Source organism: Polypterus senegalus, chromosome 1 (assembly GCF_016835505.1).
Source record: "Polypterus senegalus isolate Bchr_013 chromosome 1, ASM1683550v1, whole genome shotgun sequence".
Lineage (NCBI taxonomy): Eukaryota > Metazoa > Chordata > Cladistia > Polypteriformes > Polypteridae > Polypterus > Polypterus senegalus.
This window is the reverse complement of record NC_053154.1, coordinates 79,238,926-79,311,014: the sequence shown is the minus strand read 5'-3', so window position 1 is coordinate 79,311,014 and position 72,089 is coordinate 79,238,926. Positions and strand designations below refer to the sequence as shown.

Sequence of the window (72,089 nt, the reverse complement as noted above, 5' to 3'; positions counted from 1 at the left end):
CTCTTTTTTCAAATGTTTGCTTTTTTCCCTGTGCTTAAAACTCATGAAAGTGTTTACAGATGAAGTTATTCATAGCACGATTAGTTGCAATGTTACTTTTCTCTTTTTTCAAATGTTCCTTTTTTTCCGCTGTGCTTAAAACTCATTTTAAAAAAAGTGTTTACAGCGATCTGGCTATAAGGCTATTAGCATGAACTCCTGCAATGTTTTTTGGTTGCTTGTGGTTGGTTTTTAAAGTTCAGATTTGTTCTAATGTTACTTTTTTTCCACTGTGCTTAAAATTCATTTTAAAAAAACTGCTGCACATGCTGCTGACAGTGGGTGGGTGGGTGGTGTGTGTGTGTGTGTGCTACAGAGAGAGAGAGAGCACGAGCAGGCTGAGCAGGGAGCCTGGGTGTTTTTTGTCAGTGTTATTCAATGTTTTTACATTAGTTTACTATTACAATATGCATTCTATGGTGTAATTCACTATATTTGTGCTTAATCTTTTCATATATTTACATATTTACATTCAGTTCATACGGTCTGGAACGGATTAATTGTATTTACATACAAACTTATTTACAAATTTACATACATACTATGGGGGAAATTGCTTCGGTTCATGACCAACTCAGTTTACGACCAAAGTTCTGGAACAAATTATGGTCGTGAACCGAGGTTCCACTGTACTTCGCTATACAGTAACTGTAAACTATCTACCGATTTCATATTGCTTAACAGTTGTCCCTATTATTAATAGAGTAAAGGGTGGGTTGTAAACAGTATAGGGAGGGTTTAAAAATCAAGGCTGAATGTGTGGCGATCGGTTACTTGGAGAAAGAAAAGGAAGGACAGGAATATGTGGTTAGTACGTTTGAAAGAGACAGTACTGCAGGGGCCGCCACGCCAGTATATACTGATTATAAAACAGAAAGAGAAAATAACGACACAGCTAGAAATGCAGCAGCAAATTTCGGCAAAAGTTAAACGCTTGTGTCATGAGCACGAGGCGGCTATGCAGTGTCCGCAATGGACATGGCCATCCGGTGTGCATAAGATACCATATTGGCGGGCGAAGGGGCCACTGATTCTTTCTCTGCCCAGAGCCGCCACGAGCCTAGAGCCACCCCTGAGTATTTCTGCAATAAATTATTTTATCGAAGGTCACCCGCAATCACTGCGCCAACGTGTTCCCATGTTTAATAACTTGCTTTAACTCCTATCATTATGAAAATGATATCACGCATACATCTCAGTATTTTAGTTATTCAGAGAGCTGTAATATCATGAATGTAATGGATTACGTGTCCTGTCGGAGAAAGAGAAAGCCGGTTAAAGAAGCACGTAGTGATTCACACACATAGAGCACATAGAGGAACACATACAAAACAAAGCATTTAACGCACTACTTTAATTACGATGTGATTTGAGAAACTGGTTAATTAAATTATTTTAAGATTAAGTTTATGATGTTCTATTTTAATGTCAAAATAAACTATGTGATTAAAGTGGAAATTTCGAGATTGAAGTTGACATTTCGTGCTTTTTCCCCACTGTGTGCCTTTTTTTTTCTCTATACCCTCATATAACACTCAGATAGTGGGCTACGACTCGCCTTTTCACGGCGACTTTGATATCTGACAACTTCTTTTTTATTTTGGGCACTGTGCGACTTTGTGAACTTGAGCTTTCGAGTTTCTCCGACACGCTATGTAAGTCGATCACTTTCCTTTTGTTGTTTATACCACTGTTTAAACCAACAAATAGTACGTTTTTCCTTGCCTCCACTTGGTATTCGCTGAAATTCTTCCCATTTTCCTCTTGCTTATCCCACTGTCTTTTCACAGCACACTGAGCTTAAAGGCTATTGATATTGATTTGCATATTCAAAGAGGTGTAATTCTGTGAGGAGTTGGGGCGGGACAGCGGGCGCGTACACGAGCGTTACTTTTCACGCTGACCGGGATTTATGTAGCAGAAGAACACAGAAGTTGGTGAATGCACAGATATATGCATCTGGATTTTTCTGTACGTAAGTACATTTCGGCTTTTGTGCTTACATCATGTTATAGTGTGAGTTCTACGCACAGCGTTATGCATGAGGCCCCTGCACTGTGAGTCTCTTGTCTACAGTTCGTGAACGAACTTGCAATGCTTCTCCAGATCAGTATGGGCATACTAATTCATTCAGTCAGTGTACTAAAATGGTCAGTCGCTCAGAGTGAACCAATCAACGGGATGTGCTTGGTGTCATCTAACAAGTCACTCATTGGCTAGCTGTCACCATGATCATTTTTCTCAAATGGTATAGGCTATTTCCTGAAGGCTTTTTTTTTTTTTTATTTTTATTTATTAATTTTATTACAATCAATACATAGCAATCAAGTTTTTGCAAAAAAAAACAAAAAACTGAGTATTTGATTTTTTCCAATTTTAAATAATATAACACATCAGTTTCCCACTGACTTAAAAGAGGAGAGTTTGGGTTCTTCCAGTTTATCAGAATAAGTCTGCGTGCCAACAGTGTAGTGAATGCAATCACAATTTGTTTGTCTTTCTCCACTTTAAGACCCTCTGGAAGAACCCCAAACACAGCTGTTAATGGGTTAGGAGGGATTGTGAGTCCAAGACTGTCTGAGAGGTAATTAAAAATTTTTGTCCAGAATAATGTTAATTTGGAGCAGGCCCAGAACATGTGACCTAGTGAGGCTGGGGCTTGGTTGCAACGTTCGCAGGTTGGATCATGCCCTGGAAACATTTTGGAGAGTTTTAGTCGAGACAGATGTGCTCGATATATAATTTTGAGTTGTATAATTGTATGCTTTGCGCATATGGAGCATGAGTGAATTCTCTGCATTGATACTTTCCACTCCTTTTCTGATATATTAATTGAGAGGTCATTTTCCCAGTGTCCTCTTGGATCTTTGAAAGGAAGGGATTGTAAAAGGATTTTATATATTGTAGAGATGGAGTCTACCTCCTTGAAATTGAGCAATAATTTTTCCAGTAAGTGAAGTAAAGATGATAGCTCCTGATAGGCTACTTCTGAAGACAGCAGCCATTTAAGAGAAGTGAAGATGATCGTTCTGGAGTTTTGCAGAATTTAATGTAAAATGTAGCACACACTACATATGTCTCAAAAGGATTCGTTCTTTAATATCATTGTGCTAGTACATTCATTCAGAGACCAAGAAAGAACTAGATTGTTCATTCATTGCTTATCACTATTTATCATGTCAACCTGCTGAAACCATGGAATTAAACCAAACAGGACCCTTTCTCAGAACAGCCACACTTCCTCTTTGTCCATAGTAAAAATTTTAATTTTGGTCCTAACTTGACAACCCAACAATGACTGGAGCTGGTGTAGGCAAAGATTTTAAGTGTGCCACTGTGGTCTGTGAGGTTTATTACAAAAACATTATTTTATTAAAGATTATTCCTTTACTAGCAACTTGGCGCGCGCTACGCTGCGCGTTGGATGACCACAGTTGAAGGACTCAATCGTAAGGACCTCTCGTCGGGTGTCTCATTGGCATGCTTTTGCCTCTTTCTTTCGCGGTCACGGCGTAATCTGTCTTCTCTCTCTGTAGAGGTTTCAGTTGCCTTTCGTTGTGTGGCAGAGACGCGTCGTTGAGCTAATCTGTGTGAATGCTGAGTGTCTGTTTCTTGCGAGCGACTGTCACGCCTTTGCCTCTTTGCTTCGTAATCACGCTGTAATGTGTCCTCTCTTGCAGCAGCAGGTTTAGTTGCGTTTCGTTTCGGCATTGTTCCATACGGTTTCCTTCGTACAAGTGCACATGGGTAGCTGAAGACGAAAAGGCATAGTGGGCATAGTGAAACACACAAATTGGTGACCAGGGGAACCATCCGACTCAGACGCGGGGCTCGAAATACTCAAGTGCACATGTTATTTATAATTACATTTTTTTTTGTTATGAGCTTCCCCCAAAGAGTTGATCCCTGTAAATAGTTAATAGTATATGAACAATATAATCTGTTGTAGTACGGGCGTTAATTAGCGTCACACCTCATAACCTGCATACACCACGTGTTTGGCTGTAACGCCACAAGCGCGGTGGACGCTGTAAGGGTAGGTTGTAGTTTCTGTTTCTTTCGTGATTTTATTATTTAATTTTATTGATTATTTAATAGGCAGAGGGGAGAAGACGTTAATGTGACGCTCTGTCTATTTCTTTACTTTTGTTTTGAAAAGATTTTCGGGAACAGGAGAAATAAAAGCAAAGGGGAAAGAACGGAGGGGGGTAAGCAAGAATTCTGAGAGGGGACGGACTGTACAGCTGTACACGGACACCGCGCTGGGCTTTTATTATATAGATTGAAGCCACACACACACCAGCTGGCAGGGTGAAACTTGGTAGGAAGATGAACAGAAACATTTGAAAGATACTCCAGGCAGGCTATTTTAAAATGCTGAAATTTGTTGAACAATATATAGACAGAGTGACCAACAGCTACTGTATGTTGAACAGCAAAAAGGTGTTATTTGGGCAGAGTCCAAAAATAACATGGATGACTCTGCTGGCATATGCACATATCTAACAAGAATTCTAAGCATATGTAAATATGTGAGTGGTTATAATGAAGAGGATCCATCACAACAGCAGAAGCCGACCGATGCTGCTCCCTGTCCAGCTGGAGGTTCATATAGTTGTCAGAATCCCCACACTGAAGACTGAATGACACCTGTATGTTCCATTGGCTTGTCTCCTGCCTGGATATGTATGTAAGAATTAATTATTCATTGTATTTTGGGGCAGAAATTATTTCAAAGTGCCTTTTTTGATTATTTCTGCCATGGTTACAAAAGCGATGAATATTGGCTCTAGTCTGTTCCACATCAAGAAAGGACATATCCTGGGGGGAACAAACGTCCCCTGCTGGATACAACTGGAAGCAGCCATCCAGTACACCCCAAAGGTAGTGGATGGAATACCACAAGGGACCTCTCTGATTGCTCACATCATCATCATAGAACCAGTGCTGGTTGTCAGAGAATACCCATATTGACTCCCAGAAGCAAAAAGGGCAGAGGTGGAATTTGAGATCAAATCAATGATGGGCTGTGGGGTGATTGAGGAAAGTTTTAGCTCCTAGTCCTGTCCCATCATCTTGGTCCTAAAGCCTGACGGCAGTTGGCATTTCTGCAATGACTTTCATCAGCTTAATCAGGTTTCTAAATTTGATGCCTATCCGATGCTGTCAGTGGATGACCTCCTCAAGCAACTTGGAAAGGCCCAGTACCTGACTACATCTGACATGATGAAAAGGTTCTGGCAAATTCCTTTAATAGAGTCCTCCAAAAAAAACACATTCAGCCACTTGATTGGACACTGGCAATAAGTTTGGCAGATAGAATGCTTTGATCCCACAAAACCTATGGCTCTGCCTACCTGGATAATGTGGTCATCTATTCCGACACATGGGAGAATCATATCAACTACGTTTGAGCCATCCTTTTGACACTATATGTGAAGCTGATGTCCAAATTATCCAAAAAAATATTTCAGGCTAACGGAGGCCATATATGTGGGCTATGTGGTGGGAAGAGGGACCTTCAACCACAGTGTTCTAAACTCTCTGCTGTTCTACATTGACCCCGGCTGATAACCAAGCAGAAGTAAAAGGCTTTCAAAGGCTTAGCAGAGTACTTCTGCCGGTTTATGCCGTACTTCTCTGAAAGAGCCACACCCTTGGCAAACCTCAAAAAAAAGCATGCCCCTAATAAACTGGTATGGGATTAACAAATCGAAGTTGCATTTTGTGAACTTAAGCAGGCCCTCATTTTGGCCTCTGTGTTGATGATTCATGACTGTTTTCTCCCTTTCATACTCCAGACCGGTGATTCGGACACAGACCTAGGTGCTGTGCTGAGCCAAAGTGTTGATGGGATTGAACACCTAATAATGTACCTGAGCCAGAAACTGTTGGACCAGGAGACCAGGTATGCCATGGTGGAACGGGAAGCTCTGGCAATCAGTGGGCCATGCAAGGGCTGAGGTACTACCTTCTTGGCCATGAGTTCACTCTTGTAATAGACCATGCCCCTTTGTAGTGGATGGCCCTGCAAACGGCGTCAAAACCATGTGTCACTAGCTGGTTCTTGTATCTTCAGTTGTATAAATTTTGGGTTCAACAAATCAGTGGCATTCACCACATCAAAGCCAGCAAGCCCCGTGCTCGCTTCGCTCGTCAACCCCTGGGCAGGCACTATGCACTAGCCACTTTGTGGATCCAAATCCAAATTATATCAAAATTACGAAAAATGTATTAAGTATAAGGAAGTGGGCTGCAGCGTGAGACTCAGAGTTGCCTTTTTAGATTCACATTTGGAATATTTCCCTGAAAAACTTGGAGTAAAGTAGGGTGAAAGATTCCATCAGGATATCAAGGAAATGAAAAGAATGTACTAGGGACATTGGGAAGTCAGTATGTAGGTACTAGGGACACACCAGAAAAAGTGCACAAGTGACAGATCAAAAACCAATGTTTTGGTATAAAAAACTAAGAAGTGACAAGAACTAGAGAGGTTACATGTAAGTCAATAAATATGTATTTTTGTTTTCTTTATATACAGTATCTGTTAAAATATATTACAGTGGGCAAACATGTCTATGTTAAATTGAATTAGAACAAGAGTTCTCAAAGTGTCGATATCGACCCCCTGGGGTCAATTTGAACTTTCTAGGGGTCGATAGTTTCAATAAAAAAAATTTTGGGGTCGACGACAGCAAAAATAGACCCCCTTACCAGGACCGTTCTTAGGCATAGGCAAACTAGGCAACCACCTAGGGCCCCCATTGCCAAGGGGGCCTCGACAGGTGCTTTTTTTTTTTAACCAAATAGCCCACAACTTACAGGTCCATATATTTCAGAAGTACAAATTTTCTCTGGTGGCGGAATTATCAATATGGTTATGCACAAGCAAAAAGGAAACAGTGATGACGACAGGCAGAATCGAAGTGACGGAGTGGTGGGTGGGACCCCAGTGGGACAGCACTGATCATCCACCTCACCTTCCTCCAAGCATCTGTGCAACAAATCGATCACACCATAAACAGCGGAAGCTGGGAAGATAACAACTATTCCACAAAGCGACTCAACAGTGGGTGGTTTGCTCTGTCTCTCCATCTGCTCTGCTATAATTATACATGTAGGCTATCTCTTCTGTAGAAAAACGAAAAGAGGTAGTGGGACATAAATCTCTCTTCTGACGTCCATTCTGCAACTTTATAATTCAGTTTTATCCTCAGCTCTGGGAGGGGAGCAGACCCCCCTACCTATGCTCCATGCCTAGGGCCCCCAAAAACCTAAGAACGGCCCTGCCCTTACTCTTGCAGACAGTACAGCTTGGACTATTTGTACTTATTTTGAATTTACATATTTATTTAAAAATGGTCAAAAATTAAAAAAAAACTCTGCTCGTATTTTTTGCTTTAATTTTCGTTAGTGCAGGTTTTGATATTAAATGTTGCACAACATAATACCATATTCCGTACTCCTTTTATCCTTTTCAATCATTAATTAGAAGTGATTAAAATGAAAAGTTTGATATCTAGTGAAATATTTAATATTGAGTAATGTACAAATGTATTAATTTGAGTAAGGAAAGTAAATGACTGGGGGTCAACCGTTTTAAAAGTTTTTGGTAAAGGGGTCTGCGGCCGAATAAAGTTTTGGAAATCTTGATTTAGAACAATATTGTATAAATTAATGAATTGTGTAATCCTAAATTTGAATTATATTTATTTTTAATTTCACTCATAAGTGTGAAATTATGGAAATATATATTTCTTTCTTTTTTATGTTAATGAATGCAAAAAAAAATAACTATTCACAATTAAAATCATTTTATGAGTTTACTTTTGCAGTTCTGATAATCTGTCCTTAGAAAACTTCTATTTTCCTCAGTGTAAATAGGTTGAGCTAAGCACTTCACAAAACAAGGTTAGAATATAAATATAGGTACAAAAGTAAAATACTTGCCAAAATTTTGAACACTGCATAGATTTAACAGGTCTTCATTTACAAAAAAAAAAAGTCTGAAATTGGATATTCTACTTTCAAGGTTCTGAGGATGTGCCATCATTCTCAGGGTAGTAGTGCAAGCAGCCATGGCACCTAATGTTTAATCATAGTGTAACAGAGATACTGTGTCCTTTAGCTAATCCATTTAATTTGTATAATAGTCTGGGGTATCTTCTGGTGCAGGCAGGATACCTGGTGTGTGTGTGTGTGTGTGTGTGTGTGTCCTATGAATCCTGCATTTCCATTGTGTGTGGTTTGCTGGACTGACAGTGTTCTCCTTTCCTTTATGCATCATTAATGTGGGACTGGTTTAGAAGGGACACCATTAATTTTCAGGTGCTGTACTGAAAAGAGTGTGACAGAGAGCAAAGAGGTTTTTGATATTCAGTAATTGAGATGTAAATCAACCCCTAGTTCATTCCCTCTGTCTCCAGATGCATCATTAACATTTGGCTCCAATATCTATTTAAAACAGCTAAAATAATTACATACAGCAAATTATTTAAGTCTTACATGCTTTTTGTATTCAACTGGACATCAGATATGCACATACTGTATTTTTAACGTTATGAGAACATGTAAGTTTTAAAATAAATATTTTTGACAAGGTTTTTGAAAGGCTGGAGTCACTGAAACAAAATCTTACCATTATACTTGGCCAAAATGGAACTCCTATTTGTATGGAATATGATTCATGGAATGCCAGAACTATACCAAGAGTAATGTTTATCATTCCAATCATAATCTGAACAGCCTAGAATAAAATTACAAGAAATTGGTTAATATATGCCCAAACCAGCTACATAATCTATTTCTCATAGACTGTAGGAGTTAACATGTGTTGTTGATTTTCTTGTTTCATTCATGCAGGTTATTCATCTTCAGGTTTGGTTACACTAAGATGTGTCCCTTTGAGAACAAATGAAAATAAAGACAGTATTTCTGTTATATACTATGAAATTCAAAGATATGAGCACTTAACAGGGCTATAAATTCAAGACATGTAAATCATTGCATGACTATTTATAAATTCTCCATTTTTTATCTTCGTTTTCCTAAATAAGATTTGCATTGTAGTCATTGCTGATGAACATTATTATTGGGCACTGGTACAGCATTTGTATTACATGCCTCTTTCCAATCAACAAAAAAGTACAGTCATCTGCAATTTCCTAACAAATACAAAGTAGCATGTAAATGTTATAAAGTAATAATGTAGTTGAAAATGTCTTAAAGCAATATTGTCCTTAATCACTCTCACCACCCACAACAGATCTGACCATCAAATGTTGTCTGTATGGCAGTTAAATCATCACATAAATGCACAACTAGTTGCCCTCACTACTTGTAGAGTTAGAAATGGAGGTTGCATCAAATAATATTATCGTAACAATAATTTGCTACAAATAGTCAACTGGTATTTGGTATGTATTTAAAAGAAGCATTGCCTTTCCATTTAATTTGCTCTGCTTAGTGTTTCGTTAAATAAATGTAAGAATCTTAACAATGTTTTTAATTGACTTTATTATAACTTTAAGCCTCAATTATACAATCTGCATACACTGAGGAAAGAAGTGAAACTCATGCAACATGGCAGCCTTGGTATAAAACATGACAAAACACAATAAACAGCATCCATATTATGAACTAGTTTCATAATTTTAATTGTTTAAGTCATCTCCTGCACTTTTTCATTCTTATTTTGGACTTTATGTATTATATGTTGGAATACATGAATCTAGCATTTATTTTGTATTCAGAATGTTTTTAATGAAGTTAAAAATCATTAGTCTTTTGGCATTGCCATTATGTTTATTCCATTGTATGTATATATATATATATATGTATATATACTGTATATATATATATATACTGTATATATATATATATATATGTATATATATATATATATATATATATATATATATAGCATTACGGGTGTGCCCTTCCGCAGAGTAAGCCTATGGTATGGAAGACCCGGTGGTTTAAGGAAATTTAAAAACTCTACCGGATAGTTAACGACTTCATCTGCATTACAGTGTCTATCGACTTGTAGACCATTTCTTCTCCGTCAAAGGACTTCAGCAACATGTCATTAATGAACACAGCTTGATTGTTTTTTGGGCCAAGATTGTTTTTTGGAGTCAAAATGGCCTGTTCACAAAACCATTCTATAGGGTTATTCTGTATTTGAGCATCCCCTTCCTCATTCCACCCATGTGCGCCATGTCGTTCGCCCCTCTTCTCAGTGGCAAGAAACGTATTGGAGTGTCCCAATTCACCCCTTAGGGATAGAATTTCAAAAAATCCTTTCTTAGTGGTTATCCATGTCATTATAGGAATGCACTGTCAAAATTTCAGCCCTTTAGGTCCAGCGATTTGGTCTGTGCATTGTCTGTCAGTCAGTCATGGAACTGTTTTATATATATATATATATATATTTATATATATATATACAGGGTGACACAGAAAAACGTGAACTTTTGAAAAACCCAATAAAAATAGAAGAAATCCAACAAAAAAATTTTATTGACAGCAATTGAACCACTACAACTTGCCTTTAAAGAGACAGTAATCCAAATTATCAATGTCTGAAAATTACGTCCGTGTGGTGTTATGGGTCCACAGCTCGTGGAGAAAAGGCCATTGATTTTAAATAAATAATCACCGCACCCAGCGGCCGTGAGGCGTTGTTATGCGAGCAGCGGGGCGGTCGTCGATGTGGCGTTTCTCACCGTGTGCACAGGTGAGGAACTGCCCACATTCGTGATTGCTCCCGTGGCTAATGCTGCAGCTGTGATGGCCCCTCACGTTTTTAAAAGAAGCGCAAGTCGGTTGGGGGAAGAAAAGAAACGTTCGGAGGGGAATAGAAATGGGGAGAGAATCGATTGGAGAGAAAGGAAAGGAGAGGACGGAGGTTACAGGGAGCGTAGAAGCAAGCGGTGCAGGAGAGAGCGGACGCGGGCGTGGTGGTGGCTGCGATCGGCGCTCGTGGGCAGCTGCGAGGAAGCTGGGTGTTAGGCCGACACCCAGGTGTTTGTGTAGATGTCGCTCCCGCTGAGCGATCTGGTAGTGGGAGTGACAAGGTGAAAGTGACGGGCCGCAGAGGCCATGGAAAGGCAGCGGAAGTCGGAGACTTGGTGATGGAATCCCCCAATGTGGGCGACCTGGCCGTTGAGGGTAATCAAGTCTCGGGAACTGGGATGAGTGCCAGACCGAAGCCAGGGATCGGGAGGTCTCCAGTCTCGAGCGTGTGAAGTAGGAGGGCAGCTGCAGAGAGCGTCTTGCCTGCTGCTAAGCCCGTCTGGGATAAGCAGGTGAGACGCATACAGAAAAGAAGCACCAAGCTTATTTGTTGTTGTTTTTAAGACTGCTTCCTGATCATTTTAACCTCTGGTTTTAAAGGATTGTTTTTTCTATTTATTGGTTTTACTCCTCGTTTTCATTTAATGGATTATTTATTTAATGAATATGAAGAACTGCACTATTTATTTGAACACTTTTTGTTTTGTTGACTGCTTTTAATAAAAGCACTATTGCACTTTTTGTATACCACCCCTTGCTCAATTGTTTATTTGCCTCCATTGACTAGCTCACTCGGTTACATTATCGACGGTGTTGGGTTCATGTGCTTCCAATATCAAAGGGAGTGTGGAGCCTGAACCCACATCGTCACAGTCCGTCCTGTAGATGGCGTCCTCCTGTACTTATGCATTCTTCCAATCTGCTGATGAGGTTCCCCATTGATCGCTGCAACATCTCAGCTGAGATACCATGAATTTTGTCTTGAATTCTTTGTTTCAATTCATTCAGTGTCCTTGGCCGAGTCGTGTAGACCCGACTCTTAGCCCCACAAGAAAAAATCACAAACGGACAAATCCGGTGATCTTGAGGGCCAGGGAATGTCACCGAATCTTGAGATGACACGGTTACTGAACAATTCTTGCATAGCTGCCATTGATTGCATTGCAATTAATTACTAAATGGCGAGATTGTTTACAGCTCAAAGTCCCTGTTCCACAGTGCGCCAACTGTACACTACGCATTTCAAAAGTTCCCGTTTTTCTGTGTCACCCTGTATGTATATCTACTTGGAGACTCCTTTTTTAATGTTGTCAGGTTGTTGCAATGCAGGGACAGACAGGAGTGTATGACACTTGATGTCAGTTGTATGATGGAGTAATGATTGTGTCATGCATTTCTTATTTATAGTAGGAGTTTTGAGGGCATAAACAAAACCTCTCATTAACGTGTTTTGCTTCTCATGTTTGTCTTGATTAATGATGATTATGGAACCTTTTGCTATGATTACTTAATTACGATTTTGGTAACTGTTAGGGCTTTGTTAAAATATAGGATTGACTTTTTGGTTTTGACTTTTGATTTCTTTTTCTAGCTATGTTTCATCCTCTAGTCATTTCCATCTAATATTCTGCTCATTTTAATGAGGTATTATAACCAAAACTTTGAGGATATATAAAGGAAAGACATTTGGAAATAAATTATGTTTAAAGTTCTCTTTCATGAAAATTCTGGTGTCAACTCAAATGAAGTGCTAGTCCTAATGGTTCAGTTGCAGTGTGCTATGAGCTCTGAATGATCCTGTGCTATCTAGTTTTAGTCGTATTTAGGGTAACAAGACTAAGTTTCAGGTTTAGCACTGTTACAGTGTACTGCAGAGCTGTGATCAACAGCAGACCAAGACTAAGGCAAAGTGCATTTGCAGTGTGCTTCTGGGAGATGGAGAAGGAGAACAAAGCTGTGCACTTAGACTACCTCGGGAGTAGGTTTACAAAATAAATGCTCTACAAAACTGTTATATGCCAGTACAAATTATGGGAAAATATGGAAACCTATTTTATATTTATATTTGGCTGAGGTATACTGTGATATATAATCAAATTTATTTAACTCAATGCCACAGAAAAATGCAAATGATGCAGGGAAATATTTATATTGCATAAAATAAAGAACAGGACCATATGGCATTAACCACTCATTTTCAGTAAAAAGACACAAAGTCAGAGTCAGTAATTAACAAATTGCCTGGTCACTGGTTCGGAGAGTGGACATTGAAAGATGCTGCCAATTTCTTCAATGGTGTAGGTTAGGGATGCTCCAATCTAAATTTGCAGATTTTCACTAAAAAAGACTTGATTGGTGCTTGGTAAATTGCCCGATAACAAAAAACGATCTCTTCAGCCCCTGCTTTTCAAAGCTGTATGGTAATTTAGTTGCATTGCTCCTTTACACAAGGTATTACGGTAGCTGAGCCACCATACATCTTTTTTTATAGCAAACTTACTGCAGCATAAACAAAAAGCAGAAGGAGAGGCTTGTTTTAGCAGAGAGTGAGAGGCAATTGGAATATTAGCTTCTACTTTAAAGAAAGTGGAGGAATAAACCAAGAAGCATGACTGACAACCCATCCTGTGCAAGTAGAAAAACTTGCTTTAATGAATTGAGACCTTTTATTTTGTCCTTTAATTAAGATGGATACCGTATGACTGACTGACTGACCATTTTGAGTGAACAGCGAGTTTGATTTAAGTGCAGCAGCTTACATTTTTAATTGGAGAAAAATGTAATTTCCGTTTCTTAGCACTAATGCGATCTTTACTATCGGTTTTTTGAGACTTTCGAATTTTATTACTTTCATAATCTCTAACCTGCTCCGCATGTGTATTGCACCAACATTTTTGAACCTCTTTACGATGTTCTGCTTTGTCTTCTGCTTTTATTTCCAACCCCGCTTTCACCTGCTAGGTTTTCAATTCCACTTGGTCCAGGCTTATTATTACTTTACTCATTTTCCAAATTTGCACTTAAGATTATTATTGTTCTTTTTTGCACTTTCTTCTTCGCTTAGTTGTTGATGTGTCATCTAGAACATATAAAATTATTATCCAGAAAAGGACTACATCGATGGAAACAAATAGATTGTATGTCTAAAAATACTGTCCAGGAAAGCTTCTTTAAAGGATGAAACTGAGGACTGTCATAAATGCACGAACTGTGTCTGACAAAAGCATTCACACGAATGAGAGTTAAGTGGACCGTAAGCGTGTTTGAAAATGGTTGAGAAGAGGGTGGGACTTGGCAAAATGTCTTGGCAATAGTCTCGTCTCAAGATTTCCTTTTATACTATATACGTATATATATATATATATATATATATATATATATATATATATATATATATATATATATATATATATATATATATATATATATATATATAAAATCTAGGTATTTTGTAGGCTTTAGTGACTGTTGGATTGATTCTGTTAAAAGACAGATAAATAAATAATGAATGTCAAGTATTAACTCTTCTTGTACTATCTATGTACTGTAATAGAGAAATTAGCTGCTGCAAGACCAGATTAAAACACCAATAGGCCTCAGGGTATCACATGTATATGTTTACACTCTATGAATATCACATATAAAATGAAATAAGGCAGAAGGGGGTGGTCTCCCTCAAGGTTTTAAGCCATCAGTCACTTGATTAAGGGGAGGCAATATAATGTACAAGCAACCGCATGCATGTGTTACATAGAACAGTGTGAAGTACCACTGAAACAGAGAAATGCTGGCATTACTGTTTTCTCGCATATGTCAAGGCCTCAGATTGACCTCATTCTACCCTGATAGAAGATCCACCCATAAGTTATGTGAGAAAACCTGTTGTTGTCATAACTTTCCCTATAGAGGGCCTTTTCATACGCTCTAAGAGAATCACATTTGAAATAATGACAGCAACATTTTCAGTCGAATGCAGCTTAATGATTGCAGTTATGTTTTAACAAGTATCAAGTAAAGTTGGGGAGCATGCACTGGTACAGTCCGTTGCCGTACCCACTATACAACCAAACAACTCGGGATCACAGTTGGCAACCCCCCAGGCAGACACGCGGCCCAGTCCCACCCTCCGGAAATGACCCTCTATCTGCTGCTGTCAGGTGTTACGTGGGCGACCCCTTGGCCTGGTCCAGCAACTCAGGTCCCCAACAATAAGGATTTTACGAGCTGGATCACCCTCGGGGAAATGCGCCACATGGCACCACATTACAGTGCTGTAACTGACACTCCCTCACAATGCAGGTAATGTGCCTCATTCGGGACTCCATGAGCAACAGCTCATTCGACGCAAAAGTCAAACCAACGGTACCCAAGGATTTTCTAGAGACAGACACAGTACCAAAAGAGTCCAGTCTTCATCTCAGGTCACTGGATAGCGTCCATGTCTCGCAATCTAATAGCAAGACAGGAAGCACCAGGACTCTAAAGACGTTTTGCACAGATATCGGGAGCGCCACATACTCCTTTCCAGCGACCTCATGACCCCCCCATGCTCTCCCAATCTGAATACTGACTTCATAGGAAGAGTCACCAGAGACATGAATGTCACTGTCAAGGTAAGTAAACCTCTCGACAAGGTCGACACTCTCTCCGCTGACAGACACACTGCTGATATGTTTGCCCAAGAGGTCATTAAAGGCCTGGATCTTGGTTTTTATCCAGGATACTCGCAAGCCCAGACACTCAGACTCCTCGCTCAGTTTCTTGAGCGCCCTGATCAGAGCCTTCATTGACTCCGCGAAGATCACAGCATCATCAGCAAAGTCAAGATCTGTGAATCTTTCTTCACCAACAGATACCCAACAGCTGCTGGATCCGACGACCTTGCCCAACACCCAGTCCATACAAGCATTGAACAGAGTATGAGCAAGAACACATCCCTGACGAACCCCAAAATCAACTGGGAACAACACAGAGGTTCTGCCTCCACTCTGCACAGCATTCAAAGTACGTACATAGGCCGGCCATAATATCCAACAACCTCGAGGGGATCCCGTGAACCCTCAGGATGTCCCACAGGGCAACTCAATCAACTGAGTCGAAACGCTTTACGAAAAATGACAAAGGCTGCAAAGAAACTCTGCCAAAATTCGCTTTTGTGCTCAATGAGAACCCTCAGTGCCAGGATGCGGTCGATGATAGACTTCTTAGGCGTAAAACTCAACTGTTCCGGTCGCTGGTAGGTGAGCAAGTAATCATGGATCCTATTGAGGACGACCCTAGAAAGGACCTTACCCAGCACCGAGAGCAGTGTTATCCCCCTGTAGTTGTTGCAATCCAGGCGATCACCCTTCCCGTTCCAGATATGGACGACAAGTCCCTTTTCCAGTCAGATGGGATGATGCCAGTCTCCCAAATGGAAACAAAGATTGCATGCAATGCCAGGAGGACAGCCTTACCACCAGCCTGCAAAAGTTCACCCCGGATACCACAGATCCATGCAGCCATTCCTCCCCTCAGCTGGTTTGCCACCTGTGCAATCTCAGTGAGACTGAGTGGTTCACAGCTAATTGGAGGATCAGCCTCAAGAACCATGGACCCAGAGATATCCAATGTCATACCCGGAGGATCAGCTTTCAACAACTGCTCAAAGTAACCAGCCCAGCGGGTCACAACTGCAGTGTCATCCATAAGGACCAATCCATCAGCTGCCCTGACTGCGACTCTCTGAGGAACAGATTCAGATGTGCGTAATTCTTTGATTCCTCTATAAGCAGGACATGGGTAGCTAGACCACAGATGGTGTGTCATCTGCATAGATTCCTCTAACAAATGCCTCTTTATCTGCTCTCAGAGCCCTCACAGCCATTGCTTTCAGTTCCCAGTACAGACCAGAGTTGCCATTGAGCCATGTGTTGCAACTTCCATCAATGATATCCAGGGTGCCCTGCCAGATGAAACACCTCCTTCTAGGAACACCGGTAACACCAACACAAGTCTCATCAACCTTCAGGATCTTGTCAAGGAAGGTCTCCCACATCACATTAGGATCGGCAGTCCCACCCAAATCTGCAAGTCCCTCAAATAAACTGCATGTTTCATTAGAAACAGTGTGGTCTTGGAGTCTGGCCAAGTCCAGGCTAATTGTACTAGTAGGTGGTAACCTGCTGGACCTAAGCTGGATCCTAAGAGTTACAACAACATGTTTGTGGTCAGAATTCACAAACTGGACAATTCTTAAGTATATACAGTATGTTTCCTTTGTGCTCTGTCCCATTAAATCAAGAAGAATGCGTAATGACATGTGGTTAATAGAGAGAGGGCAAGACATTAATTGCCAGCATGCTACTGTTAATGGGCAATCAGACGGCCAGCTAAGAAAACCAAAAGAAACACAAAACAAAAACAAGACTAGTTGCACATTAGTTTAATGGTATTTTGATCTTTTTCCACTGTTAACTGCAACAGTGCTTAGTCCTGAGGATCGCCTCCTCTTAGTTCGGTACTTTTTAGTTTGGTCTTGATCCCCAGCTAGTACAGTACTATCTCAAGTACACTTCAACTTACTCAATGCATTTTTTGACCTTGACCATGTTTGACTATCCTTTTGTAACAACCCCACAATCTCTGACCTCCAATTAAGTTAAAAAAAAACTCTGTTGGGAGCTATAGAAACATATTGCATGTTCATAAAAGATTGGATTTGGGCAGCTAATTTCTGTACTTTGGAAATTAGCGACTGACTACAAACAAAATATTAATTTATGAATATATAGAGTCACTTTAAAACGACACCTTTCATTACTTCTAGGACTTTTCATACCAGGTGTGAAACACGTAGGAGTCCTGTAGTGAGGCTCTAATAGGGAACGTTTTAAGGTGGACCGGGGTGGTAACAGGTGCAACAATTAATTAGTGACTATACTAATCTATACTGTAAGATGGAGGAACACCACTTGGAACGGGGCTGGCATTTCTTCCACTCCACCTCTGGCTCAGCTCTTGCAGGCAAGCAAAGTAAAATACCTCCGTCATCATCAATGGTCCTTAGTTGACCAGCCAACAAGAAGAACACCAACAATGCTTCTACTGCATTTTTTTCCTCTATTAATTGGCATTGGGGTAAGTGTGACACACTGCACCATTTCACCTCCAAATTAACAGTTTATTTTTCAGTACATGAACTAGCAATTCAACAGCATCTCTCAGCTGGAGCCCCGACTCTTTAAAGTATCATGTGTCACCTTTTTAAACATAATAAAGAATCTCCTGTTATGTAAAACACAACTGAAAAATGTGTTTTCCACTTTCATGGGACTTTAAGTAAACAGACATGAGAATAATGTGATTCTAAAAAATGCATTTAAACTTTATCTGGGTTTCCATGTTTAATACTTCTCTGCAGTTTTATGTTAAAAAGAAGCATTATGCATGATTAACAATGAACAAGATAATGATAAAAAAAAAACAGTTTTTAGGAAATGGTTATTTTGATATTAGTGGAAAAGTACTGCAGATGATCACTGGGGGCAGTGCTTTATTTTTTGTATGGTGGCAGAGATCAGGTTTTCCCAAAGTGCCCATAATAATAGCTTGTGCTCATATCTTTCTGGCATTCCGAACACTCAAAGGATTTAACTAGTTAAGATAAACTTGATCCTTCATAGCTTGGGTGCACTGTTATCTTATTAAGGGATAGTGTAAAAAGAGTGAGAGAGTGTGTCATACTTTTAAAAAAGAAACAAATTACTGTCAAAATACTTGTCACATGACAGAAATCGTAAATAGGAATATAAAATCAGGGTTATTATAGCTTTAAATCTTATCCATAATGAAACACATTATTCTAAAATGATACTTACCCCCAAAATCTTTGGTTCAACTTTGAGAAATGTTTGTAGTTGAACTGAAAAAAAGCTACTTCCTGCTGAGTCTTGGAATGGTGCAGTAGCAGCAGTATTTGTATCCTGCCTATTATTTTGAGGGATGACCTGAGTGATGACAAGCATCCCATTGGCAGATGTGACTGATGTATTCATGTCTCTCAGCTGCTACTGATTTACTAAAATAAAAAACAGCAAACAGATAGAATTTTCACCAAAATATTTAGGTATTAGCCATGACAATGATGTTCATTTCTCTCCTGGGTGTCAGAAATTTCTCCTGGTTTACTTACAAAGGTGTCAATGCCTACTGAGCAGGTTGGCTCATAGACCCAAACCACACGCTCTCTCCCCAGTTCTTGTCCTCACTTCCTTGTCCCAGCAAACCTTATGATTCGGACATAAGTACTCTATGACAAAAATTGTGTGTCAAACTCCTCCATTCAGCACTAAGTTTTATTATGACATTTAGAAATACACAAAATAATTATAACATTTCTATAAATATATATACACAATATAAAACTAAATTGCACACATCCTACAGGATTTAAAGTATATTTATTGTGTATTTATGTATATGTCACATAAATACACAAACACTATAACACCCTTAATAAGAAAAAGAATCTAACCTGACCTTTCTTGCCTTCCTTGATACAAAGCATTAATTACATCATCATAAGAATTCTGCATTTAATGCACAATTAAATATGTGTCATTTTCCACAGTTTATCAAACTTTCAGAATAGGAACCAAATGAAGCATACAACCTCTTTAGCTAACTCTAGACATAAGCCTGCGCCACCACCACCTACTCAAAGCATCATGATGCACCAACATTGATGGACTGAAAGCGAGAAGTCTACGTGACCATCATCATCAGGTCCTTCCATGAAAACCCTAAATACAAAGAGGACTGTTTGACTTATGTTAGGTAGAATGCCCAGAGGGGACTGGGCGGTCTCTTGGTCTGGAACCCCTACAGATTTTATTTTTTTCTCCAGCCTTTGGAGTTTTTTTTGTTTTTTCTGTCCACCCTGGCCATCGGACCTTACTTATTCTATGTTAATTAATGTTGACTTATGTTTATTTTTTATTGTGTCTTCTATTTCTCTATTCATTTTGTAAAGCACTTTGAGCTACATTTTTTGTATGAATATGTGCTATATAAATAAATGTTGATTGATTGATTGATTGATAAGACTACCCAAAAAACTCAAAATATCACAAATCATACAAAATATCTGCGTAATGTAGAGATCTGAAAATTCCACCTAGAGAGCTGGTCAATATAATTACAGAAAACGTTTATGATGTCACCTAAATGAAAGTTAACTAAATGAATAATGTCCTAGTTACTGTAGGTGGTTGTAATCGTTTTCCTATATGCTGTATACATTATCATTATAAAACTGATTTTTTTTCTAATGTTATGTAAGTTTGTTGGACAGAAAACTGAATATTGTCACCCTAAGTGTAATAGCATAGCAAGCAACATAGATTAACAAATATACAATTGGGTCCAAAAATATTTGGACAGAGGCAACTTTTTTCTAATTTTGGTTCTGTACATCACCACAATGAATTTTAAATAATACAACTCAGATGCAGTTGAAGTGCAGACTTTCAGCTTTAATTCAGTGGGTTGAACAAAACAATTGCATAAAAATGTGAGGCAACTAAAGCATTTTTTTAACACAATCCCTTCATTTCAGGGGCTCAAAAGTAATTGGACAATTGACTCAAAGGCTATTTCATGGGCAGGTGTGGGCAAGTCTGTCATTATGTCATTATCAATTAAGCAGATAAAGGCCTGGAGTTGATTTGAGGTGTGGTGCTTGCATGTGGAAGATTTTGCTGTGAACAGACAACATGCGGTCAAAGGAGCTCTCCATGCAGGTGAAAGAAGCCATCCTTAAGCTGCGAAAACAGAAAAAACCCATCTGAGAAATTGCTACAATATTACAGTGGCAAAATCTACAGTTTGGTACATCCTGAGAAAGAAAGCAAGCACTGGTGAACTCAGCAACGTGAAAAGACCTTAAAGTCCACAGAAGACAACAGTGGTGGATGATCGCAGAATCATTTCCATGGTGAAGAGAAACCCCTTCACAACAGCCAACAAGTGAACAACACTCTTAAGGGGGTAGGCGTATCGATATCCAAGTCTACCATAAAGAGAAGACTGCATGAAAGTAAATACAGAGGGTGCACTGCAAGGTGCAAGCCACTCATAAACCTCAAGAATAGAAAGGCTAGATTGGACTTTGCTAAAGAACATCTAAAAAAGCCAGCACAGTTCTGGAAAAACATTCTTTGGACAGATGAAACCAAGATCAACCTCTACCAGAATGATGGCAAGAAAAAAGTATGGAGAAGGCGTGGAACAGCTCATTATCCAAAGCACACCACATCATCTGTAAAACACGGTGGAGGCAGTGTGATGGCTTGGGCGTGCATGGCTGCCAGTGGCACTGGGACACTAGTGTTTATTGATGATGTGACACAGGACAGAAGCAGCCAAATGAATTCTGAGGTGTTCAGAGACATACTGTCTGCTCAAATCCAGCTAAATGCAGTCAAATTGATTGGGCGGCGTTTCATGATACAGATGGACAATGACCCAAAACATACAGCCAAAGCAACCCAGGAGTTTATTAAAGCAAAGAAGTGGAAAATTCTTGAATGGCCAAGTCAGTCACCTGATCTTAACCCAATTGAGCATGCATTTCACTTGTTGAAGACTAAACTTCGGACAGAAAGGCCCAAAAACAAACAGCAACTGAAAGCCGCTGCAGTAAAGGCCTGGCAGAGCATTAAAAAGAAGGAAACCCAGCATCTGGTGATGTCCATGAGTTCAAGACTTCAGGCTGTCATTGCCAGCAAAGGGTTTTGAACCAAGTATTAGAAATGAACATTTTATTTCCAGTTATTTGTCCAATTACTTTTGAGCCCCTGAAATAAAAGGGATTGTGTTAAAAAAAACGCTTTAGTTTCCTCACATTTTTATGCAATCTTTTGTTCAACCCACTGAATTAAAACTGAAAGTCTGCACATCAACTGCATCTGAGTTGTTTCATTTAAAATTCATTGTGGTAATGTACAGAACCAAAATTAGAAAAAAGTTGTCTCTGTCCAAATATTTATGGACCTAACTGTATGTGTTATACTTGCCTGTTTCGTTACATGCATATTATACTTATAAGAGATATGGCTGCATACATTTGTCTTTTGCGTGTTCCTCCGCTTCTGTCATCTTTTCCCTGAACTGGGCACATAATGGGCTAGCCTTAGACCTTTTTTTATTAATTTTGTTAAACTGACACTCCCTAGCATCCATGTTCTACTCATTCACAAATCTGCCAACGAAGAGTCAAGACTAAAAGCAGTTCATCTTGGTAATGTGCCGACTGGTTTTATATTGTTCTTAACGATTTCACATAAAGTACAAAAGAATGCAACATTTCCGTGAAACTATATACTGTATTCACAGATTTAGGAATAAACAGTGGTTTATTTTGTAGCATTTCGTACTGTAATTGATTACTACCTGCATCAGAACTGTGCAAAGTTAGAGGTGTGCTATTTGATAAGATTCCCCAGCTCCCCCTACCTTGGTTTCCAGACCTGAGGGTCAATTTACTCCCGACCCCACCTTACTCCCAACTCGTATTTTAGACGCCCCGGAACACACTAAACAGAAGCGGAGAGGTTCTGTTCTGTTTACGTTTCGCCGCTTGTTACTGCATTCGCACTGGCCGGGACAGTGGCACGAAGCTGATGAAGCGGCAGGGAATTCAGCTCAAAGCTGCTTTTGTAAATGCTGTAATCATCATTCAGTAGTTTTTGGTGCGGGTACCCCATTTCGCCCATATCTAAATTTACCACTGTATGAACCAGTATGTTCAGGTGTGCTGCCATAGTTCTACACAACCGCAGATCGTTCGTGGTTACTTAAAGCAACACTTGTTTCAGTTTTTAAAGGCAACGTAACTTCGGAAGCGTAACTACAGGAGCTGACGGCTTTGGTTCCTTAACATCTAAAAAGTGTCAAGTAATCTGGGTTCAACAATTAATTATACTTCTCAGTTTTTAATATAATGCTGCTGCTAACATGTTCGGGATCAGACTAAAAAATGTATTTAGTAAATTAACAGCACGTTGGTCCTGCTGGGCCAGTGCATTCGCCTTTAGTGTTCCTGCTTGACCACAACACGCGTTTGTTGTTTAGAGCAGTACAACATGGAGTTTACTAAATGGAATGCCGAAATTTCTTACTTCCCACGCTTAGGATATATCGAGGCAGTCGTAACTATAGTCGGAGATACTGAATGATTAATTATGATATACACTTATTTTAAAATTCTAATGCAGCAGAATAGAAGTGGCAAAAGGTCTACAATAAATAAATGAGTGCGTCCCCAGTTCCTGGGTAAGGTACCAAGCAGTTCTTTAATCTTCATACTGCAGCCCTGTTCTAGTCGGATCGCTTGGTTGTGTGACCCTGTACACATTGGGTGGTAACTTTAAATTATATCAGCACACACACTTTTCAAAATAGAGTTGCTGAAATGGTTCTTCACACCAGTGCCATAGTAGAAAACGTTTTGATTCCTAATAGTACTCACATGAAGGTTCCAGAAAGAACTTTATTAATTTAGATCTCTAACAGGTTCGATAAAAATAAACAGATGATAAAAGATGTGTGCCATACCAATGGGTTTCTGATTTTAAAATGATTTTACTGCATACAATCATACAGGCTAAGCTCAGGTTTTCTTGATCTCTTGGTACCCTGCAAGGTCTCCTATTATACACCATGTTTTTTTTTGTTTTTTTTTTTGTTTTGTTTTTTTTGTCCATATATTAGGAGCCCTTTTTAAAGATCAAATAACCAAGCATATACAAAGAACCATTCCAAGATGTGTATGGTTCTTTTTCAAACAGTGGTTCTAAAAGGAACCACACAGTCTAGTAAAATGCCATTAAAGACCCATTATTTTAAGAGTAAAGGAATTTCAGCAGTGGGCACAAACACTGGAGGTTAAACCCTGAATGAGTCACAATCGTTTTACACAATTTATACTTGATGATCACTCTGTCCTGTAATTCTCTGGGATGTGTTACTACAGAAAACAGCATATACAGGACAACATGCAAACCTCATGCAGTGATATGGCTGAGATTATGCTATTCATACCAATATTTAATAAGTCAAATTACCAGCTGAAGGCATGGATGATAATGTTGCCAGCTCTCAGATCCGTTAGGGGCCTTTTACAGTAAATGTGGTGCATAAGTACATTATACAACAGTTTAATGATCTTCATGTTATACTCTTATCGACGGCTTATTTTTTCTCTTGAGACTTTGACATAAGTTGCCGATTTCAACATTTGGAACATTCCGAGCTATTGATCAGATTAATCTCTGCTGACAGCCTTCTGAGAATTGTTTAAGTACTCTCTATCTTTATTTATTTGGACAACAGAAGACATTGCAGTTTCAAAGATAATAATACTAAGACATTTTCGGTAAAAAAAAAAAACAGAATTAACCCCTACTCCACCTTGATAACGCTATGAATTGCATTTTACGCATCTTAATTGTTAGAAATTAAGTTTACTAAACTGTAATCTTCGCTGCTGGTTAGGAAAACGAATGGATGGATATGAGGTAACCTACTCCACTGTCGAAAAGCCTGCGAAATAAACAAACGGTATGTTTGTGAAGAGGAAGAGATGTGAGACTCATTTGATCTTATAATTTTTTTTATTTTGCAAATGTGTTTTCAGTAGCACTTTACTGTAAACGAAGTCACTGAATGTTTAAAACAAGTTTTTTTTTTAATTATAGGACCACTTTCTGTATATTAAACTGTGTTTCCGATTGTCTTTTAAAATATTAAATTTTTGTTACCGATTTATAAAACCGACATTAAAAAAACAAGACTTTCTTTTTCTCGCTGATAACTCTAATATATGCTAATGAATAAAGATAGTTTGCTTCGATTCCTGGAGAAATCGGACAGAAATGACGAACTCTTGCTTAATTTTAATGCATGGCATTCATTTTTATCATGACTGTATTGATATGTATAATGACCACTAGATGTTAGTAATGGAGGTATGTTTAAGACAGTTATAGATGTTAGCCATAAGGAAGTGCTGGGCAGACTGGCGCAGCCATATATTGAAGCGAGTGGAATACCTTTAATTTATTGCTTAAACAATTTCGGACAGTAGTGGTGCTTACTTTCTCTGTGTGATCTGTGGAATCATTTTGTTTTATGCACAGCTAAATGTACGATAAATGTTCCCAAAATGTCTTAATTTAAATGTTTCCTTCGTTATTTTCTCTTTTGTACATATTACTCTATCAGTGTATAATGTGAATATTGTCACTTATTACATCGTCGCTACTCTATCTTTGAATAAAAAAATAACATAAAAACAACGTTTGTTAACTTTTCTCTTACCCTGTCCGACTGAATTGGAACTGTAACTGAGCTACCCAACTCTAAATGGATTATGTTGCAGTTTCACTACCTTAAGTAATAATATAAGGAATTACAAAACTGCGAGAGAATTCGAGATGAGGTTCGATTCACGTGACTGTGAGTCACTACGACGGCAATCCTAATCGAGTATCAACAGAAGATTTAATTTCTTCATCTGAAAATTACGCGCATTTTAGAACTCCACCAAACATGCACACAGTGTCACAATGTGGACAGCCAATGGGCACTGTGGGCCAGGGCAGGCCCAATAAAATATAACACTGGGCCAGTGTGCAGGTTGGCCCAAGATGGGTTAATTACGGGTATTACTTGATCAGTAATTTCCTCATTGGCCAGTGATCGTTTGCTAATAATGGGCCTTTGTAATCAATACACCTAAGAATTGCTTTACAAACTTGAATTAGGACATGCTGTGTTATATAAATTAAAATAATGCATTTGCAAAAAAGTATTGGAAATGAAGTATAGGCTCAAGGGAGACTATTGAGGGTTGCCGCCCTCACCATCGTGCCACATGATTCGCGAAGGAGAAAAGCTCGTCGCTCGAGCTGCACGAATCGCCAACAGGGAAACCACCTACCCACTCTTAAATTGTAGTGTTATAAAATATGCCCTGGACTGGCAGAGTAAACTGCCAGTTTTGGGGGCGTAACTCAAGTGCCCGGGATGAGAGACGATGAAGAAATGACCAATGAGCATGCTTCTGTCGGAGACAGCCAATCATGGAGTTTTTTTCTTGAAGCGGTTCGTCCACTCGAATGAAAGCACGCTGTATTCGGAAGCAAATTTTGGGAAAGGGTTAGTTTCTTTGACACTTGAATTATAATGCATAAAGGTGCTTAGGGTTATTGTCAATTTCAGTTGTACTACAGTCGAAATCGATGTGTGTTACATTATGGCTGTTAGTTGGCACATTTCGATGTTAAGGGATTATACCGCTAGCCAGATTTTATAACAGTAAATGTAGATAAAATAAAATGGCATTAGAATCCAAATCGGTATATACCCCTCAACATTATAAAAGTAAACTTATCTTTAAAGCCTCCTACTGCTAGATAGGTAGGTAGTCTGAAGAATCGCCAAATAATTTTTTGCTTTTTTAACGTCGTGGTAAATTTGCTTCGACGTAGTATTGCTGGTGGATTTTAGATTTTGAAGAAATACAAATAACAATTTGATCAAAATGTATTGTTTCTATATTGGTTACTATATTTTAATGACACTTTCATGCACTGAATAGTCTTTTTAATCATATGACAGAACTATCCTCATGAAAATATATTTCTGTACTTGTACTTTATGCGGGTTTACTTCTTTTAAAATCCATGTTGGAAGCTTAGTTATCAGGAACTGACAACAATAGTGCAGTTATAAAAATGGTGAATGGACAGACAGTAAATGGACACAGTTCCAGATATGGCCCGTATATACTGTAACATCAGGACCAGAACTGGCATACAGACCTGGTCCAGTATCTTTTTGCACAATGGTCAATTCTGGCACAGTTCAGGATTTTTACCTGGGCCAGAATTACGCCAGAGCTGGACCAGCATCACATAATTTTGTTAAAATCTGGGCCTTTTTCTGGCACACATTCATTACACCCCCAGACTGACTCTGTGCCAAATCTTGCCCCTGTAGAGACAAGTTCTTAAAACTACCTCAGCTTCTAATCTGGATAAGGCAATTAGGGCTAACTTCTGCTGAATTGTTGAAAAAATGTAGATAAAATGATGACCTTGCCTTAATGAATAAGTAATACAGGGTCATCCTTCTAATATTTAATTATACCTAATTATGCCATGGTCTATCAGAACAGCCTTAGGAAATCGAGGAATGAGCTAATGAAGGTCTCAAACGGATTCTACAGAGATGCTAGCTTACTTCAACTCCAGTTGAGTTGGCAGATTATACATTTGTTGGTGGCATTTTCCAAACACATAGCATGAAAAAAAACAAGAAAAAAAACTTGCAAATCATGACATACTTAATTCATAGCAATATCACCTACATGTTCTGTTCAGTTAAATAGTATTTTCTTGTCCATATTCCCTCCCACATAACATTTAAGTGTCTAGTATACAAAGTTAAGAAGAGAAAAATAACTGAATGACAACTTTCAGTATATAACTGGTTTATTTATTATCAGGTTATGTAAAGTCAATGCAATTGCATTGATAAAAAGTACTACAATTCCAAACAAACATAATATATTAATATATTGAGTATTTAAGAAGTTCAAATATCCAGTAACATGGTTAAAATATAAAAGTACTAAGGGACTTTGTTCGCCAACCCCCGTGTGTGGTTTCCGGATACACACTTTTAAGATTTTTGTTTTCTTTGCATTTTTGCTATTTCATTAGTTTCACTTTTATTTCAGAACTTCTGTAAAAACAGTATTTGGAATCTTTCTTGTCCCAATATGATGAATCTTTTTAATGAGGTCAGTGAGACATGTGTTTAATGTCTTTGTACAATAATTCAGGATAGGTTTCTTTGTTTGGAATTTCAACACTTACAAAGCGATCCACATCATCAGCAGATAATAATTTTTTTTGCAAAGTAACCAATAAATGCATGTGAGGTAAACCACATTTTCGAAATTCTCTGACTTAAACTTCAAAGCCTTACAATATTTACATACTTCTGACATATCACCTGTGTCCATATATTCAATCTCTGTTCGCCTTTTCGTTATTTCTCCAAGTAGTATTTTCTCTTTCTTTACGCTAATGTGATGTTTACTTTCTTTGTTTTGACACTGTCGTTTGTTTCTGCTTTCATATTCTGCATCTTGCTCTGCATGTGTTTCGTGCCTACGTTTTTTTTTTGAGTCTTTTGATAAAAAGAGCACAGTCCAGGAAATTCATTTAAAATCCACAAGCCCTGGTGCCGTCCTTTAAAGCTGACACCTCTCCAGCTTATCCTATTCGGATTTTGCAGCCCAGAAAAATGTTAACCAACAAGTGCAGACACCCAATTCATATGGCCCATGTCCCCGCCACCAATCGCACGGCGTCTGCGGGCAACCTCCAGGCCCTGCTCCACCTATACCACTGATAATTCTGGCTCCACCCAGTGTGGGTGCTCTATACTTCTACCAGTGTTATTGGGTCTACCCAGTGAGAGCCCATCCAGAGCACAATGGTCACTTCTGCAAGTCCCTTAACAGGAGCAACTCACAGCCCCCTCCTGAGCGATGGCCGCATGCTTCTCCTTTGGGCTCTACTCCCGTCCACCTGCTTCTGTTCTCTACACCAGCTTGTTTTCTTTCTCACACTCTCTCTTTCCTGCCTGCCTCTTCTCCTGTCCTTTAACCTCCAATCTATTTGACTCTTCTTTTTTCTTTCTTTCCCTGACCCATGCAGGCTCTTTTTAAACCTGCTGTCTAATTGGATGCAGGTGCGAGAAGCCGCTCCCTCTATGGCATTATTGAAGTACCTGACTGCCACCCCTCCTATGTAAGCATATTCGCCGTGGGCAGCCAGTGCTTCCACTATCCATTGAGCAAAATGCACTTATTCATCCTTGCACCCTGTTGGAGCCTGCACCTACATGGGGTGCAATTAATTATTTAAAACCGGTGCAGCGCCATGGACCACACATCATACTGCTTCCTCACCATTCATCTGACCTCTCTCTCTCATTCACACAGATGCATTCTGTCTTGGTCCTACTGACCTTCATTCCTCTCATCTTTAGGCTATATCTCCACCTCTCCAGGATCTCCTAAACCTGCTCCCTACTCTTGTTACAGATCACAATGTCATCTGCAAACATCATAGTCAATGGTAGGGAACCATTCCTGGATGAGTTTATCCATTCCCGGGAATTCGGGAATCCTGCATGTCATTCCTGGGAATCCCGGGCTCCCGGGGATGACACAGTGCACAGGCATCTCATATGTGAACGGTTTTAGAACAACTGACACTTATTTTTAATAAAACTACTGCAATATGTTGACACCAATAAAAGACTAACCTTATCTACAAGCAGTTCATGCTGTCATATAAGTACATGTATCTAGTTCAGGGGTGCCCACACTTTTTCAGCTTGCAAGTTACTTTTAAAATGACCAGGTTGAAATGCTCTACCTACATAAAAAATGCTATATATATATACTATGTATATATACTGTATATATATATATATATATATATATATATATATATATATATATATATATATATATTGCATAGTTTTACTGTCAAATAATGCAAAGAGTATGCAACACGTGTTTCGCCCTTTACGTTGCGCCACGGTATGTGGTTCATTTATTTGACAGCATGTAGATTGGGGTAATTACATTCATGGCATTCGTAGTCTGAATCACAATCTGATTGTATGGGTGCATGTGGGATGACCAGTGTGTTAGAAGGAAAGAAATCTCAGACTGGCCGCCCTGTATGTTAATCAAGTGGCAAATGCCATAGGGAGGATATATGATAGACTAACTTTAAAAAAATTTTTTTTTGAATGCAACGCGATCTACCTTATCAGATACTGATAAACTTGTTCTAAACAACGCCCGCACTTGCCGTTGCTCTGAAACACCACCATTTAAGCTTTTACTGATGCATCCAGTTTCTTGTCATCATTCTGTAATGGCAAGTTTCTTGGCACAGATAATGTGGATGCAACAGACTGACGTATTGCAATTTCAAGTTGCTGTTCAAAGCTGTTGTCTGACAGATGGCAATGAAGTCTGCCCTGTCCCGGCATTCGTGAGCTGCCGAGTGCAGACTCCTCCCAGTCCACTGTACTCAGTCTTAGTCGGAGCCGGGAGACTGACGATTGCTGCTGGTTGACTAAATTAATCTGCAAAACACTACATCGTGGGCCAAAAAACTGTGCCACTTAATTATTTTCAACTATAACTTTGTTATTTCTTGATCGATTTTTACACTTTTACACGCTATATATACGAGCTTGGCCGTTCCCGGTTACCTGGGAATTACAGCAGTCAATGGGGAATCTTGTCTAATCTTGTCTGTCAATCTGTCCATCACCATTGAAAAAAGAAAGGGCTCAGAGCCAAATCCTGATGTTATCCCATCTCCCCATTGAACATATCCATCACTCCTACAGCAGACCGAACCACTGTCACCCTTCCCTCGTACAGATCCTGTACCACTTTTACATACTTCTCTGCCACTCCCGACTTCCTCATACAATACCACAACTCCTCTCTAGGCACCCTGTCATAGTTTTTTCTCCAGGTCCACTAAGACACAATACAATTCCTTCTGTCCTTCTTAATACTTCTCTATCAACTCCCTCAGAGCAAACATCACATCTGTAGTGCTCTTTCCTGGCATGAAACCATACTCGCTGATCATGACCTCCCTTCTTAACCTAGCTTCTACTGCTCTTTCCCATAGCTTCATGTTGTGGCTGATCAATTTTATCCCTCTGTAGTTACTACAGCTCTGCACATCCCTCTTATTCTTAAAAATCAGTACAAGTACACTTCTTTTCCACTCCTCAGGTATTCTTTCATTTTCCAAGATTGCATTAAACAATCTGGTTAAAAACTCCAATGACATCTCTCCTAAACACCTCCATGCTTCCACAGGTATGTAATCTGGACCAACAGCCTTTCCATTCTTCATCCTCTTCATATCTCTCTTTACTTCCCATTTGCTAATCCGTTGCAATTCCTCTCTCTCTCATTTTCATTATTCATCAGCCTCTCAAAGTACTATTTCCATCTCCTCAACACACTCTCCTTGCTTGTGAGTATGTTTCCGTCATTATCCTTTATCACCCTAACCTGCTGCTTATCTTTCTCAGCTTAGTCCCTCTGGCTAGCCAATTAGTAAAGGTCCTTTTCTCCCTCCTTAGTGTCCACCCTCTCATGCAACTTATCATACACCTTATATTTAGCCTTCACCACCTCTCTGTTCAACTTATGCCTTATCTCCCTGTATTCCTGTCTACTTTCTTCATCTCTCTGATTATCCCACTTGTTCTTCACCAATCTCTTCCTCTGTAAATTCTCCTATAATTATCAATTTCACAAATAGGTTTCCTTGTTCTCATTCCTTTGTCACACCAAGCACCTTTCTAGCTTTCTCATTTACTGTTTCCATTGTAGTTGCCCAGTTATCTGGTAACTCTTCACTGCCGCCCAGTGCCTGTCTTACCTCATCCCTGATCTGCACCTTACAGTCTTCCTTTTTCAACTTCCACAATTTGATCCTTGGCTTTGCACTCACTCTCCCTCCCAATCTTGTTGATCTCCAGCTTCATATTACAAACTACAATCCTATGCTGCCTAACTATTATTTCTCCTGCCATCACTTTGCAGTGTCCAGTCTCCTTCAGACTGACCCAAATGCATAAGATATAATCTACTTGTGTGCATCTTCCTCCACTCATGTATGTCACTCCATGTTCCTCCCTCTTCTTAAGATACATATTTTAAATTAATTTTAAATTAATTCTTATGTCATGACATTGTTTAGTTTATTGAATATTTAAATTTGGCTTAATTTGCCAATTTGACTTTAATGTAGTGCACTGCATTTTCTCAAGAATGCGTTTAATGTTATATTTCTGATCCACTGAATGTAGGTAAAAGTCAAAGATATTATCAATGATTTAACAAAGTATTTTGAAGACCTTGCAATCAAGAGAGTTTTAACAAGTTTAAATACCTGTCTGTCCTACACTTTTATGTTTAATGTGAATGTTATTTAATCAACTAATCCTCCTTTGTGAAGCTGACACCAGTTCAACACATGTGCTGTCTTACACACCGGCTGGACATAAGAACAGCAGCTCACTAACTGTAAATGTTTTAAGAGACAACAGTTGGACTGACTTGCAGTTTATCACTTGTGAGATATGGCCGGCCGTTCATTCCGGCCAATACCCCCATGCCGCCAGATGGAGTCCTCCCGGCAACATGGAGGTGCCCCGAATTCCAGCATTATGGACATTGGAGTTTTCCTTCACAGCCCTGCTGGATACCATGGGGGCCGCCAGAGGACACTGCGAGGAGGCATAAGGATTTTTATTTATTTATTTATTGTATTGTTTATTGGAATAGTGGGGGTGGTGGTGCTTTGTGCACTGTATAATTATAATAAAGTCATTATTTGGACTTTTATCTGGTGTCTGGCATCTGATCTGAAGGTTCAAGGGGACAACAGCGGCCCCTATTTGTCACACACTATAATTGTTAAAAAAAAAACTGAACATGTATCAGTCTTAATGACCTGTATCTTAAACATTTCCTTAAATTAAGAATGTTTACATTGAAACTTGTTTATTTGTTTGATAGAAAAGATTAGTGTTTCAGATGAGAAATGAGATGAAGTTACTGTATTATTACAAATATACAGTATATAAATTAGAAACGTTAAGGAACATTGTGGAATGTTTTTTCAATTTTGGCTAGTATTATTACATTACATTATTATGTCTTCATTGTTTGTTAATTTATTTGTAAACTTTTTTTTAATTATATTTTTCTCAAACAATTAAAAAACACATTATTTTCCTGCCGGACAATGCCGGGTATTTCAGCTAGTATATTTATAAAACTATATTAGTCTTTGTAAAATATAATGTAGTTATACAATTATATTATAACACCTCTTATGCAGAAAAAATAAGTAATAACATGCAAAAAGATCCACAAAGACACAGATGTATCAATATAAGAAGGAGAGATTTCAAAAAGGAGATGCTTCAATCATTGAAACACATAAGACAAAAGATACTTTTCCCTTTTTCAGGGTAGCAATGTTAAAGTAGATTTTTCTGTTTGAGAACATGTAATGTAAGTGAAAGTTTTCCACAACTGCTCCATGCTTTAATTGCCACTTAATATTTAATAGGAGAGCTTTTACATAGTGTATGGAGGTGGAAAAGGTGACATCACTGTAACTTGATTGTGAGGCATTGTCACAGGCACATTCTCCAGAATTGTACTATATGGTGGATTCTGCACAGGAATGCCTGCAAGTTCTTCATTTTGCCTGGTGTTAACTACAGTCTGAAAGAAAACAGAAAACCAAATTTAAAGGATGGTAAGAATTTTGAAAAAATATTAAATTATCCACACAAAATATTGAATAAAAGGTCAAACATGATGGTCAAACTTATTTATAATTACATGAAATGAGTCACAAATGTGACTATGGAGCTGCCTTTATCAGGAATGAAAACAAGGAAGCACAGAGGGGGACTAGAATATCAAGTCAAAAAGTTAATATATTTTTCCATTTCCTTTTAAGTGATAGCCTCACTGATATTCATAAGGAAAGTCTTCATGGCTTAACTTGACTAACCAACCTAACAAAGTATCACATAAGGATCTTCTGAGAGAGAGAGAGCAAAAAGGCCACAGTAGTAATATGGATTGTGCTGTGCAGTTTGCTTTTGTGACTTTGAATTTTGGAACATTAAATTTTTAGCCAGTTAAGGGGATATAATGAATGGATCCACCAAATCTTTCTGTTTGTGTTTTGTAGCCTATTTACAACACTAATGCAATGCGGAATATTAGCTTACCGTTTCTGTGTTTCCACAGGCTGCATTGTATCCAACAATTGCTGTAATTAAACTCACCCAGAGTTCAAGTACAGTAAAAATCAGTAGAACGACCTTGAGTCCTTCTCCAGTGCTCTAGGGAAATAACAAAAACATACTGTGTACACTACAGTACAGTACAGTGTATTGCTAATAAAACCTACAATAAACAGGAGGCACTAATGCTTAAGAAAAGACAAATATACTGTTATAATTCCTCCATCACCTATTGCTTGTGAAATCCAGCTTATAGACAAAGGACATGTTTAATGCTGAGAAAGGAATTGTTACATCACTCATTTTCTATAAAGAAACATACTCTAATATGATTGATTACAACAAATAATTCTTGGAAAATATTCTCCCTAAATCAGTGAGTGTCAAATTTGTTTGAATCACCTGTTTACTTGCAGTTTTCATATAATTCATTGCATTAATCACTAATGGTATAATACATGATTATGATTGTGACAGATAGGGGGCACTATCACTCCCTCAAACCCCTGTCCAAGACTCCAGACACCAGATAAAAGTCCAACAGTTGACTTTATTTATATGCAACAGTGCACAAAGCACCCTACTCTCCACAATACTCATACAATAAACCAATAAATCACTACAATAAATTCTCCACCACTTCAAGACACGTTGCCACCCTTCCACCCAGCTCAGCTCACAGTCTGGGAGCTGCTACAGTCCTTTTATAGTCCATGACCCGAAAGTGCTTCTGAACACTCAGTCCATGTGACTTCTTAGCACTTCCAGGTCAGATCAAAACTCTTCTTTTTCTTCACCCCAGAAGCACGTCATTCCCCTTGTCCCTGTGACTCGGACTTACTTCCGGGGCGTAGGGCAAATTATATTCATTGCTCCTCCCTGCAGCTCCATCTAGTGGCCCCTGGGGTATCCAACAGGGCTGTGTATGAAAACTCCATTGTCCAGGATTCCCTGCTGGTCTTCGGGGCACCTCTATGCTGCAGGGAGGGCTCCATCTGGCGGCCTGGGGGTATTGGCCGGGATGACAAGCTGGCCATAGACCACGTGATGTTTTCCAAAAATCTTAGATTGGCACATGGAGATCATAATCTCATATTTAGCCGACAGTCAAATTGTGGTACAAGGAAAGCATCTGATTAAAGAAGCCTATTGAGCCTACCATGTCTTGTGCCGAGGAACAGAAAGGCCTCAGTTTGTCAAGTAAAATATGAGTAGTGCTAAACTACAGTTGTCACAAAATGTAATTCATTGTACATTGTCACAGAGTTCCTGTTACTGGACTATTGGCAGGTTAACGTGAATTAAACAGGGTCACACAGTGAGTTAATGGACAGACAGAATGGACAGCTTTCTGTCATATTTACATATATTTAAAATAATTTCTTTGTTATTGTATGCTCATTGATGTTGGTTAGAGCTTTCATTTCTTTTTGACAATGCTCATAAGTCCTGTCCTTTTGGGTTTGTTACCGCCATTGTTAGGTTCCTGACTGTTATCTGCCACTCACAAGCGATGTTACCTGCTGCCATATAATAAAGAACCTAAAGTGTCTTTTCACCAGAAAATAAGGTAAAGTCATTAACCCATTTATGCCTCGGGTTCCATTATTGGAACGACAGTCACGTTGGAATTATTTATATCCTACTGCTCAAGGCCATCACCGGGATCCGACTTTTCACACACATCTGCTTCCTCGGGGTACACCTTATCACGTTGTGCACAGAGTTAGTCAGTGTGCTGCAGATATTGGTGTGCTGGGATCTCCTCAAGAAGTGATGTGAATTTTCTCACATTTTTGAAGAACCAACCCGAAGACAGGTAGATATAACTTTGGAATGAAATGATTTTTTTTCTCTTCAAATTCTTGTTCCTTATATTTTTCTAAGCAACTTTTGTGAATTTCATGCAAAAACTCAAAAATTTCAACCTTAGGCATAAATTGGTTAACAAACACTATGCTAAATAAAAAAAAAATAGAAATTTAGATTTTCAATTTTGTTTTGCACTTTTGACAATTAGATTTGCCTTGCCCTTTTAAAATAGTTTCTTGTTTATTACTAGTTCTTTTCATAGTCATTCTCTTCATCCTGTTACTTTCCTTTCCACTCAAACTAAATTGGTAAACATAATCTTGTTAAATTATTGTCTTTTCATGCCACAGCTACTACCGCATAATTTTATACCCACATAGTCCACATTGCATTATTCATAAAAACAGTTAGTGTTCTACAGCTGGCATTAATGAAGCATCAAATCTTTTCTTTGTCTTTAAAGTCTTTCGCTTTTTATTCAATTAACTGTTATTCTTGGATTTTTATTTACTTCACACATTAATTTCTGAATGATTTCTGACTGTTTTAGTCCATGTTAATTATCACTATTCACATTGTCAAATGATGATGATGTTTCAGATGTTTTATCAAGTATGTATTTTTTCTAGATCAGGTTACTCATCTCTGGTCCCAAGTGGCTGCAGGTTTTTGGTTTAACAAAATTAGAATCCATTTATTCACTACTAAAGCATTCTGTCTTTTAGGCTTAGTTTTAGTTAACTCCTTTGTTATGATTCAGAACCCTTAATTGCCTATTTTAGTTTTAAGCTTTCAATTAAGGTTTTAATTGATGCCCATGTACTTTACCAGCCATCAGTTAATAATGAGGTATAAATGACAGAGGACCACCAGATGTCCAGTCAATGTGCTTCAATTTAAACCTATGAATGTGCTTCATGAAGTATCTGTGTTAATACATTTGCTTGAAATAAATGAGAGAGAAGGGAAGGACAAAGAGGTTCTGTTCTGGACAACAAAACTTATGGGTAATGTTCTCAGAAAACAAAAAATCTACAACGTGATTTTCCAAAGATTTGTCTTGGAAGAATGAAAGCACTAACAAGGAATATAATTAAATACCAAGTTTCATGATCTGTTAGGCCTGGCTTCTAATTCTGAAAGTGGTTGGAATGAAAACTAGCAGCCACTGTGGACCTCCAGGTCCTTAATTAAGTACCCCGTTCTAGATGGTTTGGAAGGGCTCTCATTTTGTTGTAGTGCTAGCATTGTCAAAAATTTCAGACAGTCTTAAATATTCATATAAAAGGGTGTCCCAAAATTCACGCAAGAAGTAATTTTGATAGAGAACACAGGTTTTTAATTAAAAATTGTAAATTTTTAATTGATTAATAAAGTATACAGTATAGGGTTATGTATGGAATAGCATATCGGGTAAATGGCCTCCACGGCTTTGCTGGCACATACGCACTCTTTTGTCAAAATATTCCATGACTGTTTTGCATAAATGTGGCTGAATTTCATTGATACAGTGCTCAATTTCCTCCTTCAAGGCGTGGGTGGTCGTGGGCTTGATGGCATAAACCTTAGACTTCAAAAAACCCCAAAGAAAAAAGTCCAACGGTGTTAAATCGCATGATCTGAGCGGCCAATTCTGATCCCCAAAACGGGAAATTACAAGACCAGGAAATGACTCATGCAGTAATTGAATTGTTTCTCGGGCTGTATGGCATGTGGCACTGTCTTGTTGAAACCACATGTCGTCCACATCCATATCTTGCAATTTAGGCACAAAAAGCTGGATTATCATGTCGCGATAGCGAGCACCAATAACTGTTATTGCCTGACCAGCCGCATTTTCGAAGATGAATGGTCTGATGATGCCTCCAGCCCAAAATCTGCAACAAACAGTGACATATTGTGGATGCATTTGTTTCTCAACAATCACTCATGTATTTTATGAACCCCAAATGTGACAATTTTGACGATTAACGAAGCCATCAAGATGAAAATGAGCCTCATCTCTGAAGATGATTTTGTTCGAAAAAGTTAATATTTTTAAAATATTGCTCAACAATGAAAACGCGTTGTTCTTTCGTGTAGGGCTCCATTTTAATAACCCTGAACTGTGAGCTGTCACGCTGTCTTTTTTTTTCGTTGGCAACACTACCGCACAAATGGAGTCAAATTCAAATCTTGCGTGAATTTTGGGACACCCGCTACAAAGACAGAATACCTTGCTATCCATGGTCCGTTCACACAAAAAAACAGAAGGTTTAAAGAAAAAATGTGAATATTTTAAGTCTAGTTAAAAAAAAGATTTTACTGTTATATATATTGTGGCTTTCTAATTTGGCTTCAAGAAGACAGTGCATCATAAAAACAGCTTACTTTTTCAATGTATATTCGTAAACAAAACTTACCTGGATTGTGTTTTCAAGATAACCATCAGAATTAAAATTATAATCATAATTGTAAGTATAATTATAACCATCAATATCTTCTAAATTGTAGGTAGAATATTGCAGATCAAAGACGTATATGATGATTCCAATGGAGCTAAAAATTGTGCTGATAATGTTTATGGCTATGGCTGCCTTAACCTGAAAACATACAAATATTTGTCAGTGACTATATAATTTTGGCTCTTCAAGTAGCTTCAGGTTGTAATTACATTGAACAAATTATATTTGGTCATGTAACTTTTAATTGTACTATTACTTTTTAAAAAGAATTTTATACAGTGCACATGAGAAGCATTTGAATAAATATATAATTTTGATTATGTGCACATTATTTTGTGGTATTATGTTAGATTAAACATGACATGCCTGCACATAAATTGTATTTATGTCATTTATTTTATTAGTATTTTATAAGATACATGTAGCACATGAGCTAATAAGTTTAGCAAGTATTGATATCAGTACATTTTAACTCATTGAACTAATGATAATTTCTTGCAGCAACTTTTACAATTACATACAAATTTATTTAAAAAATGAACAATGTTACCAATTAAATAAATTATCTTATAGTCATATTCAATAAATACAATAAAGCTAAAAGAACATAATTGCATTTGAGCAAAGGAAGATTTAAGTGCCCACAATAACCCTACAAAAAATGAAATGTCATAGATGACATTCATAGAAGTGCGGTTTTAGAGGGTTCTGTTTTTGGGTCTTATACCCATTACATTATTAAGGTCCATGAAGAGGATTTGCATCCTTTGAATAAGTGAAAGGGCCCAAAAGCAGTCACTCGTATTCAACACCCAAGTGCCAGCATATAGGAAGCAATTTGCAACTACAGATATGCTTGCAAGTATAAAAGTGGGTGTTATGGCTAAAGATCTTTGATAAAAGGAGTATAAAACTGGGAAACAGTCAATATGCCTAGAGTTAGTATCACTTGTTAGGCGGTACTACATGTTTGTAATTTTGCCATTTTTCTCCCTCATCATACTTGTAAAGTGTAAGTCAATTTAATGCTCAGTTCTGATGTACTAGGCATCTGGATTACCTATTACTGAAGGAACTGCAGCAACTTTATATCTCTCTATTATAATAAAAAAATCTTGGGACGAGACGTGACTTTTTCAGAGAGATACTTTCACGTTTGGCAAGACAAGACTTTGTGCCAAGAGATTTAACCACGCCAGGGGCCAGAAATAAAAGACAAAGAGTAGATGACAAAGTAGAACGTCATGAAGAATTCAAAAACGTTGGCGTGACACACATGCAGAGCAGGTTAGAGATAATGAAAGTACTAAAATTCAAAAGTGTCAAAAAAATGATAGAATTGATCGCATTAGTGCAAACAAACAGAAATTATTACTTGGTGAAATAATGGAACAGCGAAAAGAGATCAAATATATTGTTCGGCTTTAAACTTTAAGTCAGAGACTTAAAAAAAACTCACTTTTTCTCTGTGAACATGATGCTGCTTCCTTTTTTATTGGCAAATATTACTATTTTGCAACATCAACAGCTGTTAAATGTAAATTTAAAAAAAAGATCTATCCCCCAGTTGTTGGCCTGTCCTATGGAGACTGAATATACTGAACAGTGTAATTCAAAAATGATCTGCATTGCATTTACTTAACTGAATTCAAAAGTGCACCATTTATGAAATTAGAAAGTTCTGAGATACTTTTGAATTTACTTGGTCCAATGGTAGACAAGCTTCTGAATATCTTCAGAAAAAGAGTCATTCAAGGCACATACAGTACAAGCCGATTATTGGCTAGTTTAAAGAACATAACAACAAATCTGGTAAGGCCAGTACTGCATGGAGGATAATCTAGGTGTTGTATCTGCAGTATGGGGATAGACATTGTCATTGTAATAGCAGAGTGCCTTTTGACACTTGTCTTCTAAACAAACAGAAAGCTGAAAGGATCTTAATACTTACACGACAAAGATGTAACTTATTGGCAGCAAAAACAGAGAGGCTTCCAGAAATTATGTACTGTAGAAAGACCAAAGGCAAAACTGATTGTAATCATTGGAAAAAATAACATAAACAGTAAATTTCTTCCTGATAATTAAGTGACAAATTACTGCAAAGGAAAACATCTTCACACTAAGTGTAATACTGAAGTGATGTATTAACTTTACACTGACAGTGTAACTATTGGACCATGCACTGATTCAGTTCCCAAATCTGACTGTTTAGTTACAGTTATTTTTCCTTATCCTGTTTTAGCTTTTAAAAACAATAATAAAAATAGTAATAGCTAGCAGAGCTGGCTTAAAACTCAATGTAGATGTGCTGACATCAGAGTCCAATCACTGTCTATGTCATCCTTAGACTTTCTATTCTTTGTCTGTGTTTTTTATTCCAGGCATTTCCATTTCAATCCACATGTCAAAGAAATATGAGTTAGGATAACTGATGACTAGAAACTGAGTTGTTATAAGTAAGTGTTAGTTTGTGTGTTGGTGGTACTCTATGATGGGACCTGTAAGATCTGATCTTTTACATCTTTTATTTATGGCCCTTTGCAATCCTGTACTGACAAAACTGTGTTCAGAAAATAAATAAATGGAAGATTGTTCCCTAAAACTACATTATAGCAAGCTTAACAATCTAATAGCTCTTACAGATAAATGCATTTATTTATACATTGTTGAAAGCCAAGTCATTTAATAAAAAGTTTCAGGGTTCAATACAAAACAAGAACTATCGCTGGGCAGTATGGCAGATTACAGGACTTAGCTATTTATACCGAGCCAATTTAGAGACAACAATCAACCTGAACATATATGAAATGGTGGGTGCAGAAATATTTAGAGAAACTCCTATATGGACATAGGCATAAAATATAAAAATCTTGTATGAAATGTCCAGATGGCATTTGAACCCAAATACCTAGCCAAGCAGAGGGCAATGATCTTTATATCATGAGTCCACTTAAACATTACTGTACTCATATCAGAAAATCCAGTGTTTGCAGGAATAACATACCCCACATCACTACATACCCATTCTTTCCTGACTCTCCTAAGGAGGACCTGAGATGATTGTCTACTTGCTTGAAACAGAACTGTCTTCATATACGAGGATGACACTAATTGAGTGATTAGAACCATGAGAGATACTTTACCAAATACCTGCCAGAAATGTTATTTCCTTAATAATTGCAGAATGGGTAAAAACATATAGAGTATAACAAACTCTCAGTCACATTAACTGTTACACAATATAATTTAGCACTTATATTTGATCACACACGACTATCTGCTATGACTATAATGCTTTAGACACAATTTCTTTATTTACATATTTAAGCTGAAGTGAATATGGTCTATATTGTCATGAACACTCTACACAGGTAGTCATTTCTCCTCTATTGGCTATCAAAATCTTCTTCAAAATACAGTTTCTGCAAGAAAGCAGAACAGAAGTACACAACAAGAAAGACAGAGAGTTAGTGATCAAACAAACTCATAAACAATGGTGGACAAGCTGGGAGAGAATGAAAGGATTTCACTAAATAGTGTACAAGTATAATTTGTATGTGATTTGAGTGAGGGAGAGAGACAGGGAGATAGTGGACAATACAAAATGGCAAGACCTGTCACACAAGCAGGAAACATTGAAAGTCCAAGTCCTAATAGTAAGATCTTCTTGAAAATACCTTTCAGGTTCTTAAATACCACACTACCTACTAATACTCCTCCTCCTCCATTATTACTAATGATAGTAATATTAATGAACACATTTTACTTTTAGAACTGTATTGACACCATAGCATTAGAACACTCGATCCCTCTGAAATTATCTTTATGTTTGTTCTGATTTATTTTGCCCTTTAAGTGCATCATGCCTTAAGCCCTGAATATTAAACTATAATCCTCAATGGCTGCTGCTCTTACTTTTTTCACTGTAATAATCAGATGCCACTACAGTCATAATCTGAACTCTTTTTTAATTAGACAGCCCAGTTTTGCTCTCAGTCTATCAAGTTAGGTATATATAAGAATATATGCTTACTCCCATAAGATGAGAGATGTCCATTACTGACATAAGTGGAAAACATACCTAATCTTAACTAATGAAACTGGATTTCAAGGGAAAAAAAGAGTCCACTTAGGAGAAGTCTTCATATGAGGTAGGATCCTTCTGGGCTGTGTCCACTGACTGTTTTTTGCTTTAATTTATATTACTAACATTGATTACTACATAATAAACTTGTGAAAGAGGAACCATGTGCATTCTTGGTTTAAAGGATTTGTCATATTCTGACTAGCTAGAGTTCTCTTTGACTCTAGCATGTCATTTAAAGTGCTTATTACAAAGTTGTCCAAATCATGTTTCTTGCATTTTAAAAATATTAGGAAATTAAGCTGCTTTCTAAATAAACATGATTTTGAGAAATTAATTCATGCATTTATTTCTAGTAGAATTGACTAATGCAATGCGGTGTTCACTGGATGTTCAAACTGTTCTTTATACAGCCTCCAGTTAATCCAAAATGCGGCTGCAAGAATTATTACAAGAACAAGAAAATACGAACACATAACTCCAGTTCTTAAATCCTTACACTGGCTCCTAGTTAAGTTTAGGGCAGATTTCAAAATCCTCATTTTAACATATAAAGAATTAAATGGCCAAGGTCCTGCTTTACTTGTCTGAACTCATCATGACTTACAGACCAGAGCGCACATTAAGACCTCAAGATGCCAGTCTGCTTATGATTCCAAGAATTAATAAAATAACAGTGGGAGGTCAAGCTTTTAGTTACAGAGCCCCTAAACTGTGGAATGGTCTGCCTGCTACAATAAGAGGTGCCCCTTCGGTCTCAGCTTTTAAATCCCGGCTGAAGACTCACTACTTCAGTTTAGCATATCCTGACTAGAGCTGCTGATTAACTGTACAGACTGCATCTCTGTTGTTAGTCATTAGCACTAAAACATAAGTAATATGATAGTTATAATTGGATACTAACCCTCACCTATTCTGTTTCTCTTCTCAGTACTCAAATGTCCCACCTGCCAAGTTGTTTTGCCTGCCTAAGGTATAGTCATCCCTGATGGAGGATCAAAGGAATCATGGGAAAAAGGGGTCCTTTCATCGGATTGGCTGGCCCAGTGCTGTTTCAGCTGTGGAATGGCCAAATGGGGGAGGCAGCTTGATGGATGAGGTCTCCAGGACTCTAAACATATCCAAATCATATTATGGGATATCATCTACTGTTAAATTCTGCTATGTACTTCTAAAATTTTTATTTTTATACTGTATTGAGGATTTGTTCTGTTCTTTGTATTATATTGTATTGTATTGTATTGACCCCTTTCTTTTTGACACCCACTGCACGTCCAACCTACCAGGAAAGGGGTCTCTCTTTGAACTGCCTTTCCCAAGGTTTCTTCCATTTTTTCCCTACAAGGTTGTTTTTTTTTTGATAGTTTTTCCTTGTCTTCTTAGAGAGTCAAGGCTGTGGGGCTGTCAAGAGGCAGGGTCTATTAAAGCCCATTGCGGCACTTTTTGTGTGATTTTGGGATATATAAAAATAAATTGTATTGTATTGTAATTAAATCTATTTATGACAGAGACAATTGTGTGGTGTCAAAATTTAGGACTTCAGTTCTCTGATACATTGATAAATTTGGTCCAGTATAATCTTCCAGTTAGATATTGAATCACATCTTCATGGACACTTGTGGAAATTAAAGACTCATGGGAATTTGGAGCAAGTTATTTAATTAAATAGTTGAGGCAAAAATCTTGATAACTTTCCAAATGTTTTGGTATGACTTAGTTATTGTTTAATTAAATAAATCTGATGGACTGAATAATATCTTGTAGTCTGTCAAATTTATAATGTTCTTGAGTTCTTATTGCATAAAATAAAGAAGAGGGGAAGAACCACACACACAAAAATCAAAACCTATCAACAGTGTAAGGGCCTGCTAGGACAAGTATTAGGGTCCCTTTTTAATTTTGCACTGTGTTTTGCTTTCCAAGTGTATCTGCTGTTTTTCTCAGTTCTCGCGTGTTTTTTTGGTTTTTACTTTCCATCTGTCCAAACTTTCTCTCTGTCATAGTGCAGTTATTCCCTTCTCCCTAAACACAGAGCTAAACAGCACTTTCCTGTGCTTTACATTTAGGATCATCTCTTGAAAGTATTAGAATGATCAGGTCAGTGTGCAAACTAGTGTCTCTGTGCCCATGAGCCCATTTAAAGTAGTTGGCATTCAAGGGTAAGGCCAGTCTTGCTCCAACTAGTTCTTACTACTGGATATTTTGAAAAGGACACCCTTATCCTGTAGTATGGGAAAAGCAGTCTGACCTTCCTGATGTCCCATATATTTTCCATTAGCCCCACAACCTAAGCATAAATATAGCTTGCAGTCTAATTAGTGACTCTTCCTTCCCTCTGTTCCTTTAACTGATGTCTACAAACTTTTTGTAAGATATTCTTTCCTTTTTTCAGGCTGAAAGATTAACTCATGGCTTTCTGTAAAACATGAAAGACAGGTCAATGAGACACTCTAAATTAGGTAGGGCACCTCATAAGAATATACAGTATATGATATATATATACATTTGAACAGAGCAAAGGTCACAGTTTTTTAATCTTACATATCTGAAATACAGTACCTTTTGATGTATGTACTTCTGTTAGATTACATAAAACAAAATTCAGTTATTACAGATTTTTAACATCTACAAATGGTGAGAATTCAGCATGAAGGCAGAATCTTACCATGATACTAGGCCAAAATGCAATTCCTGCTGTTGCAGCAATTGAATCATAAAATTCCAAGATTATCCCAAGTGCAATGCTTAACAGTCCAATCATGATTTGAACAGCCTGTAATGAAATCATAAAGTAAACATCAGGTGACAGACATTAATAAAGCAAAGGTCTAGTCTGTATTTAAGAGAACTGGAAATGATAATGTTTCTTTACTGTACTGTTCTTTATGTTTTTTATATTCTTTTGTTGGCAAAAAACTGATAATTTACATAACACAAAAGAGGAAAAAAAATCTGTCATCATAAAGACAAGTTAAATATGTGCAGTGGTGTTCCAGTGGTAAAGGCCACTGAGTCACGATTTTCTTTCTTAAAGATAACCAGAGCTAATTTTTTAGAAAAAAAAGCAGTTCAATAAGGAATACTGCAAAAACAATGCATTATGCCGATGAAGTTGAGTTTTATCTTGATCTTAACCCACCACTAAGGAGGACTGTGTGTCAGAAACCTTACATGTGCTCCAGCCTGGTATAGAAATGACAGGTATGTAAAAAAAAATTTTTTTCAATTATTTGCTGGCCTTGCACTGTCCAGCAATCTCCTGTCTGCACAGAGGTTAGTGCTGCTACCAGGTAACCGAGAGACTTGTGCTTACATATGTCAGTGTGTGCAATCTGCTTGTTGTTTCCATGTTATTCTGACTGGTACTTCTACACCTCTAAACCATTTAGATCAGGAGTGCCCAATGAGTCAATCACGATCGACCAGTAGATCGCAAAGGTAGTGCAGGTAGATCGCATTGCATTCAAAACGCTAGTCTATCATATATCCTCCCTATGGCATTTGCCACTTGATTGACATACAGGGCGGCCAGTCTGAGATCTCTTTTCTTCTAACACACTGGACATCCCGCACGCACGATCAAACGCACGAGCTACTGTAAAACTCCGGCTGTGATCTAGTTAGCCTTCCAATTTATATCGACTGAAGAAGGGATTTTAACAGAAAAGAATTGTTTGGGGAGGGTATGGGCTGGATGTGGAATTGGAAGAGGATTTTTTTTCTCACTTGTCACAATCGAAGTGCGTTTTTTCTGATCTGTCAATCTATCATTGCTATTCCAAAGAAGGAAAATGTAGAAAGGCACTTCGAACTGTTCATAAAAACTACAAAACAAGACTTCCTTCCGAAAAGTGATCTGAGAAAGAAAAAGGAGAGAGAACTAAAATCGCAGTTAATCAGACAGCCGTCATTTTTCAGCACCTTGATTTGGGGAACATCCAAAACCTTGCGTCAGAGCTGGAGACGCAATGGAAGGCGTGTGCGCAACTTGACAGCATATGCTACACAGAGCAGACTGAAAATTGTCTGTCAGACTTTGAGCTTTACTTGAGCCAATCGCTACATTTAAGTGCTATCCATTTAGGGAAGATGTTGAGGGTGATTCACTGGCATCAGAAATTGCAACACTGTTTCACCTAAAACTCATCTACAGTGGAGGAAGAGATTTTGACACTTCACGATGACATTCAGCTGAAGTATGGGGATCATGGACAGTTTTGGAACTTTCTCACGGAGGAAAAGTACCCAAACATGAGGAAATGTGCTACTTCCTTGACTGCATTATTTGGCTCTACTTATTTATGTGAGTCATACTTTTCCCACATGAAGATTATTAAATCCAAATACTGTAGTGACCATAAATGTATTGAATTGTTATTGTACCATAAGGGTTATTCAGTTATGCAAGGTACGAGAACATATATTTTATGTATAAAGTATACTCAGTATATATATATATATATATATATATATATATATATATATATATATATATATATATATATATATATATATATATATATATATATAGCAAAATACCAGCACATGTATGTACTGCATTAAAATTTTTATTAAGAAAAAAACTAAACCTTTTTAAACTAAGGGAAAATATGCCAATAATTGTTTGTTAAGGATCTCTTTGTATACCACGTTGTCAGTTCGGCTTTCCAGTTGTAATATGACCAAGCTGTGTGCTGAGCTTACTCTTGAGCATGCAATTTACAGTTGGCCATGTGAACAGTAATCTTGTTTCAAATCTCACAGCTTGGATTGCTGCTGTCATAATCGGTTTGAGTTTCATGGTTTGTTTCAATTACGACAGTATTTGCAGGACTTGTGTTGAAGTGACATTCGGCATCTGTCAAGCGTTGTAAGTAACTTCACATCCAGCTTTTCAGAGTTTAAACATTCATAAACGTCAAAGTGTCCACTACTGAAATCGTCACCTGTGACTCTAAGATGTTTAAGAGGCATTGGCGGTTGTCGAAAGGTGTGAAATATTTGGCCATTTTAGTACACTTGAAAGCGACAACCAAACAATTTAGCGGCAGCCATCAACTCACTTGCAGAACCATAGGTGAAGGGCTTAAGCATTTCACTCTTATAGTGCTCCTGTGTAGTATAATTATCTCCTGTACCGTCATCAGTCCACACCTTGAACCTTTCCCAGTCATTCAATACATAAGAAACAATGTTCCTCCGGATATCAAGAGTGACCCTGATATGGCCGTGCAATATGTAACACAGAGAATGGAAAAGGCAGGTGTCATCTCCGGGCATGGAAACCACTCGGTAAGTGACAGTTCTTTGATCGATGGTAGTCACCTCGATAGACATGGTAATGGGGGTATGGTTAGAATGCTAAAAGAATTGGGTACCTGAACAATGTAAAGTAAGTCTAAAATACCCACACAATAACTATAATTGTAATCAACAAACAATAAAACAGCGGAGAAACCATGGATCAAATAAAAAGGCTGTAGTTAGCAGTATGACCATTATGTGTAGAATTTCAAAATGAAACCTGCTCAACTTTTGTAAGTAAGCTGTAAGGAATGAGCCTGCCAAATTTCAGCCTTCTACCTACACGGGAAGTTGGAGAATTAGTGACATTGGAAAGTTCAATATGGGCGACAGTGGCATCATACCACTGAAATAAGTACGTACATCGGTTTTAGTTAGAGCAGGGAAGCCACCTACCAAATTTTGTGAAGATGGGGCCATAAATAAGAAAGTTCAACATGGCGGACGTTGTTGACTGTTATGACCATTACGCGTAGAATTTCGAAATGAAACCTGCTTAACTTTTGTAAGTAAGCTGTAAGGAATGAGCCTGCCAAATTTAAGCCTTCTACCTGCACAGGAAACTGGAGAATTAGTGACGTTGGAAAGTTCAATATGGCGGCTGACAGTGGCATCATACCACCGAAATAGGTATGTACATTGGTTTCGGTTAGCTCAGGGAAGCCGCCTACCAAATTTCGTGAAGGTGGGGCCATAAATAAGAAAGTTTAACATGGCAGACGTTGTTGACCGTTATGACCGTTACGTGTAGAATTTCGAAAAGAAAACAGCTTAACTTTTGTAAGTAAGCTGTAAGGAATGAGCCTGCCAAATTTCAGCCTTCTACCTACACGGGAAGTTGGAGAATTAGTGACGTTGGAAAGTTCAATATGGCGGCCGACAGTGGTGTCATGCCAATGAAATAAGTACGTACATCGGTTTCTGTGCAGGGAAGCAGCCTACCAAATTTCGTGAAGATGGTGCCATAAATAAGAAAGTTCAACATGGCAGATGTTGTTGACCGTTATCGACCGTTATGACCATTACGTGTAGAATTCCGAAATGAAACCTGCTTAACTTTTGTAAGTAAGCTGTAAGGAGTAAGCCTGCCAAATTTCAGCCTTCTACCTACACGGGAAGTTTGAGAATTAGTGATGAATGAGTGAGTCAGTGAGGGCTTTGCCTTTAATTAGTATATATATATACATATATATATATACAGTGGGTATGGAAAGTATTCAGACCCCCTTCAATTTTTCACTCTGTTATATTGCAGCCATTTGCTAATATCATTTAAATTAATTTTTTCCCTCATTAATGTACACACAGCACCCCATATTGACAGACAAAAAAAGAATTTTTGAAATTGTTGCAGATTTATTAAAAAAGAAAACTGAAATATCACCTGGTCCTAAGTATTCAGACCCTTTGCTCAGTATTTAGTAGAAGCACCCTTTTGAGCTAATACAGCCATGAGTCTTCTTGGGAAAGGTGCAACAAGTTTTTCACACCTGGATTTGAGGATCCTCTGCCATTCCTCCTTGCAGATCCTCTCCAGTTCTGTCAGGTTGGATGGTAAACGTTGGTGGACAGCCATTTTAAGGTTTCTCCAGAGATGCTCAATTGGGTTTAGGTCAGGGCTCTGGCTAGGCCATTCAAGAACAGTCACAGAGTTGTTGTGAAGCCACTCCTTCATTATTTTAGCTGTGTGCTTAGGGTCATTGTCTTGTTGGAAGGTAAACCTTCGGCCAAGTCTGAGGTCGTTAGCACTCTGGAGGAGGTTTTCGTCCAGGATATCCCTGTACTTGGCTGCATTCATCTTTCCCTTGATTGCAACCAGTCGTCCTATCCCTGCAGCTGAAAAACACCCCCACAGCATGATGCTGCCACCACCATGCTTCACTCTGGGGACTGTATTGGACAAGTGATGAGCAGTGCCTGGTTGTTTCCACACATACCGCTTAGAATTAAGGCCAAAAAGTTCTATCTTGGTCTCATCAGACCAGAGAATCTAATTTCTCACCATCTCACAGTCCTTCAGGTGTCTTTTAGCAAACTCCATGCGGGCTGTCATGTGTCTGAGGAGAGGCTTCCGACAGGCCACTCTGCCATAAAGCCCTGACTGGTGGAGGGCTACAGTGATGGTTGACTTTCTGCAACTTTCTCCCATCTCCTGACTGCATCTCTGGAGCTCAGCCAAAATGATCTTTGGGTTCTTCTTTACCTCCCTCACCAAGGCTCCACCAAAGGGTCTGAATACTTGTGATATCAGGACCATGTGATATTTCAGTTTTTCTTTTTTAAAAAATCTGCAACAATTTTAAAAATTACTTTCCGTACCCACTATATATATATATATATATATATATATATATATATATATATATATATATATATATAATTTTTAATGTAGGTAGATCATTTTGACCTGGTCATTTTAAAAGTAGCTCGTAAGCCGTAAAACTGTGGGCACCCCTGATTTAGATTATACCTTACTTTGTTCCCTAGAAGAAATTAAAATTAGGGAGAAATGAATTAGAGGAAATTAGAGGAAATTAAAATTTTACAGAAACTACAAAAATAAATAAAGGTTCTCAGTTTACTCAACATTTAAACCTATGTTGCTCTATTTCATCAGAAGAGTGCCATACCAGAAGGTATAACAATGATTCAATTAAGATTTGGCCCTACCAGAGTTGTCATGACAAAAGCACATTAAAAGAGGAATGAAATTTTATTTTTTTTAGATGGATTTACTGCTGGTATCTTTTTCATAATATGACTTTTTAAAGTTCTTGCTGTTTAAGATGAGACCTCCTTGAAACTCATTTTGATTAAGTGTCCTTAAGTGTACAGTCTGCACACATTATAGAGAGAAGGAGAAATCCATAAAAATGGCCTGTACTTATTGTAAAATGCATGAATGCCTCCAAATATTTTAACACATGATGTATGTGTTCTAAAACATATTAAGGATTAGGAAAGACAGAAATGCTACAAAATTACAGGGAAATACAAGTAAGCTAGAAAGTAAAATTAAAGTAGTTTCTGTTCAGCTTGAAGATGTTAAGCAAACGTTCACAACCTGTGTTTTAATAATTAAACAATTGGCTTCCACCGTGAATGGAAAAGCAACAGCTGCAAAATCAGAATGCAAAGTGTTCGTGGACAAACTGTCAACACTGGAAGATAGATATAGGACGAACAACACCAGAATTGAAGTCTAAGTCCAAACCCAATGAACTATACTATAAAATAACTGGAGAGGACTTTAAATCGGACATTGAGATCTCTACCGTATACACGGATCGAATGCCTCCAAACCAAAAAGCCTAATTGTCTGTTTCTAGAAACTACAGGCCAAACAAAATCTCATGTCTCTTCTCGGAGAGAAAGTTGAGATAATTTTTGAAAATAAGAGAGAAAGAGATCAGTACTATCTTTATTTTAGTTAGTGATAACATAACAATACACTTCGTAGCTGTATCACTTGGCAATAATATGAAATCTATGTCAAAGTTATCGTATGTACTTTGTACTACTTTAACCTAAGACTACAAAATATCAACAAAAGTTCAGAAGAAATATTTCCATAACCAAACAAGTGAACTTTGTGAGCTGGAATGTCAAGGGACTCAATCATGAATTAAAGAGAAAGAAAGTACTCTCACACTTAAAAAACAATATGCCAAGATAGTATATTTACAGGAGGCTCACTTATTAAGCAGGGACTAGTTTCGTTTGCAAAGAGAGCCTGGCCAAATTTTATAATCTAGTAATACAAAGAAAACCAGGAGTGTGGGAATCTTAATACACAGAACTATTCTATTTGTAGTGTCAGGTGCAATTTCAGATTCTGAAGGGCAGTATATCATGGTGACGGGCAATTTATCTAATACTAAAATGATTTTGATTAATATCTATGTGCATAACATGGATTATAGAGCTTTCATCCAAAATGTATTTGCATATATCCTTAATGTAAACCCTCACAAAATTATAACGGCCGGAAACTTTGATTTAAATTCAGCCCTGAATAGATCCTCATATACAACGGCAATAACATCTAATACTGCAAAGACAATGACACAGTTTGTAATCTCTAATCACTCTCATAACATATTTGACCCATAGAGGTTCTTAAATCCTAACCTAAGTTCATTCTCCTAATCACCAGTATATCATTATTACTCAAGAAGACAATAGACAATATTTTTTTGCCCAATATCAATTCTTTTAAATACGCTATTGTTATCTCTGACTAGGCCCCTCTGATCATGCATCTTAAATTACTGCATCCTACACACTAATCTCGTAGGTGCCGTTTTAATCCACTGTCATTAGCTGATGACAACTGTAGAGTTCATATCCAAGCAAATTGATTATTTTCTTTAGACAAATGCATCCTCAGAGGACTCAGCAGGTATACTCTGGGACAATCTGAACATATTTTTAAGAGGACAGATTATTTCATATCTCTCAAAAATAAATTGGAAACTAAGAAGGTGTCTGAGTTAATCAGCAAAATTACCAAAGTAGATCTAGAATACACCAGGTTTTTAGAGATAAAACAACTAGATATTTTTAGTGCTGTGGAACTGGAAAAACCTCTGACACTTTCAGAATTACTAGATGCTACAAACTCACTTCATTCAGATTGGCAAAGCAGCCAGCCCTGATGGCTACCCAGTGGACTTTTATAAAAAAAATCTCAGATAAGTTAGCTCCATTATTATAAGCAACACTACAAAAAATTCTTCCTCAAACTTTTCCCCAAGTATTAATTACCATCTTTACTAAGAAGAACAAGGTGCATCATACAGACCAATCTCTCTTCTGAATAACAATGTTAAGATACTCTAGAGAGCTCTAGGCAGAAGGATTGAGAAAGTGCTTCCTTCTGTAATATCACAAGACCAAATAGGATTTATTAAAGGCTTCTAACCTAACTTCTAACCCTCGATGTTTGTTTAATATAATATATTCACTCATCTATATATACTGTATAATTCACTAAGGGCACGCAAGACAGAGAGCGTAAGCAAGACAGAGAGCCACACCCGCCAACTCTAAGACCATGGGATACGCTCGACAGAGCCCCGCCCACCAACTCTAACCCTCCTTCCGCGTCATGGGATACGCTCAACAGAGACCTGCCCGCCAACTGTAACCCTCCTCCTGCGTCCACCGTCGCTCTCGAGGCATGTGCACTGCCTGCCCATGTGCCCGCACGCAACAACTCACCAAACACAGTCTCAGTCGCTTTCATCTGTGCTACAGTCTACATGAGAGAGACACACACACACACACACACACACACACAGGTGTGCATTGTTGCAATATTACTTTTCTTGGTTGTTTATTAAATTACGGATTTTTCAAATGTTCATTTTTTTCCCTTAAAACTCATTAAAAAATGTCTTTTTAGCGAGCGGCTCGTAGCGCTATAGCGTGAACTCTTGCAGTGTTAGTTTTCTCTGTTGTTCAAGGTTTTCTCAGTGTTATTAAATGTTTTTGCATTTAGTTTATGCTGTGCATTCTATGGTATAATTAACTATATTTGTGCTTAAAAACTTAAGAAAATATACATTTACATACAGTTTGTACAGTCTGGAACGGATTAATTGTATTTACATACAATCCTATGGGGGAAATTACTTCGGTTCACGACCAAATCGGTTTACGACCAGAGTTTTGGAACGCATTATGGTCGTGAACCGAGGTTCCACTGTATATATAATCGACCAAGTCGCCCGACCATGGAGTACGCATGACAGAGCCCCGACCGCCCCCCTCTAACCCTACCGCCGCGTCATGGGGAACGCACAACAGAGCCCCGCCCGTCAACTCTCACCCTCCTCCCGCATCCACCCTCGCTCTCGAGGCATGCACACTGCTTGCTCATGTGTCCGCCCTCAACACATCACCAAACACATCCTCACTCACTTTGGTCTGTGCTACAGTCCACATGCAGCTGTGAGCAATGTGACTGTTCATGTTGATAATGATGCGCCGTGGGTTGGCTAGTTATATCTAACACCTCAGAGATTTTATTATCTTTAGATGTAGACAAAGCATTTGATATCATTGAATGGCACCTTTGCACTTTGCACTCCTATTGAACTGCTGTCTGTATACTTTTGAAACACATCAGAGATAAAGGGGATTTTCAGAGAAGGACTTGAATAGAAAATATCACTATATGGAGATGATATGGCACTGTATATATCAGATTCAAAAAATTCAGTGCCAGCAATCATAAAAGCATTAACAAATTTTCAAAAGATATCTGGTCTTAAAATCAATTTAAATGGAAGTGTGCTTTTTCCAGTGAATTCTCTAATATGTAATATAGGACTGGACACCTTCTCACTTGTCTTAGCAGATCAGTTTAAATATCTAGATGTAAATATTACAAGTAAATATAAGGCCCTTTTTAAACTGAATTTTGCTGTCTGCATGAAAAAAATTAAACAAGATGTGACTAGATAGTCTACCCCCCACCTTACATTAACAGGGAGAATCCACATTGTTAAGATGACCACCCTTACCAAGCTACTCTTCCTATTTCAAAGCATGCCCATATACAGTAAATAAATACATTTTTAAGAAATTAGACTCAATCATATCTTCATTTATTTGGAATTCGAAACATCCACACATCCAAAGGGCAACTTTACAATGACCTAAAGCAGAAGGGAGTATGGCACTACCCAACTTTCAATTTTATTACTGGGCTGTAAATATACAAGCTATAAAGACCTGGACATTGACACACATTGATGAATATCCACAAGCCTGGTCTGCAATAGAAATAAAATCTTGCAGTACTTCTTTATATTCCCTGCTCTGTGCCGCAGTTAATACAAACTACCATTATTACACTAAAAATCCAATTACCCTTCATTCCCTCAGAATATGTAACCAATGTGGGAAGCACTTTAAGACAGAAAATTTTTTATCTGTTGTACCTCTACATAATAGCCACATTCTTCCACCATCTCAAACATATACTGTATTCAATGTCTGGAAAACGTCCTGGATTAAAACACTTAGAGACTTGTACATGGATAATGTCTTTACATCCTATGATCAGATACTCTTCAAATACAACTTCTCCTCCACTACTTTCAAGCTAGAAACTTTGTTAAACAGAACCTGCACAATTTTCCTCACCTTCCTCCTTATTCTATTCCAGAATAATTAATTATCAGTTTTAAAGACACAGATAGAATCTCTACGAGTTATAAAAATATTTTAAAGTCTCTTCCTTTCAAAGACCCTAGAGTACATTGAGGAAAGGATCTGTCATTTGATATTTCAGAAAAGGAGTAGAAGGCAGCCATGCACATAATACACTTGAGCTCTATCTTTTATCAAGCACATTTATCTCTGTTAAAATTGTTCAAAATGTTTCCAGGGCAAGATTCAACACATGAATGTTGCAATCTAACTCCAGTCTCACTGGGCCATATGTTTTGCATGCCCATGAGACAGCCTTGACATCACAATCACACCTTACCTATAACAGCTGTGTTTGGTGTACTCCCAGATGGCCTTAAAGTGGAGAAGGACAAACAAACTGTAATTTCCTTTATTACACTAGTGGCATGTAGACTTATCTTGCTCAACTGGAAGAATCCCTCCCCACCATTCTTTTAAGTCTGTAGGTAACCAATATTCTATACTAGTTGAAATTGGAAAAAATCAAATTTGCACTTAGAGAATCTGTTCAAAACATTTTTTTAAATATGTCAGGATCTAATCAATAACATTTTAGAATAAGCTTCCATTTCGAGGAAAAAAATACCCTTATTTTCTTGTTCCTTTTATAGAGTAGCTTTGGTTGCTGGCTCCTCTCTCATTCTCTTGGGTGGGGGTTGAATTTTGTTTTGATTTGTTAAATGTGTCTTGACTGTATGGAATGTTATGTTTCTAACTATTAGGAAAGACTGCAAAATTAGAAATATTCATTAGAAATATTCATATTCATAGACAAAAGATGAATTGGCAGCACTTTTTAAGATTACTTAGATTATACTGTAAAACAAAATTATTGGTAGAAATAATTTATACTTGAGTTACAGTGCCGATGTTTATATATATATATATATATACACTATATATATGTGTGCATACACACAGTCATATGAAAAAGTTTGGGAAGCCATCTTAATTCTTTAGATTTGTGTTTATCATTGGCTGAGCTTTCAAAGTAGCAAATTCTTTTTAATATATGACATGCCATTTGGAAACAGTAGTATTTCAGCAGTGACATTAAGTTTATTGGATTAACAGAAAATATGCAATATGCATCATAACAAAATTAGATGCATAAATTTGGACACCCTAACAGAGTTATATCATCAGTACTTAGTTGAGCCTCCTTTTGCAAACATAACAGCCTCTAAACACCTCCTATAGCCTTTGATGAGTGTCAGGTTTCTGGATGGAGGTATTTTTCACCATTCTTCCATACAAAATCTCTCCAGTTCAGTTAAATTTGATCGTTGCCGAGCATGGACAGCCTGCTTCAAATCATCCCATAGATTTTCGATGATATTCAAGTCAGGGGACTGTGACGGCCATTCCAGAACATTGTACTTCTCCCTCGGCATGAATGCCTTTGTAGATTTTGAACTGTGTTTTGGGTCATTGTCTTGCTGGAATATCCAACCCCTGCGTAACTTCAACTTTGTGACTGATGCTTGAACATTATCTTGAAGAATTTGTTGATATTGGGTTGAATTCATCTGACCCTCGACTTTAACAAGGGCCCCAGTTCCTGAACTAGCCACACAGCCCCACAGCATGATGGAACTTCCACCAAATTTGACAGTAGGTAGCAGGTGTTTTTCTTGGAATGCGGTGTTCTTTTTCCACCATGCAAAAGTGCTTTTTGTTATGAACAAATAACTCAATTTTTGTCTAATTAGTCCAAAGCACTTTGTTCCAGAATGAATCTGGCTTGTCTAAATGAGCATTTGCATACAACAAGTGACTCTGTTTGTGGCGTGAGTGCAGAAAGGGCTTCTTTCTCATCACCCTGCCATACAGATGTTCTTTGTGCAAATTGCACTGAATTGTAGAACGATGTACAGATACACCATCTGCAGCAAGATGTTCTTGCAGGTCTTTGGAGGTGATCTGTGGGTTGTTTGTAACCATTCTCACAATCCTGCGCATATGCCGCTCCTGTATTTCTCTTGGCCTGCCAGACCTGGGTTTAACAGCAACTGTGCCTGTGGCCTTCCATTTCCTGATTACATTCCTTACAATTGAAACTGACAGCTTAAACCTCTGAGATAGCTTTTTGTAGCCTTACCCTAAACCATGATACTGAACAATCTCTGTTTTCAGGTCTTTTGAGAGTTGCTTTGAGGATCCCATGCTGTCACTCTTCAGAGGAGAGTCAAAGGGAAGCACAACTTGCAACTGACCACCTTAAATACCTTTTCTCATGATTGGACACACCTGTCTATGAAGTGCAAGGCTTAACGAGCTCATCCAACCAATTTGCTGCTGCAAGTAATCAGTATTGAGCAGTTGCATGCATTCAAATCAGCAACATCACAAGGTGGACCCACATTTTTGCACAGTCAGTTTTTCACATTTGATTTAATTTCATACAACTAAATACTGCTTCACTAAAAATCTTTGTTCAGAAAACACCCCAGTACTCAGATGTTCCTAGGAAATAAAAGACAAACCACTGTTATCTTTTTGGTTGAAAGTAGAGTCAATTATTATGCAGGCTGAGAGGTTCCCAAAGTTTTTCATATGACTGTACTTCCTTTACAAAGCCAGATTTTAAATATTTAGATCTTATGATTTTACATGGGTATCACACAGAATTTCTGTTATGTTAAAACAAGACAGGTCTTCAGTCTTAAACAAAGGTCATAATTTTAAACAGACTTACCCCCAATGCCTTTGGTTCACCTTTGAGAAACCATTGTAATTGTTGTGACATCATGTCAAAGTTACTTCCTTTTGTAATAGCATTAGCGCGGTCAGTATTATTCTGGGGGGTCACTTGGGTGATGACAAACATTCCATTAGCCGGGGTGCATGATGGAATCATTTTCTTTAGTTGCTAATGGCTAAAAGAAACAAAACAACACAAGTTTATTGAAAAGAAAAATTATCTGACACTGTTTATAAGTATATTTCGGTCTGGTGCAGGTTTATTGTAGACACTCTTCTTCATGCCTTTTTCTCAAAATCACATACTGTATATTATGTTTCTTTAAAATGGAAGAGTAAATGTGAGTGTGTATCCTTTTATGAATTGTTGTCCCATCTACATAAGGTTCTGGGCTTGTGGCCAATGCTGTCAGGATAGGTGTTTTTCCACAGTCTTGTGATGGTCTATATGGGTTAAGAATATTGGTATGAAATGTTTTGCCTCTTTATTTAAAATAAGTTTTACTATTATCTGCTAATGTTTCTAAATTGGAAAAAGTTATTAAAAAAATCAGTCAAAAAAAGAAATCATGATTAAATACTTTTATATTGTTCATATTAAAATATTATATGCCATTTAAAAATTCTTAATGCTATTCAATGCATTGTGCTATTATATTATATATACTGTATATACACTACATTGTGCTACTCTGGACAGTGTCATGTGATACCCATTGTGATTAGTTTTCTGCTAAGCAAAAAGAAGTACAGGTTTAATAAAAAAATGTATAGTAATTGAATTCATTGATAGGCTTGCATTTGTGACAGTTTTATTTCCATACCTTTAAACTGGACAGTGACAAGGCAGCTGATGCTATTTCTGCAAAGCTCAAGAGTGCTTCATTCAGCTCTCTGCTGCATTGCTGTTTGTGAATACAAAGGATTTTCCCACATGCCCAAGATGTGCAGGTTAAAGCAAACAGATAACTCAAAGGCTCCTCCTTGAACCGTCACCTTATCGTGGTGGAGGGGTTTGCGTGTCCCAATGATCCTAGGAGCTATGTTGTCCGGGGCTTTATGCCCCTGGTAGGGCCACCCAAGGCAAACTGGTCCTAGGTGAGGGATGAGACAAAGAGCGGTTCAACAAACCTCCGATGAAGAGCAAAAACTTTGGACGATGTTTTCCCTTGCCCGGACGCGGGTCACCGGGGCCCCCCTCTGGAGCCAGGCCTGGAGGTGGGGCTCGATGGCGAGTGCCTGGTGGCCGGGCCTGCACCCATGGGGCTCGGCCGGGCACAGCCCAAAGAGGTAACGTGGGTCCTCCTCCCCATGGGCTCACCACCTATGGGAGGGGCCAAGGAGGTTGGGTGCAGTGTGAGTTGGGTGGTGGCGAAGGCGGGTTGGCGGTGCAGTCTTGGGACGTGGAATGTCACCTCTCTACCACTCTGCTAGATATAGTTGCACAGCCCTGGAACCAATCTCCTTGAGAGGGGCTGAGGACTCTCTACCACTCTGGAGTTGCCCGGTGAGAGGCCGAGCAGGTGTGGGCATACTTATTGCCCCCCGACTTGGAGCCTGTGCATTGGGGTTTACCCCGTGGACGAGAGGGTGGCCTCCCTCCGCCTTCGGGTGGGGAAGGGTCCTGACTGTTGTTTTGTGTATGCGCGAACAGCAGTTTGGAGTATCCACCCTTTTGGAGTCTCTGAGGGGTTGCTAGAGGGCATACCTTCTGGGATTCCCTCGTTTTGCTGGGAGACTTCAATGCTCACGTGGGCAATGACAGTGAGACCTGGAAGGGCGTGATTGGGAGGAATGGCCCCCCCGATCTGAACCCGAGCGGTGTTTTGTTATTGGACTTCTGTGCTCGTCATGGATTGTCCATAACGAACACCATGTTCAAGCATAAGGGTGTTCATATGTGCAATTGGCACCAGGACACCCTAGGCCTCAGGTCGATGATCGACTTTGTGGTCGTGTCGCCGGACTTGCGCCATATGTCTTGGACACTCGGGTGAAGAGAGGGGCGAGCTGTCAACTGATCACCACCTGGTGGTGAGTTGGCGTCGATGGTGGGGAGAGATGACGGTCAGACCTGGTAGGCCCAAACGTGTTGTGAGGGTCTGCTGGGAACGGCTGGCAGAGTCCCCTGTCAGAAGTAGCTTCAACTCCCACCTCCGCAGAACTTCAACCACGCCCCGAGGGAGGTGGGGGACATTGAGTCCGAATGGGCCATGTTCCGTGCCTCTATTGTTGAGGCGGCTGACCGGAGCTGTGGCCGCAAGGTGGTCGGTGCCTGTCGTGGCGGCAATCCCAACCCGTTGGTGGACACCGGTGGTGAGGGATGCCGTCAAGCTGAAGAAGGAGTCCTATAGGACTTTTTTGTCCTGTGGGTCTCTGGAGGCAGCTGATAGGTACCGCAGGCCAAGCGAACGCTGCTTCGTTGTTGCTGAGGCAAAACTCGGGCATGGGAGGAGTTTGAGAGGCCATGGAGAACGACTTTCGGACGGCTTCGAGGAGATTCTGGTCCACCGTCCGCGCCTCAGGAGGGGAAGCAGTGCAGTGTCAACACCGTGATATGGTGGGGGAGTACTTCAAGACCTCCTCAATCCCACTAACATGCCTTCCAATGAGGAAGCAGAGCCTGGGGACTCTGAGGTGGGCTCTCCCATCTCTGGGACTGAAGTCACCGAGGTGGTCAAAAACTCCTTGGTGGCAGGGCCCCGGGGTGGATGAGATACCGAGTTCCTTAAGGCTCTGGATGTTGTAGGACTGTCTTGGTTGACACGCCTCTGCAACATCGCATGGACATCGGGACAGTGCCTCTGGATTGGCAGACGGGGTGGTGGTCCCCTCTTTAAAAGGGGACCGGAGGGTGTGTTCCAACTATAGAGGGATCACACTCCTCAGCCTCCCTGGAAAAGTCTATTCGGGGTTCTGGAGAGGAGGGTCCGTCGGATAGTCGAACCTCGGATTCAGGAGGAACAGTGTGGTTTTCGCCCTGGTCGCGAACAGTGGACCAGCTCTTCACCCTTAGCAGAGTCCTGGAGGGTGCATGGGAGTTTGCCCGACCGGTCTACATGTGTTTTGTGGACTTGGAAAAGGCATTCGACCGTGTCCCTCGGGAATCCTGTGGGGGTGCTCGGGAGTATGGGGTACCGGACCCCTGATAAGAGCTGTTCGGTCTCTGTACAACCGTGTCAGAGCTTGGTCCGCATTGCCGGCAGTAAGTCGAGCCCGTTTCCAGTGAGAGTTGGACTCGCCAGGGCTGCCCTTTGTCACCGATTCTGTTCATAACTTTTATGGACAGAATTTCTAGGCGCAGCCAGGGTGTTGAAGGGGTCCGGTTTGGTGGACTCAGGATTGGGTCACTGCTTTTGCAGATGATGTTGTCCTGTTTGCTTCATCAGGCCGTGATCTTCAGCTCTCTGGATCGGTTCGCAGCTGAGTGTGAAGCGGCTGGGATGAGAATCAGCACCTCCAAATCCGAGAGCATGGTCCTCAGCCGAAAAGGGTGGAGTGCCCTCTCAGGGTTGGGGGAGAGATCCTGCCCCAAGTGGAGGAGTTCAAGTATCTCGGGGTCTTGTTCACGAGTGAGGGAAGAATGGAGCGTGAGATCGACAGGTGGATCGGTGCGGCATCCGCAGTGATGCGGCTCTGCATCGGTCTGTCGTGGTGAAAAAGGAGCTGAGCCGTAAGGCAAAGCTCTCAATTTACCAGTCGATCTACGCTCCTACCCTCACCTATGGTTATGAGCTATGGGTAGTGACCGAAAGAACGAGATCGCGAATACAAGCGGCTGAAATGAGTTTCCTCCGCAGGGTGTCTGGGCTTTCCCTTAAAGATAGGGTGAGAAGCTCAGTCATCCGGGAGGGGCTCAGAGTAGAGCCGCTGCTCCTCCGCATCGAGAGGAGTCAGATGAGGTGGCTCGGGCATCTGATCAGGATGCCTCCTGGACGCCTCCCTGGTGAGGTGTTCCGGGCACGCCCAACCGGGAGGAGGCCCCGGGAAGACCCAGGACACGCTGGAGGGACTATGTCTCCCGGCTGGCCTAGGAACGCCTTGGGATTCTCCCGGAAGAACTGGAAGAAGTGGCCGGGAGAGGGAAGTCTGGTCCTCTCTGCTTAAGCTGCTGCCCCCGCGACCCGACCTCGGATAAGCGGAAGAGGATGGATGGATAACTCAAAGGTCTGGTGTCTGCCAATGGACATATACTCTTTGATGGTCTGTTGCTTATCAAAGGCTGCCTCTCACCTTACCTCTCACCGTGGGCCCAATGCTTCTTGAATAGGCAAAAACTGCTCACAATGCTCTAAGTAACCAACAGTTTCAGAAAATGGATATTTGACTATTCGGTACTTTTAGCTAGAAACATACAACATGCAGTCTCTTGTCTTTATGTAAATTAATTCATGATTTTCTTTTAGACAATTTATTGTAGGTCCTTACTATAATACATTCCTAACAGGACTGGACATAAATTAACTGCAGCTATTTCAAGAAGTTAAAGGAAGTTTAAACACATCCCACAACATTGATTACCTGTGTCAGTTAAAGATTATTTTAAAATATTCTTACTGTTCTGGCACCACTAGATATGTTCTGTTTGGCTAACTCTGGTAATTTTAATATGTAAATCTTAATGCTTATGCTGCTACTGCTGCAGGAAACAGGAAGCCCATCTGACAGGAAGTAGGAAGTGAGTGCAGCTGCAGTAGCCATGGTGCCTTTTGTTATCACAGTGTTTGTTCTCTCAAACAATCCTTAGCCATCCTGCTTAGTTAGCTCCTGTGAAGGCATTCCCTGCAAGTTATCGCCTTTTTCTAGTTCTATACCTTTTATTTAAGTAAGTTCGGTCAGGGAATGTTAAAGTAAATGTCATATCTCAACATGTAATTTCTAAGCTTTCAGCTGTTAAGCTCTTAGTTATAAATGCTGCTGTACTTACCTTAAATTTGTATATGACTATTATACAAGTACTTATTACTGTTTTGTTTGTATTTTATGTGATTAAACATTCTCAACATCACTTTGTGGTTCTGGGAATTATTGCATAAAAGTGTTTAGCTTGGTGGATAATTGAACATCAGATTCAGTGAGGCCAGTTTACTGAATAATGTTTCCACTCCTTATATTTTAGAAGGCCTGACCCCTTATATTCCCATGTCATAATATTCGATCCTCCAATGCTCATTTGCATTTTATTTTAAAGAGGTTAGGCGGTCTTGTGCTGTTAAACACCAAAAATTTGAAATGCTTTACCAAAAGAGATACACCAGGCTAATATCATGGAAGACTTCTAAAAAGGCTCCTAAATTTTTTTTAAAGTTGTCTAAGTTATAATATGTATTGCAATATCAAGCACTTCATGCATTTGCAATCATTACTAAGCTTTGCTATTATTTTTACTTTTCCAGTTTAAGACAACACTTTCATCTGATTAACGTACTCTGTGGCCTAATGTGAAATTGAAAGGAATGTAGACATGCCAGTCATTTAGGACATTGCGTCATAACAGTAATGAACTACATTAGCACATCTATTTTGGTAGAATGCCCGAGGGCTGGGTGAATCTTTGGCCTTGGAACCCGTGAAACTTTATTTTCACCAGCATCCCACCAGATTACTGCTTGACACCCAGCATAAGAAGACTGTAGATTTACATGCATAGCTAGGTTTTGGGGGGAAGCAGAAAAATGCCTTGTTTACATTCATAAACAAATTTTTGATTAAATATTTTCTATAGTGATTCTATAGTGATTCATACATTTTGCTAATAGTGTGTACTATGTGAGTTAAGTTGCATTCCTTTTATTAAGCATGTGTAAACTTCCTGCATTTAAATTCTGTAATACAGTACGAAATTTCTGATTTTTTGACATTATAACAGCTTAAAGTTACAGTTACAAAGAGTTGTTTTAATGCCAGCAATGCTCATTTAGCTACCTAGGCCAACAAACTGTTTTCCATACAGTCTGTGTCATATGTGGCTGCTGGCTTGAGGCACAATGCCTAATACAAATGCGTGATAAAAAGATATATATATATATATATATATATATATATATATATATATATATATATATATATATATATATATATATATATATATAATATTCTGTACTATATTTTTGCAGCAATTTGTGAGGGGTGAATAAAGAGAAACTGAATTTAGTTTTATCCTGTTTGTTATTCTTTTGAGTGTTGACTCCCACAGCACCCATGCTAGCATCCATTGCCAGTTGATCACACCATTTATATGCACAGAGACTCCTGTTTTTTTGTGAAGGACTGTGTTTTCGAGCGTCACATTAATTTGAAGGCTGCCATTTTCTCCTGCTTATTTTAAGCAGCTGTTCATGACTTACAAGCTACTAACATATATGCAGTATTCAGGATATTTAATCTATACTCGGATATATACTATCGCCCCTAGGGGCATAGCAGAGCCCCAAACCCCAGGCACAACTTCACACACACAAGTCCCAGGTTGAAATAAATATTTTTAATTTGACAAAATACTTTAAACATACTTGTGTGTGTTCTACAATGCAGTTCTTTATCTTTTTCTTTCTTCTTTATTTCTTCTCTACTTCTCCTAAGAGAGCTTTGCTCACTTCACTCCCAACTCTGACTACTATGGGGAGACAGGGCAGTTCCTTTTCAATCTAGACCTGGGAGTACTTCCAGTGCAGCGACACTGTCACCAAGAAGCACTCTGAGGTCAGGCAGAGATTCCCTAGGACAGGACAGCATCCCCCTGGTGGCGCAGAAGTATCCCAACAGAGCCGACATCTGGACTACAGCTCCCATGTTGCCCTGCAGGTGCACAAATGAGAGCTCTATCAGAGGGATGCGACCACACAGTGTACTAGGGGAACACTTCTCAGGGAACCCATCTCTAACTGTCAATTCATTGTGATGACCCACTGTCCATCTTCTGGAACCACAATTCACAATACAATACTTATTTTCAATATGAGGATTCAAAGGTTATTGTTTGGCTAATTTTGTAGCCCTATTGCAGATTTGTTTGTTCTGTAATAAAAGTCAATATTGAAACACAAGGGTGTCCTGACACACATTTTGGAAAGCACTAGGCTACACTCAACCCACAATGTTGTCTTATTAAGATATATCTGAAAAGTTAATTAGCTTAATTTTGGTGGTAACAAAACTGTACTATCTGTACTGACAGAATCAGGCCCATAGATAATTACTGTAGCAGTTAAGCTGGCTTGTCTGATCTTTGGTGAGGCTAAGTTCCTAAAGGTCAAGATATCAAACACACTACACTGTCCTTAAGCAGGAACAAGATCTTCAATGTGTGTAATACATAGATATGGTGTAAATCTGGTTTGTACATGCCAAGTGGAGCAGTCTCATTACCTCAGACTTACTTTGAAATGGAATTATTTGTATCTATTGTCAGGGTATTTAAATCTTTCTTAGGAAGTTTATGTATTCGGTGAGGATATTCTCCATTGTGCCAATAATATTCTTCTCTAATGATGATGCTGAGATCCATTTTATGCTCCTTGAAGCTGGTAGAACAACATTGTTATGAAAAGTATGCATTCTCTTTTTAATTCACTTGATTGCCATGGTTTATGACTTTAATGACAACTTTGAAAAGTCATTATAAATATTATTTCATTCTTTAAGTTAAGCAGAAAACTGGAACATCTGGATTTACCAGCAATTATAGGCATTTCAAAAGTATTTTAATATTTGTGCAAAAGCTGCCAGCATTGTTCTGTCTCACATGTCACTCATTTATAAAAAATTAATAACAAAAACATTTTTGGCAACTGTGTTATGCAGGCACTACACGGTTTTAAACAATGTGCCAGGTATAAATGAGGACATTACTTTAGTCCATGAACTAATTTTCTAAATCTGCTTAGTCTTTTTATTATTATTAATTTTATTGTAATCATTCCATACAAATAGATCAATAATTTTTTTGGGAAATTTTATTAAACAAATAGATCAATTTTTACAAAAAATGGGATTAAAAAAAAAATCACCCCCCACCCCTGAGTGAGAGAGAGAGAGCATGGCCAACGGAGTAAAACTTAAAGCTTGTAAATATACCTAAATTGATAAGTTTAATAGGGCAATAGAGATGAATGGAGAAGAAAAAGAAAAACGGAAATAATTGTTTCCTTTGTGCTTTAAGAGCTTATTCTAAAATATTATTGATTAAGTCCTGCCAGGTTTTGAAAAGGTTCTGTACAGATCTTCTAACTGAGTATTAGATTTTTTCCAATTTTAAATAGTCTAAAACATCGGTTTCCCACTGACTTAAAAGACGAGAGTTAGGATTCTTTCAGTTTAGCAAAATAAGTCTGTGTGCCAAAATAGTAGTAAATGCAATCACAGTTTGTTTGTCCTTCTCCGCTTTAAGCCCATCTGGAAGAACCCCAAACACAGCTGTTAATGGGTTAGGAGGGATTGTGAGTCCAAGGCTGTCTGAAAGGTAATTAAAAATTTGGTCCAAAATGATGTTAGTTTGGTGCAGGCCCAAAACATGTGACCCAGTGAGGCAGGGACTTGATTGCAGCGTTTGCAGGTTGGATCATGCCCTGGAAACATTTTGGACAGTTTTAGGTGAGACAGATGTGCTCGATATATAATTTTGAGTTGAATAATTGTATGCTTTGCACATATGGAGCTCGAGTGAAGTCTCTGCATTGTTACTTTCCACTCCTTTTCTGATACATTAATTAAGAGATCTTTTTCCCATTGTCCTCTTGGATCTTTGAAAGTGAGGGACTGTAAAATAATTTTATATATTTTAGAGATGGTGTCTAAGTCCTCGAAATTGAGCAATATTTTTTCCGGCATGGAGGAGGGTGCAAGATGAGGAAAATCGGGCAGGTTCTGTTTAACAAAGTTCCTAATTTGAAGATAGTGATAGAAATGTGTAGCTGGAAAGTTACATTTGTAATGTAACTGTTCATAGGATGCAAATATGTTGTCTATATAAAGATCTCTAAGCAATTTAATCCCAAATCTTTTCCAGATATTAAAAACTGCATATGTTTGAGAGGGTTGAAAGAGGTGGTTCTCTTGCAGAGGTGCCACAGATAAAAGCTTCTCCATCTTAAAATGCTTTCTACATTGGTTCCATATTCTGAGTGAATGAAGCACAAAAAATCTGCTTAGTCTAAAAGTACAGCCTTGAATTAGGGGATGATATCATAACAAGACAGCGTTGGGCTGAAGACAGGGCCTACTCCTTCTATAGATACTAACATTGCATCAACTAATGTCGCATACGTGTTTCTATAATTTGGAGATAAAACCTGATTAAAAGCTACACACACACACACAGAGGAATGATGTGTAAAATTCACATAGTGATTAGACAAATATTTGAAGTATCTTGTACCTGTAAAGCTGTAGAGGTAATCATTAAGTCACCAAGTGACTAAAATGGTATGAGTTCAAAAATACTGTATAATAATAATAATAATAATAATAATAATAAAAGGATTTATCATTAAGCTTGGCTGGTTTTGTTCACTACATTACATAACTGCATTTTAAAACAACAATATTCCTATTTTGCTAGACTTTGATTAGTACTGTACTTTGGCTTTAAACACGTTTCAATGATTGGTAATCACATATTTCATAAAAGACTGATTTGTCATCATAATTTTTATTATTATCCTTTATAAGTATATTAATATTATCCTTTTTATTTGTCAATATAATTATTCTGATTTTGTCAAACATATGCATTCATCATTTTATAATAATTTAATAAACTGTAACATTGAAGTGAATAGTTGTTTTTTTTTTTAATACAGGCACCTCTAAAGTGATTACATGAGTGAAAATACTTTTTTTTCTGTTATAATGACAGCACTCCTGTGTTTTTACTATTTTAATTTAACAAATATATAGTAAGTGAAAACTGAAAAACGTGTTGTTAAGTCAAGAAATCTAAGCAATTCATAAAGCATGGGTCGACTGAAGAATGAGGAGAAAATTGTTTAAAAGTAGGCTTATTGACCTGGTGAATAATCCTGCATTATTAGGTGCATATGAATTTTTTAATCATTGTTTTACTAAGCAGTGTAGGGAAAAAAATCGTTTAAACATGCAATTTACCGCCGCCGTAATAAACATTCTTTTTGAGGCTTTTAAATACATCTAATACTTGTTATGTATCAATAATAACAACTTTCTTTCTTTCTTAAAAATGTTTCTCAGTCGGAAGTTCAGAGTTAACCTAATAAACCATTCTTTAGCTCTGGGGGATTACCGAAGACACGATAAGGAGACCTGGCTTAAATGTGACGAACAGCAACCGGGAAACGCCAATATAGTCAGTTCATCATTTTCTAAACCGCATCATTCTTAGTATAGTCGCGGGGCTTCTGGAGTCAATTCCAATTAGTACAGGGCGCAAGGCTGAACAAAAAATATAGAATTTAGGCCTACTTACCTCTAATGAAAATAAGGTGGAATCACAGAGACTCCTCTGTGCAGATAATTTGCGCTCGACTCCTTCTAGACTTCTCAATTTTCTTTCTGCAATCGAAGAAACATGATAAGAATGAGGAAGCGGGTGCCAGCCCGAAAGTTTAATACTATGTGATAAAGACGATGTACAATGGAACGAAAAATTAACGATAAACAGATGGTGATTGTTATTGTTGCGCTTTTGAGAAAGAAAGAAAGAAAGAAAGAAAGAAAGAAAGAAAGAAAGAAAAGAAAGAAACTTGATCATAAGGAAAAGATGTGTATTACTTGTTAAACCGGTAGCATAAGAAGACTGCAGTTTCAGGATCAGCATTGCCAGTTTAGGAGTTGATGCTAGGTGCACTATAGGAAGTGGCTAATGGTAGCTCTTTGACAGCTCAGTGGGGGATTTGGGGAGGGCTAGCACACGAAACATATGCATTATAAAGAGTCCTAACCGTGCTGCTATATTTACATATTATCTCAAGTCACATATAAATTACTTCTATTATAAAGTTATATTATAACCTCAATCTCACTTACATTAACGCATTTAAAAGTCTGAAATGATGAAAAATGCACAAGTTCTGTTAACGATATTGAAATGACAGAAAATCTTTTTTATGCTTATTGTACTTGAGACAAAATACAGACTTTCTTATTTTCAATCAAGTTAGAATATGTATGAATGGCGTAATGTGTTCTTGAACTGGGTTAATTGTTTTGAAATGCAGTCCATTCCTGATGTGTGTGGTGTGTGTTTGCTGAATTAGGCTCCAGCTTCCTCACATCCATGCTTTGGATAAGTGGGTTTATGAACTGGATGAATTGACGGAAAGCTGGAAAATTTGTTCATCTTTATTTGCTTAATTTTTGTTTTGTAGATATTTCGTCATGAGGTGTGTAGCGGAGGTTTACTCGGACCACCTCCGCTGTTGTCGCGGGTATACAGACAGCAAAATCGCTATACTTTTTGGGCATAAATAGCTGCTTGTGGATCTGTTTGTCGACAGGAGTGACAATAGGACCTGTTAAAGAGGAAAATACGGTATACAAAATATTTAGGTTGAAGTGACATCACTCAAGCTAAATTTGAACCATGACACTAATCCCTAATTTATGTAGGTATGTTTCTCTATTTTAACATGCAAGAAAAAAAAACAACTATTGAGGAATACACCCAGGCCCCACTGAACCCTATTAAACTTGGCCTATTAACTTAGTGCTGACAATTGTATACATTTTTATAATGAAAATCCTGACTCAAGTGAAAGGGCAATAGAAAACAAGAATGTATGGCTTAAACAGGACAATTATCCTGACCACATAATTTGTGCAGCTTTAACTGCACTTTTAATTCAAATTCCTGTAAAATTTAAGCATCATTTCATTGTCAGTAGAGGCCATACAAGGTGATTTTTTAAATGAGCCTAGTGACTAACCAGTACTGCCTTGCAAATAGAAACATTCTGAATTCCAGCTCAAAATATATCTCTATGTGTGTTGGTTTTCTCAGTGTAGGCCAGTTGTTTTCTCATATCCCAAAGTTATTAAGTTTAGGTAGGTTGGCAGCTGTAAATTGTTCTAGCATGAGTGAGTATCGGTGAGTTTGCAGTGCGATAGATTAAATTGTGCTTTATGTTTTACGAGTGTCCAGAGTTGCTGAAATAGATACTGCCCAACACAGCTCTAAACTGGATAATGCTGGATTGAAAACATATTGTGATGTTGCAGAGAAGTTGCTGCAAATAGATGGGGGCCAGATTGGAGAGCATGAGCAAGATGTAAAAAATACATCAGGCTGACTGGACCCCTCCTTGAACCGTCACCTTATCGTGGTGGAGGGGTTTGCGTGTCCCAATGATCCTAGGAGCTATGTTGTCCGGGGCTTTATGCCCCTGGTAGGGCCACCCAAGGCAAACTGGTCCTAGGTAAGGGATGAGACAAAGAGCGGTTCAATAAACCTCTAATGAAGAATAAAAACCTTGGGCGACGTTTTCCCTTGCCCGGACGCGGGTCACCGGGGCCCCCCTCTGGAGCCAGGCCTGGAGGTGGGGCTCGATGGCGAGCGCCTGGTGGCCGGGCCTGCACCCATGGGGCTCGGCCGGGCACAGCCCGAAGAGGTAACGTGGGTCCTCCTCCCCATGGGCTCACCACCTATGGGAGGGGCCAAGGAGGTTGGGTGCAGTGTGAGTTGGGTGGTGGCCGATGGCGAGGACCTTGGCGGTCTGATCCTTGGCTACAGAAACTGGCTCTTGGGACGTGGAATGTCACCTCTCTGAAAGGGAAGGAGCCTGAGCTAGTGCGCGAGGTCGAGAGGTTCCGGCTAGATATAGTCGGACTCACCTCGACGCACAGCTTGGACTCTGGAACCAATCTCCTTGAGAGGGGCTGGACTCTCTACCACTCTGGAGTTGCCCTTGGTGAGAGGTGCCGAGCAGGTGTGGGCATACTTATTGCCCCCGACTCGGAGCCTGTGCATTGGGGTTTACCCCGGTGGACGAGAGGGTGGCCTCCCTCCGCCGGGTGGGGAAGGGTCCTGACTGTTGTTTGTGCGTATGCACCAAACAGCAGTTTGGAGTATCCACCCTTTTTGGAGTCTCTGGAGGGGGTGCTAGAGGGCATACCTTCTGGGATTCCCTCGTTTTGCTGGGAGACTTCAATGCTCACGTGGGCAATGACAGTGAGACCTGGAAGGGCGTGATTGGGAGGAATGGCCCCGATCTGAACCCGAGCGGTGTTTTGTTATTGGACTTCTGTGCTCGCCACGGATTGTCCATAACAACACCATGTTCAAGCATAAGGGTGTTCATATGTGCACTTGGCACCAGGACACCCTAGGCCTCAGGTCGATGATCGACTTTGTGGTCGTGTCGTCGGACTTGCGGCCATATGTCTTGGACACTCGGGTGAAGAGAGGGGCGGAGCTGTCAACTGATCACCACCTGGTGGTGAGTTGGCTTCGATGGTGGGGGAAGATGCCGGTCAGACCTGGTAGGCCCAAACGTGTTGTGAGGGTCTGCTGGGAACGGCTGGCAGAGTCCCCTGTCAGAAGTAGCTTCAACTCCCACCTCCGCAGAACTTCAACCACGCCCCGAGGGAGGTGGGGACATTGAGTCCGAATGGGCCATGTTCCGCCTCTATTGTTGAGGCGGCTGACCGGAGCTGTGGCCGCAAGGTGGTCGGTGCCTGTCGTGGCGGCAATCCCCAACCCGTTGGTGGACACCGCGTGAGGGATGCCGTCAAGCTGAAGAAGGAGTCCTATAGGACTTTTTGTCCTGTGGGTCTCTGGAGGCAGCTGATAGGTACCGCAGGCCAAGCGAACGCGGCTTCGTTGTTGCTGAGGCAAAACTTCGGGCATGGGAGGAGTTTGGAGAGGCCATGGAGAACACTTTGGACGGCTTCGAGGAGATTCTGGTCCACCGTCCGCGCCTCAGGAGGGGAAGCAGTGCAGTGTCAACACCGTATATGGTGGGGATGGTGCGCTGCTGACCTCGACTCGGACGCTAGGGTCGGTGGGAGGAGTACTTCAAGACCTCCTCAATCCCACTAACATGCCTTCCATGAGGAAGCAGAGCCTGGGGACTCTGAGGTGGGCTCTCCCATCTCTGGGACTGAAGTCACCGAAGTGATCAAAAAACTCCTTGGTGGCAGGGCCCCGGGGTGGATGAGATACCGAGTTCCTTAAGGCTCTGGATGTTGTAGGACTGTCTTGGTTGACACGTCTCTGCAACATCGCATGGACATCGGGACAGTGCCTCTGGATTGGCAGACCGGGGTGGTGGTCCCCTCTTTAAAAGGGGACCGGAGGGTGTGTTCCAACTATAGAGGGATCACACTCCTCAGCCTCCCTGGAAAAGTCTATTCGGGGTTCTGGAGAGGAGGGTCCGTCGGATAGTGAACCTCGGATTCAGGAGGAACAGTGTGGTTTTAGCCCTGGTCGCGAACAGTGGACCAGCTCTTCACCCTTAGCAGAGTCCTGGAGGGTGCATGGGAGTTTGCCCGACCGGTCTACATGTGTTTTGTGGACTTGGAAAAGGCATTCGACCGTGTCCCTCGGGAATCCTGTGGGGGTGCTCGGGAGTATGGGGTACGGACCCCTGATAAGAGCTGTTCGGTCTCTGTACAACCGTGTCAGAGCTTGGTCCGCATTGCCGCAGTAAGTCGAGCCCGTTTCCAGTGAGAGTTGGACTCCGCCAGGGCTGCCCTTTGTCACCGATTCTGTTCATAACTTTTATGGACAGAATTTCTAGGCGCAGCCAGGGTGTTGAAGGGGTCCGGTTTGGTGGACTCAGGAT

General features: G+C 39.2%; 1 protein-coding gene across 2 annotated transcripts; it reads right to left on the bottom strand.

Annotated features, from left to right (window-relative positions):
* Nucleotides 1–33,058: 33,058 nt before the first annotated feature.
* Nucleotides 33,059–68,149, bottom strand: LOC120517991 (membrane-spanning 4-domains subfamily A member 4D-like). Of its 2 annotated transcripts, XM_039740539.1 has the most exons (8): nucleotides 68,080–68,149; nucleotides 67,775–67,860; nucleotides 57,329–57,509; nucleotides 44,789–44,896; nucleotides 39,988–40,044; nucleotides 37,995–38,174; nucleotides 33,766–33,879; nucleotides 33,059–33,247 (listed from the first exon to the last, which is right to left on the bottom strand). In XM_039740539.1, the coding sequence occupies exons 3-8, from the start codon at nucleotides 57,488–57,490 to the stop codon at nucleotides 33,098–33,100; spliced, it is 771 nt and encodes a 256-aa protein (XP_039596473.1). In that variant the 5' UTR covers nucleotides 57,491–57,509; nucleotides 67,775–67,860; nucleotides 68,080–68,149; the 3' UTR covers nucleotides 33,059–33,097. The 2 variants fall into 2 exon arrangements, with proteins under 2 accessions (XP_039596473.1, XP_039596481.1); XM_039740547.1 differs by lacking the exon at nucleotides 44,789–44,896.
* Nucleotides 68,150–72,089: the final 3,940 nt, after the last annotated feature.

Coding starts and splice junctions, on each gene's coding strand:
- LOC120517991 (XM_039740539.1), bottom strand. CDS start 57,490: ATGATTCCATCATGCACCCCGGCTAATGGAATGTTTGTCATCACCCAA. Junction 44,897..57,328: donor GTGAACCAAAGGCATTGGGG/GTAAGTCTGTTT, acceptor ATTTCATTACAG/GCTGTTCAAATCATGATTGG. Junction 33,880..37,994: donor ATCTTGAAAACACAATCCAG/GTAAGTTTTGTT, acceptor TTATTTCCCTAG/AGCACTGGAGAAGGACTCAA.